The sequence below is a fragment of the Adiantum capillus-veneris genome, chromosome 10 (genome assembly GCF_014529385.1).
Source record: "Adiantum capillus-veneris isolate H3 chromosome 10, ASM1452938v2, whole genome shotgun sequence".
NCBI classification, from domain to species: domain Eukaryota; kingdom Viridiplantae; phylum Streptophyta; class Polypodiopsida; order Polypodiales; family Pteridaceae; genus Adiantum; species Adiantum capillus-veneris.
In genome coordinates this window covers 135393237-135465325 of record NC_140940.1, presented here as the reverse complement: position 1 = coordinate 135465325, position 72089 = coordinate 135393237, and the positions used below count along the sequence as shown (strand labels likewise).

At 40.8% G+C, this 72089-nt stretch overlaps 1 protein-coding gene across 1 annotated transcript; it reads left to right on the top strand.

Annotated features, from left to right (window-relative positions):
* Nucleotides 1-33671: 33671 nt before the first annotated feature.
* On the top strand, nt 33672-63960 carry LOC147449712 (ABC transporter B family member 29, chloroplastic-like). The gene is made up of 10 exons (XM_086522070.1): nt 33672-34602; nt 60636-60722; nt 60826-60933; nt 61011-61280; nt 61366-61449; nt 61678-61894; nt 61990-62075; nt 62234-62421; nt 62729-62858; nt 63667-63960. The coding sequence occupies exons 1-10, from the start codon at nt 33835-33837 to the stop codon at nt 63826-63828; spliced, it is 2100 nt and encodes a 699-aa protein (XP_086378196.1). The 5' UTR covers nt 33672-33834; the 3' UTR covers nt 63829-63960.
* The last annotated feature ends 8129 nt before the right edge of the window (nt 63961-72089 follow it).

The window sequence follows — 72089 nt, the reverse complement described above, 5'->3', positions numbered from 1 at the left end:
CCAAGCTAGGGTCCATTGAAACATGGAGAGAAGGATGCTCCACCATTTGTCCAAGATAGGCTCCATCGAAAAATGAAGAGAAGAAAGCTGCACCATGTCTCCAAGATGCTAGGCTTCATCGAAATACCTTAAACCCAGGATATTTTCGTACATGGGGGGTTTACATTCAAGGCCAATACTTGTCCAAGCTATTATCGCTAGTAGCATGAGTGGCTTTGTCTCAAGATTCACCAGTTTTCCACTATGTCATTATATTAAGAATATGTGGGTGTTAAGGTCCACCACTTGTCCAACCTATAAGTCTATATCTTAAAGGTTATTCTTTCTTACCACTTGGAGTGACCATAATAGGTTTTACATGGGGGTTTGGTTCCAAGCTCCACCACTTGTCCAAGCTAACTCTATTGAAACAGAGAGAGAAGCAAAGGTCCACCACGTCTCCATTGAAACATAGAGAGAAGGATGCTCCTTCATTTGTCAAAGATAGGCTCCATTGAAACATGACGAGAAGCAAGCTGCACCATGTCTCCAAGATGCTAGGCTCCATCGAAAAACATTAAACTCACGATATGTCATAGATGAGGGGTTTACATTCAAGGTCCAACACTTGTCCAAGCTATTATTGGTAGTAGCCTGAGTGGTTTGGTCTCAAGATTCACCACTTTTCCACTCTAGTCATTATATTAAGAATATGTGGGTGTTAAGGTCCACCACTTGTCCAACCTATAAGGCTACATCTTAACGGTTATTCTTTCTTACCACTTGGAGTGACCATGATAGGTTTTACATTGGGGTTTGGTTCCAAGGTCCACCACTTGTCCAAGCTAGGGTCCATTGAAACATGGAGAGAAGGATACTCCACCATTTGTCCAAGATAGGCTCCACTGAAACATGACGAGAAGCAAGCTGCACCATGTCTCCAAGATGCTACGCTCCATCGAAATACATTAAACCCACGATATTTCGTAGATGAGGGGTTTACATTCAAGGTCCACCACTTGTCTAAGCTATTATTTCTAGTAGCCTGAGTGGTTTGGTCTCAAGATTCACCACTTTTATTAAGAATATGTGGGTGTTAAGGTCCACCACTTGTCCAACCTATAAGGCTACATCTTAAAGGTTATTCTTCTTCCCACTTGGAGTGACCATGATAGGTTTTACATGGGGGTTTGGTTCCAAGTTCCACCACTTGTCCAAGCTAACTCTATTGAAACATAGAGAGAAACAAAGGTCCACCACTTGTCCAAGCTAGGCTCCATTGAAACATGGAGAGAACGATGCTCCACCATTTGTCGAAGCTAAGGCTATTGAAACATGGGGGGTTTACGTTCAAGTCCACCACTTGTCCAAGCTATTATCGCTAGTAGCATGAGTGGTTTTATCTCAAGATTCACCACTTTTCACTCTATGTCATTATATTAAGAATATTTGGTATTAAGGTCCACCACTTGTCCAACCTATAAGGCTATATCTTAAAGGTTATTCTTTCTCACCACTTGGAGTGACCATGATAGGTTTTACATGGGGGTTTGGTTCCAAGCCACCACTTGTCCAAGCTAACTCTATTGAATCATAGAGATCAGCAAAGGTCCACCACTTGTCCAAGCTAGGGTCCATTGAAACATGGAGAGAAGGATGCTCCACTATTTGTCCAAGATAGGCTCCATTGAAACATGAAGAGAAGCAAGCTGCACCATGTCTCCAAGATGCTAGGCTTCATCGAAATACCTAAACCACGATATTTTGTACATGGGGGGTTTACATTCAAGTACCACCACTTGTCCAAGCTATTATCGCTAGTAGCATGAGTGGTTTTGTCTCAAGATTCACCACTTTTCCACTCTATGTCATTATATTAAGAATATGTGGGTGTTAAGGTCCACCACTTGTCCAACCTATAAGTCTATATCTTAAAGGTTATTCTTCTTACCACTTGGAGTGACCATGATAGGTTTTACATGGGGATTTGGTTCCAAGGTCCACCACTTGTCCAAGCTAACTCTATTGAAACAGAGAGAGAAGCAAAGGTCCACCACTTGTCCAAGCTAGGGTCCATTGAAACATGGAGAGAAGGATGCTCCACCATTTGTCCAAGATAGGCTCCATTGAAACATGACGAGAAGCAAGCTGCACCATGTCTCCAAGATGCTAGGCTCCATCGAAAAACATTAAACCCACGATATGTCGTAGATGAGGGGTTTACATTCAAGGTCCAACACTTGTCCAAGCTATTATTGGTAGTAGCCTGAGTGGTTTGGTCTCAAGATTCACCACTTTTCCACTCTATGCCATTATATTAAGAATATCTGTGTGTTAAGGTCCACCACTTGTCCAACCTATAAGGATATATCATTAAGGTTATTCTTTCTCACCACTTGGAGTGACCATGATAGGTTTTACATGGGGGTTTGGTTCCAAGGTCCACCACTTGTCCAAGCTAACTCTATTGAAACATAGAGAGAAACAAACGTCCCACCACTTGTCCAAGCTAGGCTCCATTGAAACATGGAGAGAACGATGCTCCACCATTTGTCGAAGCTAAGTCTATTGAAACATGGGGGTTTACGTTCAAGGTCCACCAGTTGTCCAAGCTATTATCGCTAGTAGCATGAGTGGTTTTGTCTCAAGATTCACCACTTTTTCACTCTATGTCATTATATTAAGAATATTTGGGTGTTAAGGTCCACCACTTGTCCAACCTATAAGGCTATATCTTAAAGGTTATTCTTTCTCACCACTTGGAGTGACCATGATAGGTTTTACATGGGGTTTGGTTCCAAGGTCCACCACTTGAATCATAGAGAGAAGCAAAGGTCCACCACTTGTCCAAGCTAGGCTCCATTGAAACATGGAGAGAAGGATGCTCCACCATTTGTCCAAGATAGGCTCCATTGAAACATGAAGAGAAGCAAGCTGCACCATGTCTCCAAGATGCTAGGCTCCATCAAAATACCTTAAACCCACAATATTTCGTAGATGGGGGGATTACTTTCAAGGTCCACCACTTGTCCATGCTATTATCGCTAGTAGCATGGTTTGGTCTGAAGATTCACCAGTTTTCCACTCTATGTCATTGTTAAGGTCCACCACTTGTCCAACCTATAAAGCTATATCTTAAATGATATTTTTTCTCACCACTTGGAATGTGCATGATATGTTTTACATGGGGTTTTGTTCCAAGGTCCACCACTTGTCCAAGCTAGATCTATTACATATATATTATACAGACAATATTCAACTAGATTCCCTACCTATCATGTCCAGTAGCATGGATGTTGTAGCTTTAAGGTCCACCACTTGTTCAACCTATACTCTCTTATGTAAGGGAGATCTCGCTATAAATTCAAAACCTTCCCGCCTAAATTTAAAATACAAAATCTGATCGCCTAAATTTAAAATATCCCTCCCAAATTTTAAATATCCCGCCTAAATTTTAAACTATCCCGCCCAAATTTTAAAATTCAAACTTTTTTATAAAAATTTAAATTTACCACTTAAATTTAAATATCCACGCGAAATTGATTTTAAATTCAAGTTTACCACAAAAAGATATCATTATACCACCTAATTCAAATATGCAAACCTCAAATCATTATATTGTACATAAATTCAAACAAATTCAAATTAACAAGCCTAAACTGATATTAGTTTGCATAGATATGAATTTATCACACCTAAATTATGTCACCATGTTAGAGAGAGTGGTTAGAGAATTTGAACAAGGTCCACCACTTGTCCAACCTAGATACCAAGAAGGATTGAGTGTACAAGGTATTGTTTGGAGGTCCTTATAGTCCACTGGTCTCAAGGTCCACCACTTGTGGTAAGGGTCACCAAAAAGTGTATATATTCATCCAAAGAAATACACGTATTTTTGGTCTACATGTCCTAGTTTCAACCATTTATGTCCATTAGGTGTATCACTAAACAACACTACTATTTTTGAGAAACAGAAGTTACAATCATATCTACAAATGGATTAGAGGAAAATCAGCTCAGCATACATCCAGAACTCGCTACAAGAATCGACTTTAACAGATCACGCAAGTAAGTCTTCCATTCAAGTTTACTAGTATTACAATGTGTTAGTTATTTGTGATATTTATGTATGTATATATACTATGTGTGCATATCGTAATTAAGTGTAATTGTGTATCTGCATTATGTATGAGTATTACAATGAAATAACACAAATATACATACATACACATAGATAACACAGACGCACACATACATGAGCATGTATTTTCAAGAGAGAGATAGCAAGATACAGAGATAGATAGAGAGAGAGAGAGAGAGAGAGAAATACCTGTTTTCTAGAGAGAGGAGAGAGAGAAAGATAACAGATTTCACTGTGTTTATGTATGTGGAAGAGAGGAAGACGATGTATGGAATATGTGCACGTATTTTCAAGAGAGAGACAACAAGATAACAGATTTCACTGTGGTTTATGTATGTGGAAGTGAGGAAGACGATGTGTGGGAATATGTGCATGTATTTTCAAGAGAGAGACAACAAGATAACAGATTTCACTGTGGTTATGTATGTGGAAGAGAGGAAGACGATGTGTGGGAATATGTGTATGTGTGCGGGGATATTTTTAAACTACGTATCTCTGTCTTTTGACGAGAGAGTGTGTGTGCAAGAAGAGTTACAGAGAACCATCTTCTCTATATGGAGAAAGACAGAGAGTGAGAGAGAGAGAAATACCTGTTTTTTCTCTATTCGTGAGGTGTGCAATGTCTCCTGAGAAGAAGCTATGCCCGATCCTGCCCTTCTGGAAAGCGTTGCGTACGCTGCTGTTTCTTTATCTTGTGCGCGAACTTTCAATCCTGTGCGCTCACCACCTGTTGTTGTGTACGATGCCGGGCTTGCTCCTCTACGGCACGTATACTCCAACTGTGTGCGATCCGTGTGCGCTTTCTGTGTGTTTGCTGCTCGCCTGCTTTCTCTGTGTGCGTTGCTCGTGCGCTCTCTCTGTGCCTAATCTTGAAAGGGTTTATTAGAATCCACGTATGCTACAAGTCCAAGTTATACATTGACCCCGCCCGGGCCTGCCCCAAGGACCCCGCCCAACAATATCCCCAAAATCAGCCTCCCAAGCCCCTCCATCGAGAGCGCTATATTCCACATCCCCATCAAGAGCGCTACCCCCAACCTCACGTGGAAGCGCTGCCTTGTCACCCCATTGTGGCATTGCCCTAAGACCCCGCATCGGAGTGCTAAATGGAACATTCTTCATTAGTGAAATTTTGAACATAAATTATATTTAGCATATACTTAAATATAATACAAATATTAACATATTAACTATACTACTAATTTACTATAGCAGTTTAAGATTATGTCCCATACTAATTTAAAGGTGCCAAAGGTTTGGCCTTATGGTCCTAGATTTAGCCAAGTGGTCAACACATATAGGACCAAGTGCACACTGTGCCACAAAACTTGGCCACCACTTCACTTGCCAAAGTTTAGGCCACATGGTCAATCCTAAGTTTCCAATGTTCTTATTATGTCACCTTTTGCCTCATGGAAAACCTAGGCTTGTTTTCACATACTCAGGCACTTCAAGCCATAATAAATTTTCATTACTCTTCGGCAACCCTTTTGTTCAAGTCTTTGAAAAAACGTTGCTTAAGGCCACCCTAAACCATTTTCATTTAGGGGTGTCTAAAACTAGCTTTTTGGCAATTCGAGAAGAAAATGGTCAAAGTTTTATACTTATTTTTAACCACTTGACCAATTCAAATATTGGAAAGCAAGGTCTTGTAATACTTTTCTTTGGACATCACACATTAAAACTAGGTCCCTCACTTGTCCAAGCTATGCTCCAATACAATAAAGGGTTTTTGGTTTCAAGATGCACCACTTTCCCAACCTTGATTCCATTAAAGAAGCTAGCTCTACTTAGACATTTAATAGCAAGGTCCTGTAGCAATTCACATTGAACATTTTCCATGGAAGCTAGGTCCACCACTTATCTAAGCTATGCTCTAATACAGTAAGGGGGTTTTGGTTTCAAGATCCACCACTTGTCCAAACTTGATTTGGGAAGCAAGGTCCTATAATAGTTTGCTGTGGACATTCACCATTACAACTAAGTCCACGACTTCTCCAAGCTATGTTCTAATACACTAAGGAGGTTTTGGTTTGAAGGAGAACCACTTGTACGACTTTGTTTTTGAAAGTAAGGTCTTTACATAGTTCACCTTGGACCTTGGACATTGGATACTACAACTAAGCCCACCACTTGTCCAAGCTATCCTCTATATATAGCCAAAGGGTTTGGGTTTCAAGATTCACCACTTTTCCAACCTTTCTTCCATTAAAGAAAGGAGGGGCATTATAACTAGGTCCACCACTTGTCCAAGCTATGCTCTGATATAGAAAGGGGATTTTCGTTTCAAGATCCACCACGTGTTCAACCTTGCAAGACTCAAGGGATACTTGGACATTGGAAAGCATAGTCCTATAGTAGTTGATAGGTGGCAGTGGGTATTACAACTAGGTCCAACCTATGCTCTCATATAGCAAAGAGGCTTTGGTTTCAAGGTCCACCACTTGTCCAACCTTGCTTCCATTAAAGAAATGAGGGGCTACGTAAACATTGACAAGCAAGGTAGCAAGGTCCTAAGGTGTTTCACCTTGGATATTGGGCATTATAACTAGGTCCACCACTTGTCCAAGCTATGGTATGATATAGAAAGGGGATTTTCGTTTCAAGGTCCACCACGTGTTCAACCTTGAAAGACTCAAGGGATACTTGGACATTGGAAAGCATAGTCCTATAGTACTTGATAGGTGGCAGTGGGTATTACAACTAGGTCCAACCTATGCTCTCATATAGCAAAGAGGCTTTGGTTTCAAGGTCCACCACTTGTCCAACCTTGCTTCCATTAAAGAAATGAGGGGCTACGTAAACATTGGCAAGCAAGGTAGCAAGGTCCTAAGGTGTTTCACCTTGGATATTGGGCATTATAACTAGGTCCACCACTTGTCCAAGCTATGGTCTGATATAGAAAGGGGATTTTCGTTTCAAGGTCCACCACGTGTTCAACCTTGAAAGACTCAAGGGATACTTGGACATTGGAAAGCATAGTCCTATAGTACTTGATAGGTGGCAGTGGGTATTACAACTAGGTCCAACCTATGCTCTCATATAGCAAAGAGGCTTTGGTTTCAAGGTCCACCACTTGTCCAACCTTACTTCCATTAAATAAATGAGGGGCTACGTAAACATTGGCAAGCAAGGTAGCAAGGTCCTAAGGTATTTCACCTTGGATATTGGGCATTATAACTAGGTCCACCACTTGTCCAAGCTATGCTCTGATATAGAAAGGGGATTTTCGTTTCAAGGTCCACCACGTGTTCAACCTTGAAAGCCTCAAGGGATACTTGGACATTGGAAGCATAGTCCTATAGTAGTTGATAGGTGGCAGTGGGTATTACAACTAGGTCCACCACTTGTCCAACCTATGCTCTAATATAGCAAGGATGCTTTGGTTTCAAGATCCACCATAATTTCCAACCTTGCTTCCATTAATATAGCAATGAGGATTTGGTCTCAAGGTTCACCACTTGTCCAACCTATGCAAACCTTTTCCATGTTGTAGCATGATTTTTTGTTTGAAGAGTATTTTTCTATAACTATGGATTTAACAATGTAATCTTTTTCACTTACAGGATGGACTTTGAATCTGGGGAGAAAGTACATATGATACTTGACAATGAAATTGTTGGTATTGGCTGTGTGTGTAGAACAGATCCAGATTCCACTTGTGGTGGTACAAAGATAGGGCAAGGAAATGTCTCCATACTAGTGAAGGAATGCTTGAAGGATGTGGTCCTACCTTTTCCTACAATGGATACTTCATCTCTCCAAGGCTCATTATGGAGTGTTGTTCGATGGTCAAAGCTTCTTTTGCAATCTTTTGTATTAAATGGGAACTTAATTGATCCACAGGAAAGCTACAATGGTGATGAAGAACATGATCATTCTGATCCTCTAGTTACAGATGCAATACCTATGACAAGCCCAGAATTTGAAGCAATGATTCGAGAGTCTTGGAGAAATCAGAGGGTCCTTTTAAAAGATGACACAATGATGCAAACCATGAATGAAGGGACCATCTTATATGTATTTCCACATGATTATGTCAGCTTTCAGGAACTTGGTCCTGATTGTGTGGGTGTGGGTATTGAAAGAGAAAATGCAAGCATTGATGATGTGGTTGAAGTGGGTAGCATCACTTTGCTAAAGTGGCCCATCAAGCAGACAACAATGTTGAATGGGAGCCCATTACAACGATTTGTTCCTGTTGATGGCATGCATGCTACATATGAGGATGTATCCAACGATGACAATGTTGGAAAAAAACTTGATGGGAGTAATGTTGTCCAGTTGTCAAGGAAGAGACGATACACTTTCATGAACAGGACTCAAAAATCAAAAGCAGCACCCGCTTCGACTTTTTACCTTTCAAACAAATCAATTCAAAGGGTATCATGCATTGATTGTTGTGCACAAAAATGTTGCCAGTTTGCAGATCGTGATATGGTGACAAGGTTACGACAACAGTTTTGGGGAGAGTCTCAAAAATCACGCACTAATTATGTTTATGATATTCTTTCTATATATTATCAAAAAGATGAGAAGTCACGATACCAATTCAGGCTAAATGGCTCTATTGTTTGTTGTAGAGCATGGTATGAGCTACATGGAATACCAAAGACATCATTTTATCAATACAAGGAGAACTTTGAAAATGGTGTGCGCCAATATGTACATGGGAACACATGTACATTGAGAAGGGGACTTCAACATACTAGTTTAGCAAGAGCACTACTAAATGAGTTTGTGGAAAACAACTCTGAGAAGATGCCACATAGAAGTAGAACACTGCTAGATGGCTCAAGAGAGACTCAATTGGTGATTCCATCAACATACAAACAAGTGGATATTTTATGTGAAATCAACACGACACTTGACCAAATGGGCTATGAGAAGAAGCTATCCCAATCTTCTTTTGGTAGAATTTGGAACAAAGAGTACCCACATGTCACTTTAACAAAGACGAGTGAGTTCTCTAAGTGCAATATTTGTAGCTCAATCAAGGCAAGGTTAGAAGCTAAACCTTCTCTTGAAGAGAGAGCTCTTCTCTTGAGGGAGAGAGAAGTTCACATGGCACAACAAAAGAGTTGCAGAAGCCTATATTATGCATGGCGCACGTATTCAGAAACTCAACCACAAAAATATGTATGCATAATCCATGATAAGATGGATCAAAAGAAGACTGCCATTCCTAGATTACGCATTGTTCCCAAGGGTGTGGATTCAGGATATAATCTGCAGGTGGCATTGATTGGCATGATCACTCATGGACATGGAGAAGGTCATTACGGACACTTTGTCTTGAATGTTTTGTGGCCAGCTGATCCAAATCTTACAATTGGCTCAATTGCTAATTGTTTACATAACCTAGAGAGGATAGATAAGCATCCTCTTGGTGATCTAGTAACAAATAGACTTCCAAGGAGCAATATTTCACTACTACATGCTTTGAACTCAAGGGATGCTTTGGACTACCATAACTTGAGTGATGGAAAAGAGCCCATTGTGCAGTCGTCAAAAATTGCAGAAGAGGAATTGGGGTCAACATTTCGCAGATTGCCAGAGAACTTGTTGCTACAATTGGATAATTGTGCAGGGGAAAACAAAAATCGATACTTATTTGCCTATTTGTCAATGCTTGTTGCAAGGGGTGTTTTCAAAACCATCCAGCTGGGATTTTTAATGGTTGGGCATACACATGAGGACATAGACGCCATGTTTAGTAGGTTTTCAAAGAAGCTGAGAGTTACACAAACCTATACTTTGCCACATTTGATCGATACATTACGAAACAGCTCATCTTCATCTCCAGCTCCATTTTTTCTCACAAAGATCCCCGATTTCAAGCAATATTGTGATGGCTATCTTTGTGATGGACAAGACATACTTGTTGGACATTCCAAACCGCTTCAGTTCGGGTTCTTTATGCAGGATGAGACACCAATGATGCAATATAAGGCACATGTAGGTGTATCAAGATGGAGTGGAAGTATTCGCCTTTGGAAAACAGACACAGAAGGCAAGCCAATGTTACCACATGGAGATCCACCTCTAGTACAAATGGCGGAGTATGTCAAGGCCCACAAAGAAGTCATTTTGGGGCTAAAGAACTATATAAAATTTTGGAAAAATTTAGGGAATGGTTCAAGTATTCTGCGATATTATAGACCCGTGATAGATTATTGGAGTAAGGTAATTGAAGAGATTGGAAAAGCAATCATATCAGAGGGAGTCTTGTATGAAATGTTTTGGCCAAAAACTCAAGAATATTCTCACCTACAAAGCACTACAATGAATTTGCAACAAGGAGCAGAAAGATTCCTAGGCCTTGAAGAGTTGAACGATCATTTTTGTGGGCCTCAACGAGATAGGCCAAGGGAAGAGTTTGACCCTATGTCTGATGTGCACCAAGGTGACTTTCTTATGCTTGTTCCGAGTGACACAGAAATCTATCCAGTGTGGCTTGCAATGGCTTTATCTGACATTGATAATGAGCCTACATCACCAAACTACAGAAAACTCTTGATTCAATATTGGGCACCTTGCGCGAGAAAAAGTGGAATGACAGATACTCAAGCTTACAGTAATTGTTGGAAGGGTTATTGGGCTGTCAACTATAAGGACCCACAAGTGTGGGAAACTGTAGATGCAATTGTTTGGTCCTGGAGACCCAACAAAGAAGGACCATTTTCTAGAATAAAGATTCCAGAAAGGCATGCTCTAAAAGCCAAAGAAGGCCTCACTCGTGCACATCAACCACACTTGGATCAAAGTTCAGATATGGTATCAAATGTGGAGTAGAATTATGTGGAGCTTCTATTGTGACTATACTAGTCAGTTTGTAAACAAAATCTTTTTTGTATCTTCCTTTGTTTTATGTAATTTATAGTTATTATTCAAATCCATGTGTTGTACATCCTCTTGACTTTTGGTGTTTATCAACACCACAATCCTATGAGATTTTCACTTTATTTACTAACCACACACCTCAATTTTTCCCAATTTAAGTGGAAAATTCCCAAATTACATGAATTTAGTCGATTTGGAGATTCCCATAATGTGAGATTTTTACCAAAATACCTAATATAGTCTTATAATCTGGAAATGTAGAACTAAACCCATATCCTCCCCATTGACGAGAAAAAATATCCTCATAAGCATAGTAGTCTTCACCATGTTGTTGAAGTCTCCCTAATGAAGCCCATGCTTTCTCCGTTGTTGGAAATTTAGAGAATCTGGTCTTCAAAGCTTTGGAAATTTGGGTATACCCATCTTCAATCTGAGAAGACATACTCCAAAACCATTGCTCAGCATTGCCTCTAAGGCATAGCAATAGAAAATCCCCTTTTTCAATGTCATCCTTTTTATCAAGGATACGACAAACCATTCTAAAATCAGCAAGAAAATCATCAACATCTTCTTCTAGATTTCCGAAGAAGATTGGGATATCATCAAAGGTATAGCATGTCATAGTCTCTCAATGCTAGAACCACACAAAGATTAGTTCCAAACAATCATTTTCTCTCATGACATCAACTAACTACACAAAGTTTTGAAAGGTCTCATGAATTCTAGATTCTTATGTGAAAATGTTTTTTTCCTTTCTCATGTTATACTAATCCAAACCATATTCTAGATCGATTTTTGTTGCATTGAAATTAAACTCAGTCATACAAGTTTTCATGATTCATATAATCTTCTTGATTATGCTAAATTCAAGCATTCATGCAATACAACAACAATAAGCACAAAGTCAGTCCTCCATGGGGGTACCAATTTGAGGCGGTCCGGGGCGGGCAACAAGAAGAGCGGCCTCTAAACACCCTTCGAGGCTCCCGTGCTGCTCAATTGGGGCTGGGGCAAGCACAATCAGAGACAACAACAACCCGCAGCCAGAAACCAAACAAGAAAAGGGGGCACCACCTAGTTGTAGATGCGAACTAGGATGCACGTGATATATCCTTGTACTCAAACGCACAAAGAGAGGGGAATGCAAGATAGCCACACACACCAAACACAAACATTCACCACGCGAGAGAGAGGTAAAGAGCACAAATCAACTTGAGCAACTCAGTCTTAGCCTTAAAGACTAGATGCACACAAAGCTTGATGAGAAATAGAGAGACAACACAAAACTTGACCTTGTTGCCAATACACAAATTGTCTTAGGGTCACGGGAGCCCTCTCACCGAGCACCCTCTTACAATTTACCTTTTAGGCAAACAATTCAACAAGCCCTCAAACCACCAAGCATGAAATGGCACAACAAACTTCAAGGACAATATACCTTCAACCACATGATGAGCCAACTTATCAAGTCAATTTGGAGAGAAGAGTCGTAGTTGCAGCATACAATTGCACCCAAAACTATAAATCTTATTTATGGACAAGAGTAGGCTACAAGTGTGATTGCAGAGTATAGTATCACTCCACTCCTCTAGATGGCATAACTAACTTCAAGCTTTTCCATGCACCTATGTGTAGTGATGGAATAGAGCACTCACAATGCACACACTCTACACAACTAGGCTTGAAGAGTGGTGTGTTATGTGTTGAGAATGGTGTGGTGTAGTGTGATCATGTGATAATTTACAAGGGAGAGAAGGGCTCTATTTATAGGTTTTAGAAGCCCCGATTAGGATTAGGCCTAATCAAGTTTATTTGAAGGAATAAAAGATTATGCTTTTTTTTTTTTAATGAGGGTGGGTCTCTCTTGTCCTTTGAGTCACATGGATGTGGGCTCAAGGGAAGAGAATTATTGAGGATGATAGGAGAGAGGATTGAGTGAATAATTTGGGAGTGCCTACTCTAGTAGAGGGTGCATTTTACAATAAGGTTAGTGGTTAGTAGTTAGTAATTATCACTAAAAAATATTTACAAAATCATTCACCAAATGGTGAGATATATGATGAGAAAAGTTAGAGAAGGGATGAGCTTGTAAAGAGAGGTTGAAGCTTTGGAGAAGTTGACATTTACCTCTTTACAGCACCGGTAGAAGAAGCGGTCAGCATGGCGAAGTAGCGCGTGTCGATGAAGCTATGTTATCTTCAAACCTTGGAAAATTCATGATAAAGCCTTCATTTGCAGAGGTTAACCTTAGATTTTTGCTGATTTTTTGAAGTTCTTTACAAAGATGAATAGAGTATGGTAATATGGACATATATGTAGAGAGAAAGGGGGACACATAGGGTGTAGAAATGGAGGATGAAGTCTATGGAGGTGTGAGAGATGTGGCAATGGTGAAGAGGGTGAATTAGGACATGGGAGTTGCAGGTTTGGGAGTGGGAAGGAGATGGAGGAGTGTGTGTGAAAGAGAAAAATGATAAAGTGGAAGAGGGAGTGTGGCTGCATAGCATGGGCAAACTGGGGTCCACCAATAAAATCATAGCTCACAGCTCGTAGCTCAAAAAAATATGAAAAAATTTGAGGTGAAATTTCAGCTCATGAGCTACAACTTTTGTTTGTAGCACCTTTTCAAATTCGGGGAGCATGTGATCTTTAAAAATTCAGCAAAACCGACTGTTTTTTCCACTACACAAGGTCCTTGTGAGGTCCTTCTTTGGATGATTCTTTTGAATACCTCCAAGAGTGAGCTCCCCATGGTGCATGCATACATTCCACATACCCTTGACCTTATTTGGTAGGTCTATAATTGAAGATATTGTTCATGATATAAGTGAATAGTACAACTAAGAAAATCAAATATTTAGGGGTCTAAAAAAATATGTACATGTCAAATATAAATAATATAGGTGGAAAAAATATAAAGGGGTCAAAATAAATCTCTCTCATTATAAGTCTACCATAAAAAGATGAATATTTTTGGTGTTCTAATTTATGAGAGTAAAAGAGAATAGATGTAGGAAGGAAAAATCACAATAGTGAAAAAATATACACATAAATAAAACTAGTTTTTTTGGATTTTTGTTGGGATGGAGTTACACCAAAAATAAGAGAAGCTTGCATGAAATTATTTTTATATGGAATAAAGAGTATGCAAAATGGTAAGAAAAAATATGGTAATGGTGAGTCAATGTACATAGCATAAATAACACACCATAGGTAGAAATATTTAAATAAATACCAAAATAATTATGAAAAATCCTTTTATTTAGGCCCTATATACAATGAAATATTTACACACAAATTGGTCATAATATATTTTATTTTTTTGATTTTATTTATTTTTTTGGCTCAACTAGCCCAGTGACTAGCTAGCTGACCCTAACTCACACACGCCTATGTACAATGAATTGGTAGGGATAACCAAAATGTTTGAGTGATTTGATAGGGTGAGGTAGCTTACTATGGCAATTATGGAAAGCCGAAAAAACGGCTATCAATATCTAAGACGTGTCGCTCTTCCTAGATGAGAGGAGCATAAGAGTCGAATTCTATTAACTCAATCATGGTGGAGTGACGTAGAGTCCAACACTCACGCACATTGCACATAAGATGAGAGCACGTACCCTCGACAACAAAAACCCTTCCTAAAGGGGTTCTGTCTTGTAAAGCCACGACATATGATGACATATGATTTTATAGCTACACATTCTTTCTAAATAACCCCTTAAAGATCTTTCTTGCATAGCATATCGTTTTCCATGCATTTCTATGTATGCATATATATGATGTCCCATCATTGGACATATGCAGTAGACACTCTTTTTTGCTTCCACCTATGCACCTGGAGTGGACTATAGTAGGCAAACAAATATTCCATCATGCTACCCTCATATATTTGCTACCCTTTTATTTCCATGTCCCTCAACAAATAATCGCTTCAGTACTTTGTCAATATTTCCCATGCTAATAAGTACTCCAATAATGTGTGGCAAGTCAGACTTTGGTGGGCTTAATGTGTGTAGTAGGTGATGCTTGATTGATGATTATGGTGTGATTAGAGTTAGTGATTCATGGCTAATCTCTATTTGCATTGGAAGAGCATTATCTTCAATCCTCTCATTCAATACATCCAATGATGCTCGTGCGCATTGTTGGTAGATGCTTGGTGTATGAAGCGTTGATATGCTCCACTCACAATAATCTTGCAAAGAGATGGTTTGATCCTTATGAGGGAAAGTGAAGTTGTAGTGTGTGACATGATTATTAATGCTTCACAAAGATTATCGTGGCACATACCAATTTGCACTTTTAGAGGGGGTGGATATTTTTCCCAAATCGCTTGGGTCGTATATGCTCAAAAATGGGTCTTTTTGATGGCAAAAAGAGTTCATAAAGTATTAAAACTTTACCCATTTCAGATAAAATATGGCGCTTTCTTATGGCTAAATTTAAGCAATTTCACCCTCTTTAAGAAGAGATACACTAGGTGTCTCTATTTTACACTAGTGCAGTCTCGTCCTATTCCTACAATGTTTTGAGTGTGTTATGGTAACCAATTGGGGTTTTCTCTCCAACTAAGTTTGAGGGCTCTTCTCTGGAATTTCTTAAGCTTCCACAAAATTGTCTTAACAAAGTTTTGTAGAAGAAATGAAAGAGTGTGTGCACAAATGCGTGTGTGCATGGTGCACTCCAAGAGAGGGAAGAGGAGAAGAAGAGTGCATGGTTTTGTGGGTGGCGCAGACCTCAAAGATGAGGGTCCCCTTATTCATTATGTATATACATGAATAAGGAAAGGTATTGTTAGTGGGCGGCTGGACACCGGAGGTCCCAACAACCTCCCACTTAAAGGCGAATGTGCCAATAAGTGGGTCCTACTAGCTAAACTACTAGTATGTACAAGGAGGCTTGGCACTTTTACCAAACCTAAGGAGGCACACCTTGAGTGAATGGTGCAAATGAAAAAATTAAAACAATGAAAAATTGTATTTCCCTAACTCAAATTGATTCAAAAACAAATCCATGAGGACCTTATGGTAAGAGTCATAAGTAACATAAAAATCAAAATGAGTGGAAATGTATATTATTTATTAGAATTCTTTAAAGACTCTCTCAAGATCTTCTAAGCAATCTTTGTTATTTTTTGAGCTAGATCTAAAAAGAATGAATCGTTAAAGATTTCACTTTTTGCATGGTCCCATTCTTTGGATCATAATCTATCTTGCAAAATAATCTATACATCATTAAATATTTGGTTTTAAAAATTATGGCTTCTTTAAATAGTGATTCTAACAAATAAAAATAAATAATAATTACATAGAGACCCAAAAAATTATCAAAAAATCAAGTTAAATTGATTATCAAGTGAATAATTGATGTGCAAAAGGGAAAATTAAGAAAAGAAGACCATATAAAGATATAGGGTTTTGTTCATGAAGGTCACAGTGTTGTGACAGCGCGTGTCAGGCTAAAGCAGAGTAGTCCTTGCACACTAGAATTTCCATGTTGGAAAATCAAAGATTGGAACTTTCCACAGTGTTTAACATTGTGCTTTATGTGGCCAACAAATCTTGCCTCTTCAAAGTACGTGCAAGCAAATCAAATATACATAGTAGCGTTTTAAAAAAAAATGTTTTTTGGTAGTTTTGCTAGGAAAAATTGTTGAAAATGGGTACACCTAATTATGTATGCACTCCATCTTTGTCTGTGTCTTTAGGGAGTAGACCCGCTCTACCTCTATTTGCATAGACTCTAAAAACACCTATTGTGTCTCACTAAAGCACTACCGCTCTACCTCTATCTCTACAGAGTCTATTGGCATATTCTACATAGCTAAATGCTCTGCCTTGTGAGCATGGTGGAGCTCACCCATGAAGGAGACACTTCTTGTCTCTTGCTCAACGCATGCCAACAATAAAACTAAGACTATGTCATCTTGTACCTCAGACACATGCATAGGATATACCAAGCCACTCTAGGCTCCCCTGGTAATCACTAAGGATCTGCAATGCATCTAGAAAGATTGCTCTCTAAGCAGTGTCTGACACCCACAATCTGCCAACCATCTCATCAAGATAAAACTTTGTCTCAGTTGAGGAACATACTCGAAACATAGCACACATGTCGTAGCATATAGGATGCTCCATTGGGCAATGATAAGAAAATATCTCCTACACTTGCAATGTCAGACGCCAAAGCATTGGCCAAGTGTAAACAACCAAAGCTCCCACTAGAGAAAGTGTTGAATCACTCACAATATGGCGTGATGTTAAAAACCTCATCCTCATCTAGAAACCAACGGGGAGAAGTGTCACCTCTTGAAGACATGTAAGGTGGAGGAACACTAAAAGGAAACATAACATCATTGTCAATAGCATATGAAGCCACCACTCTAGCATGTGTCAAAAACTCATCTACATCACTCATACATCTCTATTGTTGCCTCATATGTCTGAAACAATGGTGCCTAATGTGACCTGTGTGACCACAATTCCAACAACACCTATATCAAAAACTGCGAGACCACCATCTCTCACGAGTCATCACTATTGACTCTGAACTTTCACACATATCTATTATATGGATGGCAAGAAATCTTGGGAGAAATTGGCAAAGTCTCCCCCATAAATTGAGCAAAGAAGTCAAGCAAAATCTCAACCATAAACCATTCAAAACTGGCAACAACAAAGTCTCTCACGAGTCATCACTATTGACTCTGAACTTTCACACATATCTATTATATGGATGGCAAGAAATCTTGGGAGAAATTGGCAAAGTCTCCCCCATAAATTGAGCAAATAAGTCAAGCAAAATCTCAACCATAAACCATTCAAAACTGGCAACAACAAAGTGGGAGATCACTCGACCACTATACAATCATGAAAACCATGATCAATCGCATCAAATGCTTACGTATACATAAAACAACTCTACAATGTGCTATCTAAGGCATATAATCTTGGACAAACATATCAACCGAGCATAAAGTGCATAATTATATACGCAAGTAGTGAGAAACACGCTCAAAACACATCCAATAAGAAAACTACTTGCAAAGATCTACCAACGGTCCAAAAACCTCTAGAACCCGTGACTGTCGGTAATCTATAGCCACACAAGTATATGCAATTGACAAAACGTGTCAAAGTGGGAGTCTGACTTGACCACTAAACCATCAAAGAGTAAAAAAATTAGGTACTCTCAAAGCATGGCAAGAATCTGGGAAAAATTTGGCAGAGTTTCCCCTGAAAACTGAGTAAAAGGTTTAAAAAATATCACCAAAACCTCATAAAGCACGAACAAACATTCAGTGTCTCGATAAAGAAATCCACATGTGGTATACATGACTTCAAAATCATGGCAAAACAACTTGCTCCTGAACGAGCGGCTCTATGGACAACTGCACCTGTCCAAAAAACCTTGTAAACCTGTGAATCTACTACTTGTGAGTTGTACCTAGCTCACGTTGTATCGGCATATGCATTTATACATACCATAACCGCACAAAACACTCTCTAAAATGACCTAGACAATTATACATGAGCACTACTTATGCCGCATAGTCTGCACTGGAAGTTGGCATGCAACCTGTGAGAAAACCGCCTGGAGACTGACACATTACCTCATCAGTTGTCAAACTCATCGACACAAAGTACAACCAACCGCCTATGGTTGTAAATCCCATCCAAGAGACAAGCTCGCTCGTGAAAAATTTACTCCAAAATGATTCCTGAAGCCGCTATGCATCGATGTGTGTGGCCGCAGGGGAAAATTGAGAATCGTCGAAGCTGAAATGACAAGGAGACATTACGGACCCGAGCCCCTCCGGACGTGGGCTAGAGGAGAGTCGATGACGCTCTCACTCAATCTGTCTCTTAGTAAGTCAAAATTGGGAAGCCAAGGGAAAATTGTAAAAGCAAATCTGCTCCATATGAGGGCGTGTGAGGGTAGTCAATGGCAAGGCTACATCGAAGGATAGCCAAATTTCTCTCTCTTGCTATTGTTATGTCGAAGCCAAGGAAATTCTCAATGTTGCCTTCTCCCATCAAACGGGAGCGGAAATGTCGTGGCCACCAATGGTAAAAAATGATGCCAAGCCGCTAATGCCGAGCCAAGAAGAACACTAGAAAATGCGATAGTCAAGGCCGTTTGCACACCAGAGGAGAGTCGATGTGCTCTCTCTCCCACCCTGACTCTATGTCGAAGCCATCAAAGGGGGTGTCAGGCCGATGTCGAGGGATGCCCGGGCTTACTCGCTCGTGAGCTAGCTACTTGCGTGAGCCGTTTCTCATAGTCGATTTGTTGAGCCGATGACAAGCTGCAAATCTCCTTCTCAATACTCTATGCAAGTGTGTTTATGTGTGTGTGGGAGCACAATCTTGGAGAAGGAAAAATAATTTGCTCCTCTCAAATATGGTTATGTGTGTGTGTGTGTGTGTGTGTGTGGATCACACACACATCCTCACCAACGGCTTTGCTGCTCTGCTTTTCTCTCTCCCTCCTTCCTTGCTTTAATCCCACTCACTGCAGCTCGTGAGCTCCTCCTGAGCCAATTTGTGTGTGTATGTTTGTGTGTGCACGCGTGCGCATGCACCACACCACACAAATAATAAAAAAACTTATGCTGCTCAACTTCTTATTGTAGTGCTCGTTTTTGCACTCAACCAATGCTTGGCTTGCTTTGCTCGTTATTGTGTCCTTTTTTGCAGTGTTTAACATTGCTCTTTCACTCCCCAAGCTTAGCTCTACTTTTTGCAACATCCAATATTCCCCAACACTCAAATGCTTTAACATCAATTTAGTGTTGCAATTGAGTGTGCCAGCCTTTGATTACACACATGTCCTGATTCAGCTCTGCAATTTTTGTACCCGGTTGTTTGCCTTGTAAGATGCCCAATCTTGCTCAATTTTCTTTGCTTGATTTTGATGCTATGCTTTGTGAGCTCCCAAGGTCTGCTGCCCGATGTTGATTGCAATGTGTGTGTGTGTATGTGTGTGTGTGTGTGTGTGTGTGTGTGTGTGTGTGCGCGCGCGCGAGCGCACGCACGCACGTGTGTGTGTGTGCCCCGTGTGTGCACGCGTGCATGTGCGTGTGCGTGTGTGCACAAACACACACAACCACCTTGCTTGCTCTATTAAATGCACATTGCTTCAGTTTATGAGATCAAATAGCCCAATCGCAATTCAATTTCTTGTTGTGCTTCCTTTTCGTTTTGCCAAATAAGGCTTTTTGGAGGCTTTTCAATTTGCAACTCATTTGCTTGCTCAATTTGGCAAGGCTTCCAATGCTCATATTCAAGCTCTCCAAAATGGATGCCCACTTCTCACTACATAGTCCCCTTATGTAGAACCATTGTGTGGGTATGCAAAACCTCCTCCATTGTAGATCGATTCTTTGCAGTTACTGAATTATCTGCAGTTTTCAAAGCTTAGCTTGATTTTCTTTGCTAACAGTCAATTCTCTGCATGTTTCCAAGCTCTTGCAACCTTAGCCATCGTAGGGAAGGCTGCACATGCCAAGAGCTCTGAGATCTAACGGGAATCTCCTTCCGATGCCATCAATCCTTGCCGAATTTGAGTTGAACCGCTTTCAATCCAATGCCGCCAAGCACCGAGCTCCGTCGCTTCGGCAGCTAGTCGAGAATCCATCGCACGTGCATCGATCACTGTATAGTCTCTGATACCACTTGAAAGAGTGCATGCACAAATGGATGTGTGTGTGGAGTGGTTCAAGAGAGGGAACATGAGAAGAGTGCATCGATGTGTGGGTGGAGCATATCTCAAGTGATGAGGAGCCCCGTATTCATTATATATATACATGAATAAGGAAAGGTATGGTTAATGGGAGGCTTGACATCGAAGGTCCGACCAATGGCAAAGGCATAGTGCAAAGGCACCAACAAGAAAGATAGGGTTTTCTACATTGCAAACTAGTGTTGTATCTACCCAATCGATGTTAAGGCTACATGTAATTATGAAATACATAGGAGTTTTGAGTTTTTTTGGCCTTGTGTATGACTGGAGATTTAATGTCTCAATGAAAGATTGTTGTTCTTTGTTTTTATTTAATGAATAAGTAGTGTTTGTTCATCTAGCTGCTAAGCCTCACCATAGCAATCGTAGCAAAGCGAGAACCACACTCTCATATGTCAATCCGTGGGATGTAGTTGACTCAAACTAGTGCATGGAGGCTACAAGAGGGTACTATCCTCTCAAAAAACCTTCGTCTACCTTGCCAATACAAAGTGAAAATCTCAAGTGCGTGTCAAACACCAAAAGCTAGTCTACTTTATCACATGCATTGTGATAATTTGGGGTAGCTAGAGGACTCTGAATGCACTCAAACTTACTACACAAATAGACTATGCCATATTATATGTCCCTAAGACGTCAAATCTCTCACTTTGGGAAAATTGCACCTAATAGCAATAGCCTATTTTTAGCAAGTTGGTTCTCTGATGCCTAATAGCAATAGCCTATTTTTAGCAGGTTGTTTTGGATGCCATAAGAAATTGATAGCTTCTCTTAAGGATTCTTCATCCCATGACTAAGCTTAGAAACTTATTTGAAAATGTATTTCGTGCAATATGAATAGAGATAACTCGTAAATAGGCACACTTAAAACCATAGAGTTATCACAAAAGACTTGCATTAAAAAAAAAAAGCTTTCACCTGTGAACCCGTAGCAAGACTTAGAATAGAAATGTCACACCGTATAAGAAGGAACATATGAGAAAGATAAGAAAGAGACAAAACTATGTAGACTAAACAATTATGTGCTCACTTTCATTATCCAAAAACTTAGCTCTCTTGTTACAAGAGTGGCTTTTATACCTTAGCCAAAGTTTTGAAGGTTTCTAACTCAAACTTTGGGTAAATAGGCTAATAATTGCCTCCCATCAAAATGTAACTACAAGTTGGAAACTCTTAGCTCCATTTACTATTTCACACATCCAAATGAATGGCTTTTGTACAAAAGTATTGGACTTGACAAGATTTTTATTCAATAAATGAAGCATATTACAAGGGGTTTGGTTAAAGTGATAGAAAATGATGTTCTGATTAGCTAAGAAACTAATATTCCCCCCTCCTTGCCTATGTCATCCATAACATAGCTACTTTTGGCTATGTGCGGGTGGTTACCACAACAACATCCCTATTAGTGGCCAATGTGACCTAAGTGGAGTAAAACAAAACTATGTACAATTTTGAGGCATGACATTGGCTTCATCCCACATCCATTAGCTATATGCAATGTGCAAGTTGTTACGTAGTTAAGTTCTTCATAAGAACACCCTAGGGTTGTCATCTATATGGACCTTGACAAGTTCGATCTATGAAGTGATAACTCACCTCTATTTTATTTTATTTTTGTATTTTAAAAAAACACACAATCATTTACCAAGGCAATGGCACTCCAACTATCACACTACAACATTGAAATCTATTGACCCTTGTCTAGATCTCTTGCTAAGTGTGCCAACCATAATGCTTCCTTGCTGGCCGCTGACACTGCAACATAGCCTCTATAGTGGAAGAGGATGTATAATTTTGAAGACATGATCTCCAAGAAATAGACCCTCTAGCAAATATGAAAATATGGCCAAATGTTGACTTCCAATTGTCTACATTCTCTTCTTAATTTGCATCTATTTTATTATAAATTAAGAAGTATTAAGCTATTCTATATCATAAGCTTAACTTCATTCTGTGCATTCAAAATGTTGGAATATTAATTCTTTGTTAAAAAATAGTAATTGTATAATTACCAAATTATATTAGAGCTAAAATTACTTAGTTTTAGCTCAAATTAAAAAAATATATACTAAGTTAACTTAAACATTTATGAGATAATATTTCAAATCAAAATTATTTTTATAATTTTTATGCTTAACCAAGCTAAAATAATTTGATTTGAATCTTAAATTAAATTAGAAAATAGACGAATAAACTTAAAATCTTATGAAATACTTTGAAAAGTTTTTCCACACTATTAGAAAATTGTGGTAATTAGAATAAAAGGTAAACCTAATGACTTTTACTAAAAATAAATCACCACCTATATAGTGCAAGGACACTCTAAAGAGCTAAAAGAGAAGAAACTCTAAAGGAAAAATAAGCAAAAGAAAAACACAATTGAATGAATGCGCACTCTACCGTCTCTTCTTTATATGGACACAAAAAGTCTTTTGACTTTCCACTTGCATGGTCTTTTCATTTCCTAAACTCGCCCTTCACTTATGCACTTAAGATGTTTTGAAAGATTTTTTATTTTTTCAAGATTGGGGAGACCTAATCGTGGTAATTATACTTATATTTTTTTATAATTAATCTTGCTAAAATAGTTTGATTTTAGCCTTATATTGAAGAGAAAATATACTAAATTAACTTAAAACCTTATGATATAATTTTCAAATCTGCCACACACTATTAGCAAGTTGTCATAGTTATATCGAAAATATAGTTATAATTTTGATAGTTATAAGCAAAAATTACATGCTATTGATCTTAAATTCAAAGAAATAAATACCAAAATAGCTTCAAAATTTTTGAGATAATTTTAAGAATTCAAAAATACTGTTAGAAAGCTTAGATAAAATATCCTAAATATACTCTTAGTTTAATTAATTATTAGGGCCAAAATTCCCTAATTTGGATAGTAAATCAAAAGAAAAGAACCAAAATCACTTAAAATTTTTTGAAGTAATTTTTCAAGTTAAAATACACTATCATACTCATAGTTTCAATTTAATATTTATTAAAACAATTTATTTATTTTTGATAGTTAATCAAAGGGGAAATCAAAGGAAAAAAATTATATAATACGGTAAAAACTATGCAATAAATGTCATAGCTACAATAAAGTATCAGGAAGAACCCTACCTAATGGTTAAGTATCCTTTTAGAAAAGGATAGTAGATATATGGCTTCAAAAAGGACACGTTTGAGCTACTAGAGGGTGGAGGAGGTCGCTCCACAAGGAGCCGAGGCCACACATGATCACGAGGGCTGGTCCGAGTAGCTTTTCTATCGATGAGAGCATTTGTCTCTAGATCCATAATAACCTCCAACTCTAGATCAGTCTTAGGTGGGTCTTTAGAGTATGAATGTCGCATTTAGTGTAAATTGTGTAAAGTTATAACATTGCATTTGCTATATAATAGATAAATACCTTACAAATTATAAAATTGAGTGAAAAATATAAGGTTAACTTCCCAAATACATCGTGCACTTAATTGATCGTACAAGAAAGAAATGCTTTGGACAGTTTGAATGAGCCAAGAAGGAATTGTGTGATCATCCTCAAGACAACTTTGTCTCAAAACCACCTCTGATTTTTTGATAAATTTTTCTCTTTAGGTGGAGTGATATTGGATATGTGGCCACTATTAAGTTGGCCACACCCATAAACGACACATTTCTCCTCCGTTCATGTTTATGTTTGTATTTTATCCTAGGGGAGCCATCCCCTTGTATTAGTAACTTGTTAAGATGTATGGGCACCTAAACTTTTTAGGTGATGTTTTCTTCCACCCCACTTTTGAATAAGGAATTTATGCCGTTTTTCACCCCAGTATAGGTGAACTTGAGACAAGTTAATTATTGGTCATGATTTATTTTATTGATAGTACCTTGTCTTAAGTAGGATGTCTATTTGATTAAAAAATGTTTGCAATACTTGTCAGGCCTACGGCAAGATTGGGCAAGCCAAGGGAGAGAACACACATGTAGTACAAGGGGCCTATATTTAGCACAACAAGGCCTATATATGGCATGGTTGGGTGGAGAAGAGCATGTGTCCATTCCCCATCTCTTACAATGGTATCAAAGCAGTTCCGATCCTTGGTGAGAGGGGAAGTTCGTGGCCTTGCATGATGCGATGTATCCTCTCTCTCTCTCTCTCTCTCTCTCTCTCTCTCTCTCTCTCTCTCTCTCTCTCTCTCTCTCTCTCTCTCTCTCTCTCTCTCTCTCTCTCTCTCTCTCTCTCTCTCTCTCTCTTGTTATCAAGTTATCAATCTGCTGTGTCGAGCTTGAAGATCCGTGAGAAATAGCCCCTATATGGAGAAGGAAGCCATGGTGAGCATCATGGTTTGTAGTGGGAATGGAGCCGAACAAAAGCGCCACAGCAAGGGGAAGATTTTTCATTTCTTCACTACACCACACCACACCACACCGAGGCTTGTATGAGGTGCAGGGAGCTCTTCTCTCTCTCTTTGTGCTGCAGGTCCACTACAAGAAAAATATTGGCAACAATTTGGGCTTTCTTGAGACGGGAAGTAAGTATCACATTAGAGTTTTAAATTCTACATTTGATTAAATTTTCTAGGTTGAACGGGCATGAATGTAACAACATCAGTAGTACCCAAAGTTGGGCTATAAAGTCTGAATTGTGTCATGCAAATGCAAGGATGACTGGCCAGGTTTTAGAATCTCAGGTGCCAAAGGTCTTCCTCCAAAGTGGTCAAGAATAATTGGCAATAGTTGGTAGGTCATCCAATTGCAATAAGGCAAGGTAAGTCGGGCAAGGCAAAGCTCTGTCTACCATGCCTTTGCTTGGTGAGGGAACCAAAGATTCTCGGCATGGCCGACTATTTGTTACAATTCAAGAAGCCGATAGGAGTCTCTCTTTCTTCCTTTCAAAGTTTTGGGTTTGAATATTTGTTAGGGCATGGCTCCTAGGCAAAGCTTTTTTGTGCTTGAGTTGATTAATTGTCATGATACAAATTTCGATGCTAAGGGCAGAGCAAGTTGGTAAGCAAGTTCAATTTGCAATTTACAATTTTGAACCTATTGAATCTTGGAGCTTTTTTCTACAAGCTACCGTGGCAAAAGCAAAAGTTGTTTTGGTCAAGAACAGTTTTGCAGACAGAAGAAATTTGATAGCTAAGTTTCTTGAGCTATCTCCTTTCAACATTTGGCACTCTATGGTCCTTTTATGATTCTCAACATGACATACAATTGACAAGATCAATTATTTATAAATAGTCCACAAGGTCAATTTTCTTTTGCCATAATATTTGTATATCGGAACGAGCACCCATTGGCTATGAGCACAAAGGCTCAATCGTGTTTTATCTTTTTGGTGCATTTATGTGAAGCAAGGATTCAATTTTAGGCATATTACATTAAGGCTTCCAACGTTTAGAATATGCTATTGACATACAAACTTAGGGGGGACTTTGCAACGTGTCTGAATGGTATGTACAATAGCTCTCCACCTATTAGGATGCATGGCTATGAGCCATATTCAAGCACAAATAACAAAAGAAAACTACAATTCACCCCAAGTGAGTATTGAATTTTGAATTACAGGACAACTGGCCATAGAGGGGTGACAAGGTTAGACAATTCAAGTTCTTCTTATTTTTCCATGTTTTAACCTTTAATTTGAATAAGATTTCCTAGTGTGCAAAGCAAAGTGCTTTGAAAGATTTAACAAGAAGCAAGGCTTCTAACCCATGCCAAGGACTTCCCATTGACATTGGATCAAGGGAATTGGCACACAAGTCTAGGGCATAGTGAATATAAGCTCACATTTTACGTTTGACAATGTTGAATTGTGATGTATCCATGCAAGTATAGAGTGTTCACAACACTTATGATATCCGCTCAAACAGTTGAGGCCGTCATTGTAGCCAAGGGCTTATAACTTTATTTTTTCTGAATTGCTTGCATGTCACGATAGTAAGGTGGAATTAATTCCACCACATCATTGTTTATGATTTTGCTATAACACCAAGTTATTTGTCAAGGACATGAGGTAAGAGCCTATGTGTTTTCAATTATTTTTATTGATGTTTTTCTCATGCTCTTCTCATGTTGCTACTGTTGGAGGGGTTATCCATAGCGGTAACCTTTCACTCAATAATAATTGAGGCCGGTGTATTCGCTTGTGTAATACATATGACTGTAATGGTGCACATTTTATATCATTAGTTATATGCAAAAGGTGCATGCACTATAGATATTGTTTTCCATATGTAGAAAGCATGCATGGCCTTACTATCAAGTAATTAATTCATGTGCTAAATATCTTAGAGAGTCTCAAGGTAGGTAATTTTTGTTTAACCAACCAAATAATATTTAGTATGACCCTTCTTATGTGTCTTTCTCTTCTTTTTATGGAAGATATGATTGTTTCAAGATTCATTTGTGAATAAGATTCCAACTTGAAATATCTCATGTTTAATTTAATCCTTTTGTGAATGAGATTCCAACTTGAGAGGATTTCTTGCTTAGTTTATAGCATTGATCTTGTTGTGAATAAGATTCCAACTTGAGAGGATTTATTGCTTAGTTTATAGCACTGATCATTGTGTCTATAGGCATGGTATTTTCAAGGGTATGACCTAGCTAATGAAAAATCACTCCATAAGGTTTGATGGTCATTGATCGCTCTGTTCACATTTGTATTTTTGGGAAAAAAGGTTCTCAATATGCCAAGGGGTAGTAGATAAGTTCAACTTATCAAGTTTCTTACAATCACTATTGGACACAGTAGATTGTTGATGGTCATTGATTGGCCTCTTCATAGTTGTACTTTCAAGGAAGGAAGTTCTCAATTTGTCAAGGGGTAGTAGATAGGCTCAACTTACCAAGTTTCTTACAATCATTATTGGTCACAATAAACTCGTAGTTTAAGCAGTTTCTTTGTAGAATCTAACCAAGGGGTTTGGATTGCCAAGGCAATACCCACGGTCATCAATTAATTAATGGTTTATTTTCACTGAAGTGTTTGATAGTTTAAAGAAATATCGGACCTTTTGCAACTGCAACTTTGGTAATGCACCTTTTAGGTTTGAAACGTACCCTTGACCTTTGGGTAAGTGTAGTATATTTTCCCCAACCTAGTAATCATATGATTGGGTTTAGGTTCGTTTCTATATACTCTTTGATTGAGTTTTCTAGGTGGTATGTATTACTAAAATTTCATACATTTTCTCTTGAAACACATGACAAGGTCATGTAAGAGCAAAGAATTTTGGGAAAGTAGTGTACCAGGTACATTTCTACACCCTAAAATTATAGACCTACTTTAATGGAAATCGATAATTATCTATTTTTTGCAGTTGATAGGTGGCAAAAGCATAAGGAATTAATGGACTATGCCAAAGGATATTACATTTTATTATTCAAGTGCTCTTTATGAGCTAGGATCATTATTATGTTTGGTTGAGCAATCTATATATATATTGAGCATTCAAGAAATCTATAAATAAATATGTGCAACAGGAAAATTCTCACTCTTGAACGGGGGGAGATATGTCTCTATTATTCTTCTCTCCTCTCCTCTCTTCCCTCTCATTGTGTCAGTGTAGCACCTTGCTCTAGAGGTGCATCTTCACATATTTTCCTACTCTCTCTCTCTCTCTCTCTCTCTCTCTCTCTCTCTCTCTCTCTCTCTCTACCTCACTTTGTTCATGTATAGCTTTGATTATGTACTGTGGGATTTTCCAAGTGCAATTTGTTGATTTGTTCATTTTAGCATGTAAATTTGAGAATTTTGCAAGCACACCCTCCTTTTTGGCTATTGCAGTGGTATCAGAGCAATGGCTATTCCTTGTCAATTGCAAATCAAGAATATGATACAAGCTAAGTGATTTTTCTTTCTTTATTCATGTTCGCAAACACTTTTGATTGATTAAACTTATACCAGTAGACCGTAGACGATCATTAGTCATTAATTACATGAAATAACAAAAGTTTCCTTTGATTAATTAAAGTTCGTTTCTTCTCTTTATGTGTAGGCATCATTGTAATTACATTGACAAAAATGAATGTACTATATTAATATTTATTTCAAGATTGTAAATGAAGTATAGACTAAATTATTTGGGAAAATACAAGAAGAGGATATATATAAACATGAATAAATTTTTTGTAATAAAGAGAATGGTCTGGAGTCAGTGTTTGAAGAAGAATACGTAGAGGGAGAGTTATTTGGCAAGAGAGATTCTTAAAAAGAGATAGGGATGAGTGGAAGATGATTTAACGAAGCCTTATGAACAATCTCAAAGGTTCGTGGAAACCTCCAAGTTTGAAGTAGAAGATGAAGAAGATGTAGAGATATTTTTGCCGTAGGACAATCCCAAGAGACCTTTCAACAAGCCTCAAACTTTAGACCACTTACTCAAGAAGGAATTGAGATAATCAAGATGCCATACTTAGAAGCTTCACCGTTGTACAACTAACCACTTTCAATTGGTGGTAAAACACCCCACTCTACATACTTAAGCCAATTTTTTTCAAGCAACACGAGTAGAGCAGGAGGACTGCACTATGCGCTGCCATTCAATATACTCAACAATGTTCGAACTGCTGTTGTCACTGCATGATCAACTACCCTCCTACGATAACGACACCCTTCGACACTTCATTCTATGTGTTAGGGGGTTGGAGACTATAGGAACACCACCATGCAAGTCCATTAGGTTGCGTGTAAATATGGCCAACCTACTCTCTCTCTCTCTCTCCTCACTCTCTCTCTCTCTTTTGGATGGCCATGCATCAAATAAACATCAGCTCTTTCAACCCCTCTCTTCCTGTTGTCCATTTATCTATCTCTCTACAGTAGCCGCTCTCTCTCTCTCTCTCCCTTTGATCGACCATCTCTCTCTCACCAACCTATAGCCACCTGCTTCTCTCTCTCACAACCCTCATGCAACCGCCCAAACCTCAATATCTCTCCCTCTACAGTACGCGAACAATTTGTCATCTTTCTTGTTTCTTTTTCTCTAGGCTATCTCTCACTCTAACTCCTTGGTTCTCATTGGCCGCCAATCATCTTCAAATCCACGATTGTCACCACTTGCCAACAAACATAGTGGGAACCATTTGTTGGTCTACTGTCTCATATCTCCCACATTGACATACTCCACACGCTCCCAGCCTTTGCCAATTGGCCAAGAAGGTCGACCATTTTGATAGATATGTATAAATATATATATATTCTCTCCCTTTGTCTCTCTCTCTCTCTCTCTCTCTCTCTCTCTCTCTCTCTCTCTCAAACATAGTTTTCCCTCTTGACAATGAAGGCTGTGTTTGGCAGGGACATGGAGGATGGTACAACGAGTGCAACAGCCATGGACATGGATGGGACAACGACCCTAATGATATTTTTTGCGGGCAACACTCACCCCTTCTGGACGCCGATTTCTTCGATGCATTTGACGATGACTTCGATGACTCCAACATGTTTAAGGTCTCTCTTCCATTACAAAACCCTTTCTAGAAGATGTGTATGAATAATTTTGTAGTCATTTATGCAACGATCTCGTAGCTAACAAGAGCCAAGTGATGTGTCAAGTGTGCCCTCTCTCTCAGTAGATGGCTTGTAGTTTATTCTTATTGTAAGAAAATGAAAGTCATTTAATCATTGGTGGCTTCTTCCTTTCACTAAGTGGTTTTTGAGTTTTAGATTGATCAATTGAGGCGCCTTGATTGGAGAGTTATTCTTTTTTGTGGGCAAATTCAGGCACTGACAAATTGATATCAATATATCGAGTTTTGTTGTTCTCTCTCTCTCTCTCTCTCTCTCTCTCTCTCGCTTGGGTGATTGACTCATAATCATTGTATCTCTTAACCCCATAGCCAACACTAAACTTCATAGCTAGCAATGGCCGATGCAGGTCCCCAGTGAATCTCAAACTATTAAGGATGACTACACTTCTCTACGAGCTTGACCATCAAACATTGTCAGAGTAACCGTTAAATTACCTTCTTCACTTTGTACAATTAGCATATGTAGTCGATGATGATGATGCTTAGCTAGACTTGGATTTGAAAACTTTGGCCAAGTTCCATCCTCTTTCGGGATCTTCAGATCACATTTGCTTAAAGCATTGAGAAGAGTATAGTGGCCAAGGGCCCTCCCATTTGGATACATGCATCTAACACTCCAATCTAGCAAACACGAGCATTTTTATACTAACAAGACCCAATGATGTAGCTGCATTATCAATATTCTATCTTTGAATTCATCTCATGCCTAACAAGGTGAGAATCTTCCAAGGGCCTGCCTCAAGGGCCTGCTACTAACGAGGTGGAAAGTACACTCAAGGAAATTACTATAACAATATCCATTGCTCATCCCATTCTGTCGGGGTCTTCAAGTATGTACATAGTAATCCATGTCTTCAAGTTTAGGTAAGACTCTAAAATCCTACTTTAAGGGTCACATACAAGGTTTAGGGTTTTATGATGATTGTGAATATTTGTAAATTGTATGTTTTTACTTCAGCTAGAAACCTAGGAGCACTCACATTTTTTTAACAATCACATGAAATTTTTAAAGCCCTCACAAGACTTTACAATTTTATAATGCATTAGATCATTTGGAAAGTCTCTGAACTATAAAACAGTAGAATTTCATAATAATGTATGTCCAAGAGTACTCCTTTGAAGACAATTACTAGGAGGAAACAAGGAAGATATATTAAACATACTTGATAGCTAGCACTATACAATAACGAAGCTTGCAAAGAGATGGTTTGGTCCTTATATTGTCAAGAATGTGCATGGAAATGTAACTTACACTTTGGGTGAGTTGGATGGGATACAAATGGAGATCCCCATTGCAAGAAAAAGAATAAAGTTGTTTAAAAGAAGAGATGATGATGATCCATTTGAGACGCTAACAAGTAAAGGGGATGGATCTAACTATCTTCAAAGTGAAGATGTAGTGTCTGACATTGAGTAAGAATGGTTCACAAAGATTATGTTGGCACATACCGATTTAGGACGTGCTGGCTTGGCGGGGTGGACGTCATGTTCTGGCATGCACATAATGTGAAATGAGAATTTTATCTCACTTTTTATGTGTTTTGATATATGAGAGTAAGTGCTACAATGTACATAGTGGGATACATGTAAAGTGACAGATGCGGCAATTGTTGTCATAACATGAAATGAAAAATTTTCCTCACTTTTTATGTGTTTTGATATATGGGAGTAAGTGCTACAATTTACATGATGTGATATGTGTGAAAGTGGTGGATGCGGCAATTACTGTCATGTACATATCTTACGGGGGGTCATAGCCTTGGACATGTCACCATTGGGTGTTTTCTCACTTTAAACCATGCTTATTTTGATTTAGAATGTGAATACATCGTGTATCATGGTGGCACACTCGTCTTGCCTAGAAAGCTCGATGTGGACAATCATTGTCCAAAAATAGCAGCTATCATGCATGGTCATCAAAGATGTGTCCATAGATCGTGACAAGTGGAAAATGATGTTTAACATGAAAATTAAGCTCAAGGAAAATTTTCGCAAAATTTAAGGATTTTTCTCAGCTTTGTTGGGATTTTCATGCTCAACATGGGTCCCTTTTTTTGATGGAAAAATGGCCATTATTAAAATATAATCTCGTGATATAAAGCAAGGGGGATGCTTGCTTTGAACACTTTTACCCTCTTTTAGAGAAGGGATACATAGGGTTAGGGTTTCTTTATGGTGCACTATTGTAGTCCAACCCTTCAATGGTGCACTATTACGCACCATTGAAGGGTTTCTTTATGGTGCACTATTGTAGTCCAACCCTTCAATGGCTGAACAGAAGGTGCTCTTCTTTGTTTTTATCTCTTGAATTAGTGGTGCTTGTTTATTGATTAAGCAACGAGCTCTCACAGTCCAAAGGCCCGACGCCTTGCCGACTTTACTGAAAGCAACATGCTCCTATTTGCACACATACATGCGACGAGCTGGTAAGTACAGTTGTACCCTTGCATGGATAGTCACAAATCAAGCGAATTTTTTGGCCTGTGGAAGGCCATAGGGCTCATTGTGCAAGGTTGTTGCAACACTAAGGCCGTTGGATTCTTTGGTTGGATGAGCGCCACATGGCAAGGGTCTTTGTAAAATAACTTTGTTGTCCCTTTTGTTTCCTTATGTCACCTTCTTTGAGAGACAAGTGTCCCTAAGGGATTCAAAAGTCTTGTGAATAGAAAGCTTAAACTTTAGAATAGAAAGCTTTCTCCAAGGGAGCATTTACTTTGTCTGCATGCTTGAAAACGACTTTAGAGATCAAACATTAAACAAAATATTCATAGGAGTTTGATCTTATGATGCAGTCTTCGAGAAAGTCTCTTTGTCTAAGCGACAAGTTTCCTCCTTATACAAATACAAAATGGAAATACTAGTAGAAATTTTCAAATTTGTAAAATATTCGAACTAGTTTCTAGTATATTTTATCAGGTTTTTATCCTTTGCAACCGGCTAATCTTGATTTTCAATCGACTTAAGTCTAAGCTTAGACACACCTTTCTCAAACACAGAGGTATTGATAAACGATTCTCTCATTTAAGGATTAAAAAAAAAATCACTTTACTAAATTGTTTAATTATTTTCTATGCTTATTTAAAAGCATTAAAATATTCTTTTGTTTTGATTTTTAATGTGTCTTTTTATTTTATTTCCTTTTTGTTTTATTTTGTTTCAAAATACTGATATGCAATGTGCACCATTTACCTATTATTAGGGCCCCTTAATAATATATAAGCCATTTGCGAGTAGCGGGTACCGACTAGAAGAAAATAAAAAATGATTTGATTGAAACTTACTTTAAATGTTATTTAAATTTTATAATATTAAATACATCTTTTTATTTCACTTGTATGTGAACAATACAATTTTATATTAAAACAATACAACTCCAACATTGATTAAGACCTACTTTCGATAATCTTTCCTCCCCCTTACCTTCAACAGGCCATCGTGAGTCCTCACTTTGTTTGGGGTGTTTGGCACCTTCTCCCACCATCCTTGAGCTCCGTGCCTCTTATAGGCCATCGTTAAAATCCCGTTGAAAATTTTCAGTCCATAAGACACTTGTTGGTGGCTTTGTCATTTGCTATGGAACACACTGATGATCTGCGATGCTCCGGTTTCCTTCTCCAGCAGCTCAACTTCCCCTCTGCAGCCAGAAAAGTAGATTCGTTTTCTTCTGTAAGTATGAGGGCTTTCGCAATTCTTTTTCCAGCTTCCAGTCGTGGCAAAGCAGAGACGCTCGAAGTCTTGACGCAAGGACGCCAAGGCATCTAGGAGATGAGAGACATCTTGGGCACGAGAGGTTTTTATTGCAGCTCGGATGCGGAAGCTCACCGTCGCAAGTTGAGCGCAGAAAGACGGTCTTTGCTAACATCTCATGCTCCGTTGCAGCGGCACCATATTTCTTCCAAGAAGAGGCATCATGGCTTGCACAACTGAAAAAGTGCCACGTGAACGTTCCATTGAGCCAGACTTTACCCCTCATAATGCCTTTCCTTGCAGCTCAATGGCCTCTCATCTGCAAGGCGTGGACTTGTACCCTGGTGTCGGTCCTTGCCCTTTTCTTCTTCATACCTCTTACAGGCCAGATTTCGAGCATCTTGGGTAAAGGTGACCTCCAGTGCCTCGGTCAAAAGTGTGTATTTGCAACATTTCTTCTCGCCCTGCGATCTGGAACAAAGTTTCTACAGCAGTCTTTGTTGTGGGAAGTAGCCCTTAGAGTGACTTACAACATTCGCTGCCATGTGTTCGAACGTGTTGTCCAAAATGATGCAGCTTACTTTGAGGGTAGAGGTGCTGCTGCTTCTGGTGACATTGCTTACCGGATTACTGCTGAGGCTCAAGAGACCGGTGACTCTGTTTACTCTCTTCTTGAGGTAAGGTTTTATGCTCCCTTCTAACCCATTTTTTTGTTGCCTTGCCTGTTTTTGAATTGTAGGTTGGTGCTGTTTTTGTTCTTATTGCTCTCAAATATTTCATTTTTCACCTGCCATTTATCTAGTTTATCGAGTTTTGGAGCTGTTGGGATGTTATGTAGTGTTGGTTTAAGTTTCAGGAATGCCTAGATGGTATGGCTTCTATGTTCATTTTTGGATCATATTGCATCTAAGCTTTTTAATCATAAAAGACATAGGTACAGATTTTAAGTGTCTATCTATCATTGGGGCCTTTATGGACTCTAGCTCTTCATTTTGATAGTTTTACCAAGTTGAGATGGCCACTCTCCTTACATGATCTAAAAGAGGAACTTGTCTTTTTCCCCATTGCTTAAGGGGTTTGCGCATTATATGTGGCATGTTCATGGGTTTCATGCTGTAGGAGCTCAGGTCCTTGTGGATTGCTTATGCATTGGGATTTGTAGAGGTGTATTTGGCATTATGCTCCTCCCTTGTGGTTTATACTTCATTCATCATAGAGGCCACCTTGATGTTCACATAGCCCTCACTTTGTTATCCTGCTTTTGTACTTTAGGGTTAGGGTTTTTTGCATCGAGGTCATAGAGGCAACTGATTATTGCATTCATTTTGGCTAGTCACACTCTCTAGAATCCTCCACTCTGCGCACATATTCTCTCTAGAATCTGCTGATTTTCTCTCTCTAAATCTGAATTTTTGATTCTCTCTAGAACCTGGGATATTCTCTCTCTAGAACTGGACATAATTTCTACGCTCTAGAAACAAAGTTTCTCTCTCTGAAATTGATTTTCTTATGTTTTTCTTAAACTTAAAAAGCTCGCGCCCCTGTCAATTTGCGACTTCTCTGTGTGCAAGTGGAGGGGGTGCTTTTATAGCCAGAGAGGGCCAGCCGGGATAGAGCTCCTCAGCCAAAATCTGGGCACACAAATTCCTGGCCTCTCTCTCGTACAAGGAGTCGGAGGGCTGAAATCCGAGAGTTGGTGCTCAAGCAATCACACGCATCAATTTGCGACTTCTCTGTCTGCAAGTGAAGGGAAAGGGGGTGCTTTTATAGCCAGAGAGGGCCAGCCACGGGCCGTCCTCAGCCAAAAGCTGGGCACCCAATTTCCTGGCCTCTCTCTCTTGTTTTTAACAGAAATGCCAGAACAAAAAGCACCAGAACCTGGTTTCTATGAAGTGCAAGCTTTCTAAGTTAAGAAAAGCATAACCATCAGCATTCTGCTCCCCAATGCCGTACTAGCTTGCTGATTGGAAAAACCAGCCATATTAAAATTGCCCTGTGGCACCCTTAACTGGCCTCGAGTACTCTGAAACCCTGATTGTAAGCCGATATTACCGTACATGGGGTTTAGCATTATGCCTTGCATACCCCCAAACCATGTTTTTGACATATAATGTTGATTTTCAGGCGCATAACCAGCCATGCTTTGGAACATAGATCCACCTGCAAAATACTCGGGATGTACCTGATGCATGGCCTGGAAGGTAGTTCCTATCAATTTAGACCAATATTTGGACGCTCAAAGGTGGCTCGCTGAATTGATATAGAGAATTGGCCTCCTAGCCACCTGTCCATGGATGGAAAAGGTTTGCCTTGGAGCCTCAAGTGACTTCGCAACATGAGAATGATCCTATCTTGTTGGGTCACATTTGTGACCTTCCCTTGAGCCTCAACGGGCTCTACTGGGGGAGAATGTTGCCTTGTCTGCTGTGACATTGGTGGAGCTTGCAGAAACTCCATAAACCTTGGATTCTGCACCAACCAGGGAAACATATTCACAACATCTACCAATTGTGTCCTGAACACATCCTCATCTAGTTGCCCAATCATTATCCTTGAGCCTGTGGTGCATTCAAACCGGTCTGTAGCCTCACTAAAGGGCGGTAAACTTTAGCTTGCACCCGAACTATAGTTGTTTAACTTTACATGTACTTCGGGACACAAAGCAACGTCACGAATCAACCTATAATTGGAATTCACCACTTCAAAAGAGTCTACGACTTGGTAGCTAGAGTGCTTTTGAGACAGTGACACCCTGTTGGCCCCAAAGGTTGGCGCCCCTTTTGGTATCTCTTTAACTTGGAGAAAAACCTGTAATCTTTTGCGAGCTGTCCCACTTAAATTGAACTGAAATTTCCCTACTCTAGCCCCAATTTCGGTAGCATAACGACATCAGAAGGCTTCACAGACAAAATCCCCGTGTAAAATTTGACTTTCCACGCGCATTAGAGAACTTTTATAAACTTGGCGAGAAAACATAGCACGGTGAGTTTTCTGATTTTAGCCTCTAAAATGTACCAGAACATCTGTTTGACAGTCTCTCCTAGCTTCCCCGAAGCTCGTGGAACTTCTAGGCATCAGAAAGGGTCAAAACTTCTAAACGTGCAAAAAGTTATAGCGAGATGTGATTCTCTGTTTTGAGCTTCGTTTTGCGTGCCGAATGCACTTGTAGGTAGCCCTTGAGTTCTGCACCTATAGGACTACTTGCCCTTTGATTTAGACGAGCCCGAGAAATCTCTCTAAATCAACATGTACCTGCTTTGGATTAGCTATTAGCTAATCTGGGACCTGTGCAAGAGGCTTTTGCCTTGGCAATTGCGCATAGATGTCCCGACAACTGTACATACAGATGAAAAGCCCTTGAGCTGGGCATTATGATTTTGTATTCAAAAGGGTAGAGAGATGCATGAGAGCAGACAGAGAAGAAGGCAAACTCTCCATTAAAGCTGTGATTACCTGCACCTACTCACACACACACACACACTGTGTTCACTTAATGTCCAAAACGGAGCTTGCTTGCTAAATTTGTCGATGACAGTCCAAATGCCATCATGCCCACTCTGTGTCTTCGGGAGCTCAAAAATGAAATCCATAGCAATACTTTCCCAGGGGTAGGTCGGAATGGGTAAAGGCTGTAACAAACCTTGTGCCTTATGCCTGTCAAGCTTGACCTTTTGGCATACCAAACAACTGCGTACAAAATTGTCCACATCTATCTTGAGTCTCGGCCAAAAGAAGTAACGCTCTACACTTTTCAAGGTGGTGTCAATGCCGCGGTGACCCGTAAAAGGTGGACAATGGCACTCTGTCAAAGTCTTTCCCTCAACGGCTGTGTAACGCACAACATTGTTTTCTTCATCAAGTAGCCATCCCGTATGGAATAACCCGCTACTAGCTCCCGATTCTGTATTCGAGTGAATACATCCGAAAAATCCGGATTTGTGGCGTATTGATCAACCACGTCCTCGAAGCTTCTATGATAAATCACGGAAATAGCCAAGACTAACGGCTTCCGAGACAAAGCATCTGACACCAAGTTCTTCTGTCCCTGAATCTGGAAGTGAAACTGTGACAAGATGTTAGCCCACCGCATCAGCTTTTCTGAAAGCTGCTTCTGTGACAAGAAGTAGCGTAAACTCTGATGATCAGTGAAGACCAAAAAATCGGCTCCGAGTAAGTAATGTCGCCACTGAGTAAGAGAATGGATCATTGCCAAAAGCTCTTTCTCATAAATCTGTGCTGTCAATTTTGGTGTTGAAAATAATCGGCTTTCATAGGCAATCACATGGCCTTCTTGCATTAAGACCGCTCCGAGACTACGGCCACAAGCATCACAATATATTGCAAATGACTTTTGCAAATCTGACAAAGTCGATATTGGTCGAGTAGTCAATTTCTCTTTCAGTGTCTGAAAGGCAGTCACCTCTATGGGTCCCCACGAGAAAGGGACTGCTTTCTGTGTCAGAATGTGCAAAGGGGAAGCTACCTCTGCAAACTTTCGAATGAATCGCCGGTAGTAAGAACACAAGCCCAAGAAGCTTCTAACTTCATGAACATTCTTCAAATAGGGCCAATCACGTATAATCTCAATCTTGGCCGGGTGCATATGTATTCTTGCTGTGCTGAGACGATGTGTCCCAAAAAGTGTTATCTCCGGCAAGAAAAATTTACTCTTTTTGGCATTGATAACTAACTTGTGATCTCGCAATGCCTGAAAGACCTGTAGCAGATGGTGTCTATGTTCTGCTTCATCCTTGGAGAAGACTATATGTCACGTGACACATCCAACCCTATGTGTTCGTGGACAAGCTACATCATGATCATGGTTCAGTCAGTCCAGTCAGTCTAGATTAGAAGTGATCTTTCACTTTTGTGAGTCTATTCGTAGACCGTGCATGTCCAGACATTTAGTGTAGATACATATCCTCTGGTTGCACACAGCATGATCATAAGCGTTCCCATCAGAATCCTTCAGCGGAATTTTCCAGCGCATTTAGCCTATTTTCCCTATTTTTGATATTTTTCACTTATTATTTTTAAGTGATGTTTGTTGGAAAGTAGGTAGGGCAAATTGAGTAAGTTTGTATATAAGCAAACCTAGACTAGCACTAATTGGCAGAAGAGGCAGCAGGAGCACCATTGCTCAACAATCAACTTCTCAGCAAGACCCTTGGTGGCATTTTCTCCTCCAAGCAAAGAAACCCTAGCCTAGCGTTTTCATCAGCCCTTGGCGTTTTTCATGAAGGCACCACCGCTTGAAGACATCAGCACATAGCGTTTTTCATCAAGCTTCGTCGCAAGATCACCCACAGCCCTAGCGTTTTCTTGAATCGCCATCCATTGGCATAGCGTTTTCAGCAGACGAAGACCATCGGTTTTCAGCCTGCAAGAACCTGCCCACATCAGCGTTTTGGTGCCAGATAATCTCAGCCATCAGCGTTTTTGGAACAGCAACAAAACAGCCGCAGAATTCAGCCAATAGCGTTTTTGGCCAGCAGTTAGAAAGCTTCAGATTTCAGCCATAGCGTCGGTTTCACCATCCCCGTCGTCGTCATCGACCTAGCCTAGACTTGCATCAGTCTCATGCATACCATTTGTACCAGATTGTGCAATCATAAGTAGACCACTCTCGCCGACGAGAGTGGGGCCTTCGGAGGAGAGTTTTACAACGTCTCTGGTGTCGTATCTCTCTTCTCTCTATTTCTCAGTCTCATACATGTGCACGCATAGTGTCCATTCACTTTGTTTGTGATCATTGCACTCTCTCATTAAAACGGAAGGCTCTCCCTTCCATAAGAACGAAAAGGAACCTTGAGCACAGTTCAGAGCACTCATCTTGAGCAAAGTTCAAACATTCATTCCGTTGCACCTAACGTTGGTATGAGAGCTTTGGCAGTGTTCTGTATCACTCAAGGAAAGAACCACAAGAATCACAAGAATTTTTTTGCTTGTTGCGGTGGCACGAACCCAAGTTCGTTTGGGCGTGTCGATTCCTAATCATGTTTTTGAAGAGTGACAGGAATCCAATGAAAGAAGGGCTTGTCCAGCCTCCCCTTGTGCCTCTTTTCACTCACCGTGCACTTAGCGGCTGGCCATTCGACGTGAGGTGGGAAAAAGAAACCTTGGTGTGAGCGCAAGGCCGCCAAGGGGTGCGCCCGCGGGAAAGAGCAGAACTCGGGTAAAGAGAAGATCCTTCTCTAACACAGATTGCAAGCGAAAGAAGAACCTCAAGAACCCCAAGAACCCCAAGAACCTCAAGAATCCCAAGAACCCCAAGAACCAAGACTTCCAAGAACCCAAGTTCCTTGTGAACTTAAGAACCCAAGACCACAAGAACCCACGACTTTAGAATGGTCATCACTCGAAGCGGAATAGATACTTCGCTTGGAGGTGATGAGCATGAGAGAGGCGAAGAAGAATTTTCCCCACCAGGAGGTTTTTCCGACCCTCCCCCTTTCCCATCTACGACAAGGATTGCACTAACTCCTATGGAGGCTTTGGACCAGATGTTTATGGAAAGGAAGTTAGAACGCGAAGCAAGAACAACAGAAAGAATGGAAGCCATAAAGCGCGAGTCCCAAAAAAGACGAGCAGAAATGGCTCGCGAGCGCAAAGAAAGTCGGTTAGCCTTTGAGCGTGAGCAAGTGCGCTTGGCGGCCGAACAGAGAAACCGATACATGCAAGAGTATGAAGAACAGAGTGCTCGATACATGAAAGAGATGTTGCGACTCTTTTCTCAAGTGCAGGCATAGATGCAAGAGATTCGGGAAAAGGAGACTCTCTCAGTCTCTTCTTCTCCAAATCATGACACACAGGATTTGCATGATGATAAGCATGACGATTTGAATGATAATGATGAGCATGATGATTTGGATGACATTGACAAGCATGATGATTTGCATGATCAAGATGTGATTTCTCACAAGCATGACGATTTGCATGAAGATGATGTGATTGTTCACAAGGATGATGAGTTAGTTGATGCTTTTTCTAGCGAAGCTAACCTCGTTGTAGATTCGATCAATCACATAGAACCGATCTTGGCTGTCGAGTCGAGGTCCAAAGAACCCCCACAGGACGATTCGATCACTCAGGAAGAAGCGATCTTGGCTCTCGAGCCTCGGTTCAAAGAACCCTCACAGAACGAATTTTCAACCATGGAGATTCTTGAAGACGAAAGAAGCATGACTCTAGACGAAGTTGAAGCATCGAAGGAGCCGCAGAAGACTTTGTGTCGCTTTCGGCGTGGCCCAAAGAAGCAAGCTTTGCAGACCTATATGAAGTTCAAGTATCGCACGACCCACACATCAGAGTGGGCCGGCGAAGAGTCCCTTCCAGGATTCCGGATGCTATTGGCGATCTCCCTCGACGCCATACAGTTCGGTACCAGTACCTCACTTTGAAAAGGAGGGGATGTCACGTGACACATCCAACCCTATGTGTCCGTGGACAAGCTACAGCATGATCAGGGTTCAGTCAAGTCCAGTCAGTCTAGATTAGAAGTGATCTGGCACTTTTGTGAGTCTATTTGTAGACCGTGCATGTCCAGACACTTAGTGTAGATGCATATCCTCTGGTTGCACACAACATGATCATAAGCGTTCCCATGAGAATCTATCAGAATCCTTCAGGGGAATTTTCCAGTGCATTTAGCCTATTTTCCCTATTTTTGACATTTTTTACTTATTATTTTTAAGTGACTTTTGTTGGAAAGTAGGTAAGGCAAATTGAGTAAGTTTGTATATAAGCAAACCTAGACTAGCACTAATTGGCAGAAGAGGTAGCAGGAGCACCATTGCTCAACAGACAACTTTTTAGCAAGACCCTTGGTGGCGTTCTCTCCTCCAAGCAAAGAAACCCTAGCCTAGCGTTTTCATCAGCCCTTGGCATTTTTCATCAAGGCACCACCGCTTGAAGACATCAGCAAATAGCGTTTTTCATCAAGCTTCGTCGCAAGATGACCCACAGCCCTAGCGTTTTCCTGAATCCCCAAATCGCCATCCATTGGCATAGCGTTTTCAGCAGACGAAGACCATCAGTTTTCAGCCCTAAGACCATCAGTTTTCAGCCGTAAAGACCAGCAGATTTCAGCCCGCAAGAACCTGCCCACATCAGCGTTTTGGTGCCAGATAATCTCAGCCATCAGGCGTTTTTGGAACAGCAACAAAACAGCCGCAGAATTCAGCTAGTAGCGTTTTTGGCCAGCAGTTAGAAAGCTTCAGATTTCTGCCATAGCGTCGGTCTCGCCATCCCCGTCCCCGTCGTCGTCATCGACTTAGCCTAGACTTGCATCAGTCTCATGCATACCATTTGTACCAGATTGTGCAATCATAAGTAGATCACTCTCGTCGACGAGAGTGGGGCGTTCGGAGGAGGGTTTTACAACGTATCTCTCTTCTCTCTATCTCTCAATCTCATACATGTGCATGCACAGTGTCCATTCACTTTGTTTGTGATCATTGCACTCTCTCATTAAAACGGAAGACTCTCCCTTCCATAAGAACGAAAAGGAACCTTGAGCACAGTTCGGAGCACTCATCTTGAGCAAAGTTCAAACATTCATTCCGTTGCACCTAACGTTGGTATGAGAGCTTTGGCAGTGTTCTGTATCACTCAAGGAAAGAACCACAAGAATCACAAGAATTTTTTTGCTTGTTGCGGTCGCACGAACCCAAGTTCGTTTGGACGTGTCGATTCCTAATCATGTTTTTGAAGAGTGACAGGAATCCCAGGAAAGAAGGGCTTGTCCAACCTCCCCTTGTGCCTCTTTTCACTCATTGGGAGCTCACCGTGCACTTAGCGGCTGGCCATTCGACGTGAGGTGGGAAAAAGCAAGCTTGGTGTGAGCGCAAGGCCGCCAAGTGGTGCGCCCGCAGGAAAGAGCAGAACTCGGGTAAAGAGAAGATCCTTCTCTAACACAGATTGCAAGCGAAAGAAGAACCTCAAGACCCGCAAGAACCGCAAGAACCTCAAGACCCTCAAGAACCCCAAGAACCCCAAGAACCAAGACTTCCAAGAACCCAAGTTCCTTGTGAACTTAAGAACCCAAGACTTTAGAATGGTCATCACTCGAAGCGGAATAGATACTTCGCTTGGAGGTGATGAGCATGAGAGAGGCGAAGAAGAATTTTCCCCACCAGGAGGTTTTTCCGATCCTCCCCCTTTCCCATCTACGACAAGGATTGCACTAACTCCTATGGAGGCTTTGGACCAGATGTTTATGGAAAGGAAGTTAGAACGCGAAGCAAGAACAACAGAAAGAATGGAAGCCATAAAGCGCGAGTCCCAAGAAAGACGAGTAGAAATGGCTTGCGAGCGCGAAGAAAGTCGGGTAGCCTTTGAGCGTGAGCGTGAGCAAGCGCGCTTGGTGGCCGAACAGAGAAACCGATACATGCAAGAGTATGAAGAACAGAGTGCTCGATACATGAAAGAGATGTTGCGACTCTTTTCTCAAGTGCAAGCATAGATGCAAGAGATTCGGGAAAAGGAGACTCTCTCAGTCTCTTCTTCTCCAAATCATGACACACAGGATTTGCATGATGATAAGCATGACGATTTGAATGATAATGATGAGCATGATGATTTGGATGACATTGACAAGCATGATGATTTGCATGATCAAGATGTGATTTCTCACAAGCATGACGATTTGCATGAAGATGATGTGATTGTTCACAAGGATGATGAGTTAGTTGATGCTTTTTCTAGCGAAGCTAACCTCGTTGTAGATTCGATCAATCACATAGAACCGATCTTGGCTGTCGAGTCGAGGTCCAAAGAACCCCCACAGGACGATTCGATCACTCAGGAAGAAGCGATCTTGGCTCTCGAGCCTCGGTTCAAAGAACCCTCACAGAACGAATTTTCAACCATAGAGATTCTTGAAGACGAAAGAAGCATGACTCTAGACGAAGTTGAAGCATCGAAGGAGCCGCAGAAGACTTTGTGTCGCTTTCGGCGTGGCCCAAAGAAGCAAGCTTTGCAGACCTATATGAAGTTCAAGTATCGCACGACCCACACATCAGAGTGGGCCGGCGAAGAGTCCCTTCCAGGATTCCGGATGCTATTGGCGATCTCCCTCGACGCCATACAGTTCGGTACCAGTACCTCACTTTGAAAAGGAGGGGATGTCACGGGACACATCCAACCCTATGTGTCCGTGGACAAGCTACAGCATGATCAGGGTTCAGTCAAGTCCAGTCAGTCTAGATTAGAAGTGATTTGGCACTTTTGTGAGTCTATTTGTAGACCGTGCATGTCCAAACACTTAGTGTAGATGCATATCCTCTGGTTGCACACAACATGATCATAAGCGTTCCCATGAGAATCTATCAGAATCCTTCAGGGGAATTTTCCAGTGCATTTAGCCTATTTTCCCTATTTTTGACATTTTTTACTTATTATTTTTAAGTGACTTTTGTTGGAAAGTAGGTAAGGCAAATTGAGTAAGTTTGTATATAAGCAAACCTAGACTAGCACTAATTGGCAGAAGAGGTAGCAGGAGCACCATTGCTCAACAAACAACTTTTTAGCAAGACCCTTGGTGGCGTTCTCTCCTCCAAGCAAAGAAACCCTAGCCTAGCGTTTTCATCAGCCCTTGGCATTTTTCATCAAGGCACCACCGCTTGAAGACATCAGCAAATAGCGTTTTTCATCAAGCTTCGTCGCAAGATGACCCACAGCCCTAGCGTTTTCCTGAATCCCCAAATTGCCATCCATTGGCATAGCGTTTTCAGCAGACGAAGACCATCAGTTTTCAGCCCTAAGACCATCAGTGTTCAGCCGTAAAGACCAGCAGATTTCAGCCTGCAAGAACCTGCCCACATCAGCGTTTTGGTGTCAGATAATCTCAGCCATCAGCGTTTTTGGAATAGCAGCAAAACAGTCGCAGAATTCAGCCAGTAGCGTTTTTGTACAGCAGTTAGAAAGCTTCAGATTTCAGCCATAGCGTCGGTCTCGCCATCCCCGTCGTCGTCATCGACCTAGCCTAGACTTGCATCAGTCTCATGCATACCATTTGTACCAGATTGTGCAATCATAAGTAGACCACTCTCGCCGACGAGAGTGGGGCCTTCCGAGGAGGGTTTTACAACGTCTGTGGTGTCGTATCTCTCTTCTCTCTCTATCTCTCAGTCTCATACACGTGCACACACAGTGTCCATTCACTTTGTTTGTGATCATTGCACTCTCTCATTAAGAACGGAAGGCTCTCCCCGCCATAAGAATGAAAAGGAACCTTGAGTACAGTTTGGAGCACTCATCTTGAGCAAAGTTCAATCATTCATTCCGCTGCACCTAACACTATAATGTCATTAAAGAAAGTGCCGACAAATGATCTATACTCTCTGAAAATCCTATCCATCATTTGGTTGAAAGTCGTGGGAGCATTGGTAAGGCCAAAAGGCATCACCAAAAATTCATACAAACCGAAGCTCGTTCGAAAAGCTGTCTTGTAGACATCTTCGGGCGCGATTCGGATCTGATGATAGCCGCTTTTCAAATTAATCCTGCTGAAACAAGAGGATCCCTGAAGTTGGTCAAGAATATCATCGATCCTTGGATCGAAAATCTGTTCTTGATGGTGATTTTATTGAGAGCTCTGTAATCAATGTACATTCCAAGATCCGTCTTTCTGTAAAACCAACAACACTGGAGAGCAAAAGGGTGAAGTACTCGGCTGGATAAGACCCTTTTCCAGAAGGTCTTTCACTTGATTCATAATCTCCTCATTCTGGGCTCGGCTAACACGGTAAGGTGGCCGGTTTGGTGGTTTGCTTGCAGGTATCAGATCAATGGTATGATCCTCAGGTTGAGATGGGGGCAACTCAGAGAAGCAATCGGCATGAGTTTGGAGAAAATCCTGGCGTTCTTTATCAAGTTAAGACATGTTTGTTCAATGTTCATCATTTAACTCTTTCAAGTAGATCGAGTAAACAAAGAGATTGGATTTCATTGACTTGGAAATGGCCGAAGCTGATACAATAGGGACGGACTCGCCCTTTAGTTTTACATCAAGTACAATTTTTCGGCCCTTTTCATTCTTCAATGTTACTTTCTTTGCTCGATAATCGACCACGGTGTTGTTCTTATGGTACCAAGGGACTCCTAGGAGGACGTCACAATCTTCCAAGGGTATTATGTAAAAGTCCTCGTGCCCCAAATACCCTTGACAATGCAACCGAAGTTTGCTAATGACAAGTGTAATGGCTATGTCCCGTCCGGGTGCCGCTAGAAGTGCCTCTGTTGGTGGTCCCATCCTATCGGGTGTAATCTCGAGCCGCGCCGCCAATTCGTGTGAAATGAAGTTGGCCTTGGCTCCTCCATCGAAGAAAATCAGGGCTTCTTGATCTTTCACTTTGCCCCAAGCTCAGCAAAGTTCTTTACTTTCATCAATTACGCTTGGGTTAGTACCCATGCAATTTGGTACTAGTCCTGCTTTCATCTTGGCTTTTCTGCCACGTTCCTCTGCTGCTCTTGAACTCTCTGGCCTGTCTTCACTTTGTTCTTACTGTGCCTCTTTGGGGCTTTTTGTGGAGATGTGTCCATGTTCCCCGCAACCAAAACACTTCCCTTCTTTGATGTTATTGGCCCTCTCTCGAAGAGTGAGCCGGGGTCGTGCATCCTTATCTTTCTTTTCTTGGGAACTCTCTCTCTTTCTACTTTCATTGCTAGAGGTCTGTTGGGTTCTCTGAGTCAAGATCTCATTAATGGGGTAATTCAAATTTCCTGAATGTATTGCGAAACCCCGTTTCGCATGACCCATCAATTCTTGAATAGAATTTGACTTTTGTTCTAGGCAGTAGTCTCGGATCTCTCTAGGGAGTCGGCATCAAAACCGCTCAATCTGTTCCTTAAAAGAGACCTTCTTAAATGAAGAGGTTGGTAGAAAAGAGTTCCAAAATCTCTCGCAATAAGCGTTTAAAGAATCTCCCTTGGTCATCCGAAGATGATTCCAAGCCAAGAAGAAATAAAGAGCCTTTTGAATTTCGACCACTTGACTGGAGCTTCCTTCCTCAAAAGAAGAGTGGACCACCTTGTTCGAGCATTTCCTTTGAGGAAAGATGTAGCCCTCCTAATCTTGGAGTGCTCTGAGTAGTGCCCTCTAGAGAAGGCTAGTTGAATGAAGGCCAAAGCCCTTGGAGCATCTCGGAACCGAGAAAAGGATTCAAATTTAATCGACTGTCCACCTTCTTTGCATTCTTTTACTTTCTTGCTTTTATCTTCGAGGAAGTCATATTGGTTGGCTCTGTAAAAATGCTTCTTCTTTTGCATAAAAGATATGGTCATCGGAGTCCGAACTGTCAGAGATGACTCCTTTATAGAACTGTCAGAAATTGGGCGAGATCTGTATTTCTTTGCCTTTTTCTTACCCTTTCTGAAGCTTTGCTTTTTGCTTCGGGTTTTGCCTTTTTTGTCCTCCTCGCTCTAGTGTGAAGAGCTAGAAGAATTGGAAGAAGAAGAAGAAGAAGAAGAAGAAGAACTGGGTAGTCCTTCAAATCGTACAGGCTAAAAGCACACTTTGGTGATACAAAAAGGATAGTCCGTGACAGCACCTTTGACAAATCTCTGAGTTACAATTTCTACAAGTCACATGCAAAACTACCTATCATAATATATATGGGTGGATAGATCTTCAAATGTCACGTGCACATCTAACCCTATGTGTACGTGGATAAGCTACTTCATGACTAGGGTTCAGTTTAGTTCAGTCAGCCTAGCTTAGGAAGTGTTCTGGCACTTTTGTGAGTCTGTTCGCAGACCGTGCATGTTCAGGCACTTAGAGTAGATGTTGCTAAATTGGCTTTATCGGACATAAAAATAATTCTAAATGAATTATTGGATTTATAATTGAGAGGGTTTTCTCGCTTGGAACACCAGGAAAAATAATTCTAAATGAATTATTGGAATTTTAAGTGAGAGGGTTTTTCTTATCGGAGACATCTGAGTACAAAGTATCCCTAGTGCGTCATTCAAAGTAATGACAGGAGCACTGTGAAAGGGAATATCTGTAAGGCCACCAGGAACGGGTACTTTTGATGCGTCACAACGGATGGGTGATAGGGAGCATCAGTAAGAAGTATCCGACCTCCGGGAACGGACATCTCTGATGAGTCATAGGACGGGTGACATAGAGCATCGTGAAGGGGATTGTACCGTAAGTTCGGTAGGAAAGGACTAGGTGATGGGTATTCCTGATGCGTCACAAGGTGGGTGACGGGTGCATCAGAAAGGGGATATCCATAGTCGAGAGGAAATTCCGAACTGTGTTGGAATTGTGCACAAGGAAAAGCAAGCACTTGAATGAAGATGGGTTCAGAGGAAACTTTGAGGAAAAACAGATGCTTTCTGAGAAAGCGGGATTGCTTTTCGGAAAAGTAGATGCTTTCCCGCGAGGAAGTCTATGTCTTGCATTGCAATTGTGCATGTGCTTGCATCCAGGGACGCCTGGGAAGTGTTGTGAAAGCATTGTTTTTAACTTATAAGGTTTTGTTGAGTTTTTGGGTAGGTTCAGACTATTTTTAAAATACGCCGGCCGCCATCTGATAAATAAGGCAACAGATCAGCCAGCGTTTAATCTTTCTCTTTTTCTGGCAGAACAGTGGGGGGGGGGGGGGAACGGCCGCGATCTCTACGCGAGCAGCTATCTTTGCCATGGCCAAGGAGCTATAAAGGCATCACACGCCCTCTCCTAGAGGGAAGACCAATCTTTGCAAGGAGGAGATGCTGCTGCAGATTTCAGCCGTAAAGAAGACGTTGCCGGTGATGCCCATGACTGCCCCAAGTATACCAGGTGTTGCCAAGACCTAGTGCGCGAGTTCCCTCGCGAAGAAGTGCCTATGGAGTGTGTTTCTATCACGACAAGCTGCTGTTTTTCTCTGTTTTCAGCCCATAAACGTCGTAGACGGGGTTGATTTACGAGAAGGAACCCGGGAACACACCTCTTTTGTGTGTAGGATGGGAAGAGAGGATTTTCTATGCAGAGATCTCTTCTGGGGAATTCCTTTCCGAGAACCGAGTTGCGTTTCGAGCGTCGAGACTTTGAAGGTAACGATTTTCATGTTATGATCTCCAAGTATTTGATTGCAGGTGTACTTCCTCTTCGTGAGGGAGTAGGAGCAGAGGAAGGCATGAGCAGAGGAAGGAGAAAAGCGCTCCGAGGAACTAGAGACAGATGAGCCCAAGGGTTTCGTACCCGAGTTTGGGAAGTAGGTCCACGGATCGGAGAGAGGTAGTCTCTCAAGTTGTGATCCGGAAGTTGGGATTCCCAAGTAAGGACTTCGTGTCCGGGAAAGCAGAGTTGTTCTGCGGGAAGAGGACTTTGGAAATAGAGTTGGAAAAGAGAGTTGCAGGGATGTCATGCCCTGAGTCTGGAGGTGAGATCCAGAGGCGAGAACCTTGGTTCTCAAGGATTTGGAATAAGGAACGGAAGTTCCTTGGAATAGGGTTTTGCCGTAGGAATCGGAAGCCGAGGCTTCCGGGAACCATCAAGAATGAACGTGGTAATACGTTCGGTTCATGTGCTTGTATAGACTTCTCCTCAGTAATAAAGATACTATTACGGGGGGGAAGGAGGACCAGCCCATCTTCTGGTCCCCAGTACTGTGTCGATCTTCTCACTCTCTATCTCTCTCCCTTAATCTATTTCTCTCTACATACTCTGGCTTCAGTATTAAGTGATAAATTCTATTTATCCAAATGTATTTTATATTGTTATGCGCTCCCGTTTGTGACAGTGGTATCAGAGCATGGTCTCCTCTCTTTCTCTGTAAAGGAGGACGACTCTGGGAAGATACGAGAAGAAGCCATGACAAGCCAAGAGAGAAGTAAGCAAGTGGAAACCTGAGTCCTGTAGGAAAAGCTCGCAGAGCTGGGAAAATTTTTCTCTCTGCAAGAAGTCGACACAAGACTCGGGATTCTTTGAGAAGGCGACAAGAGCATGATGCTCAAGAACCTAGAGAATCCAAGGAGCAGAATGCTCAAGATCCTTCAGAATCCAAAAGATATCCATGAACATCAATCTAGAACCATAGCCAAGAAATCCCGTCATTTCGGGAAGGATATGAAGGTCTCTAGACCTAGGAACACTCCAGTCAAGTTTGATACTTTTGACGGAAGGGAAGATGTCCCGAAAGCTACCGCTTTCATTCGATAGTATGAAGTTGCCTTTGCAAACGGCAATTTCTGAGAAGCGTCGAAGGTGAGGCATGTGACGAAACACCTCAAGGGGATTGCAAGTACTTGGTGGTATACCAAAGCTCTGCAAGGAACTTACAACAAGACTTGGATTCAATTCAAGGCTGAATTTTCGGACAAATTTTTTTCCTCTACGCTTTGAGGAAGGCATTCAAGAAGATTGGGATTGGTTTGCGCAATAGGAACACGAGCGAGTCTAAGCAAGTAGTGGTTCACTCTTGCCAAGGTAGCTCCACTCTTGACCCTCTCTGAGGAAAGAAAGATGAAGAAATTCAACAAAGGACTTTTGGCCAAATTTTGTAGACGCATTTGCAAAATACTTTGCTCAAATGGTGGAGTCAGCAATAAAAGCTGAAAGTGTACACCTTAGTGTACATAGAATCTAATCCCCGCAGTGGGACGAGAACCATTCAACACAGAAACAACGAATTTTTTTATTTCTCCTTGCAGTGGGATGAGAACCATTCAACACAGAAACAACGAATTTTTGTTTTACTTCAGTTTCTTTACTCATTCTTTTGGGAGAGAACTGAACGATGGATAAAGGTTGAATATGTTTGACCTGGTCAAAAGAACGCCAAGATTTTTCTCCACACTCATGCCGATTGCTTTTTAGAGGGCCTGAAGATCAGACCATTGACCTGATACCTGGAAGCACGTCACCGAACCGGCCACCTTACCATGTGAGCCGAGTACAGATGAAAAGATTATGAACCAAGTGAAAGACCTCTTGGAAAAGGGTCTTGTCCAGCCTAGTACTTCACCGTATTGCTCTCCACTGTTGTTGGATTTGAAGAAAGACGGATCTTGGAGAATGTGCATCGATTATAGAGCTCTCAACAAAATCACCATCAAGAACAGATTTCCGATTCCTAGGATCGATGATATACTCGATTACAGGGATCCTCGTGCTTTAGCATGATTGATCTGAAGAGTGGATATCATTAGATCCAAATCGCGACGGGAGACATCTACAAGACAGCCTTTCGGACTACTTTTTGGATTATTTGAGTTTTTGGTGATGCCTTTTGGCTTAATTAACGCTCCTGCGACATTTAACTGGATGATGGACGGGATTTTTCGAGAGTACAGGCTATTTGTTGGCACTTTCTTTGATGATGTCATTGTTGTCTCCAAGAATGAGGCAGAACACAGAGATCATCTGCTTCAGAGATACACTTTTTGGGACACTTTGTCTCAGCAGCAGGAGTGCAAATGGATTCGGCCAAGATAGAGACTATACGTGATTGGCCCGATTTGAAGAATGTCCATGAAGTTGGAAGCTTCTTGGGACTGTGTTCGTACTACAGGCGGTTCATACGAAAGTTTGCAGAGGTTGCTTCCCCTTTGCATATCTTGATGTAGAAAGGAGTCCCTTTCTCGTGGGGATCCACAGAGGTGACTGCCTTTCAGACATTGAACAAGAAATTGACTACAGGACCAAATTTGACTTTGGCGGACTTGCAGAAGTCATTTGAAGTATATTGTGATGCTTGTGGTCGTAGTCTGGGTGCGGTCTTGATGCAAGAAGGCCATGTCATTGCTTACGAGAGCCGATTGTTCTCTAGGCCGGAGATGACAGCACAGATTTATGAGAAAGAGCTTTTGGCGGTTATCCATGCTCTTACTCAGTGGCGGCATTACCTACTCGGAGCGGATTTTACTGTCTTTACAGACCATCAAAGTTTGTGCTACTTCTTGTCACAAAAGCAGCTTTTGGAAAAACAGATGCGGTGGGCGAACATCTTGTTAGAGTTTGACTTCCAGATTGTCCATGTGCAGGGACAGAAGAATGTGGTGACAGATGCTTTGTCTTGGAAGCCGTTGGTCGACTAGTATGCCACAGATAGAGATTTTGTAGATATGTTCACACGGATACGGGATGGGGAGACAGTAGCAGGATACTCCATTCGGGAAGGCTACTTGATGAGAAAAACCATGTTAGGGAAAAGGTTATGATTGAATGCCACTGTCCACCTTTTACGGGTCACCGCGGCATTGCTACCACCATGAAGGGGGTAGAAAGATACTTCTTTTGGCCCAGACTCAAAAAGGATGTGGAAGAGTTTGTGCGCAGTTGCTTAGTATGCCAGAAGGTCAAGTTTGACAGGCATAAAGCACAGGGATTGTTACAGCCTTTACCATACCCACCCGCCCTTGGGAAAGTATTGCAATGGATTTCATTTTTGATCTCCCAAGAACACAGAATGATCACGACGATTTCCGATTACATGGCACGTCTGAGATGATGGTCTCCGACAGAGACCCCAGATTTATGAGTTTGTTTTGGAAGGCAATTTGGGAGAACATTGGCACGCGGTTGCAGTTCTCGTCATCGTTCCACTTGCAGACTGACGGGCAATCTGAGATTGCCAATTCAGTGGTTTTAGATTTATTGAAGTCTTGTATCTCGGATCAGAAGACTCAATGGGAAAAGAACTCACCTTTGGTGGAATTTGCCTACAATAACAAGATACACTCTTTGACGGGAAAGACGCCATTTGAGATTGTTGAAAGTGCTACGAAGGTTCCATCCTTCCTGAGCACGAAAGATTAGATATTTGAAGCGGATGAATATTCGCGAGATTTGGATACGGCTTTTGCCAAGGTTCGCGAGACTTTGCAGAAGTCTCAAGAACGGCAGAAAAAGGCAGCGGATCGCCATCGTCGCGACTTGAAATTGAAGGAGGATGATTGGGTGCTCTTATGTTTTGAGAAGGCACGCCTAAGAAAGAAAAACGGAAAGGAGAGGCTTTTTCCAAAGCTTAGTATGTGATAGTACGGACCTTTCCAGATTACTGAAAAGATAAATGATGTCTCCTTCCGATTGAAACTGCCAGATACTTGGAGGATTCACAATGCATTCCATGTGGGTCTCTTGAAACCTTTTAAGGGTGATGTGCCTGATGATGGGGAGCCTGATGAGCAACCCGAAGTGGAAGAAAACGAGGAAACCCTTGTTCCTGAACAGATTTTGGCACATAGGGATACGAAGAAAGGTAAAGTCCAAAGGCGGTTCTTGGTTAAGTTCAAGAACTTTCCTGCATTTGATGCGAAGTAGATGGAGGAGGAGGACCTAGCAGATACTCCTCGGATTGTGAAACTTTACCTCGATGCTTTTGGTTTAGCTTAGTCTATTCCAAACGGAACCGAGAATTCAGCTTGGTCGAAGATCTGGTGCAGTGGGCACTGGGTTGCACAAGAGGGGAGTCACTCCACTCCTTTGTCAACAGATGCCTTGATTTTGATACTAAAGTCATTGATGTCTCTTTGAGCTTCAGGATACTGAGAGCTGACAATATTCTGCTGGATGACTTTATTCTTGATAATGATACTAATTTGTTCCTGACTTCTTTTGAGTGCAGGAACTGATAGACGAAACGACTGCAACATTTTGGTCTGATTGATCTCGAATAGACATGGTTGCAATAGGGGTTAGTCAATCGGACATCGATGAGGTCCCGATTGGACCTAGATGTGATTACTAGCTACATTGCCGATAAATAATGGTCTAAGATCCGAATGAATGTTGAATGTCATGTGATGTCCTGTGATGTGACTTGTCGATTTGGTACATGTGCTAGATGTGTGTCCCTAGTACGTAGGTACTAACAATCAGTGTCTGCTAAGACGGTTTATGACTTTTGTCGGTTTTGCAGGCGTAATCGCGGTCGATTACAATGCTTTCAAGAGGGGGGTATGTCACAAAGTGATGACGTGGCTACCGACAGCAGAAACCCTAATTTCCGGAGATTGTGGACGTGGACTTTTTTTTTTTTGTATGGTTTTTTTGAGCGACGCAAATCTCGGCTTTTGGCTATGCTTGGAAGATAGAGAGAGAGAAAGGCATAATTGCTTTTTGTTGCTCTCATTGAGAGAGAGAGAGAGAATCTGCTTTTGCTTTCAAGCTTTTGGGGCTCTGCTTTTGGGCATCCCTTGTAATCTTTATATACATGATTTAGGGCTCACTCTGCAGAGCATATGGACGCAGAGTCTGAGAGTGAAACCCTAACCGCTCTTTGTACTTTGACATTGATTTAATACATGAAGAAATACCGAAAGGGGCGCCAGTCTTTGGGGCCAATATCTCTAGGCACGGAACTCCGCCGGGCCAGTGCAAATCTATTGTGATTTGTGAATTGTTTTGAAGTGGTTATTTGGTGCTGTCGCGATTGATTCTTGACTTGGAGTGTCCAAGTCTGTTACTGATAGTTCCCCTGAAAATCGGAAGAGTTCTCACGCGAGAAAACTCTCCGTTTTCGCATTCCTTCGCGATGGAACTATGCGTACTTGAAGGGGATTAGCAATTATCTAATCCGGTTCCTGTGCAGAAGGCTCTTGCCTTTGCCAACGTGCATAAAACCCCCAGAATTGTACACGGTCATCTAAGAAGCCCAACTAGTGGCCAATTACCAAATGTGCAAAGGGGAGAGAGAGATGCGCAAGAGCAAATCGTCGTGCTACATAGAGCAAGGGAGAAGGCAAGCTTTCCATTAAAGTTGTGAGCACTTGCGCCCACTACTCACACACACACACTGTAGTACACACTGTGTGTGCAAAAATCAGCCCTCTCTCTCTCTCTCTCTCTCTCTCTCTCTCTCTCTCTCTCTCTCTCTGGCGTCCCTCCAGCTGAGGTGCAGGTTGCTCTACAATTGCCAAGTGTTCAGTTTGCCTCGTTTGAGTTGATTCTCTAGTACCCACCAACTTATAAGTGTCGCGAGGGGCCTAAATGACTTTGAACTGAGCCTAGACACCCTTTTACTGCTCGGATTCCAATCTCGATTGGCCCGACCAACTTGTGGTGACTTGCCCTTCCCAATCGTGGGTGAAACTCTCAGCCGTCGGTCATTTCACACTAGCCATACAATGTCGGGCCATTTGCAACTTCAAAAAGAGGGTCCCAAAAATTAAACAAAAATCATCGGAAAGAAACCAACAACTCAAGTTAGCAATTGCCACGTCCTCATGACATACCGCCCTCTTAAAATCGCAAACGTCCTCGATTGTAAGCTATATATACATGCCCTATATGATTTAGTGTGGTAAGCACCCTTTTATCATCGCATGTATTCGAAAGAAGACTGTAAAAACATGTGTACAAATGACTTCATGAGACCTTCATACTTTTGTCAAACAATGTTCACTGCTATTGCACTGAATCCATGAGTACATTTGATGTGCTAGTTCTATCATTATCGCTCCTTTACAGACGTTGGGTTGGGGCATACGTAGGCTGTAACCCAAAAGCCTCAACATAAAGCTACAATACAGTTGGTGACTCTGATAGTTCATGCTCTTCCATTCACTTTGCATCCATAGGTGGATAGTTCTTGAACTTCACCAAATAGTATCTTGCAACCTGTCTCTTAGCTTTTACCTGTGCAAGAGGCTCTTCCCTCTGCAAACGAGCATAATTCCAGAACACTGTAGCGTACTACCACGACCAAGTAAGCTCAAACTTCAAGATGATTTACCAATGCGTCAAAGAATCCAAGCAATCGCCTCAGAGATTCAGCGAGTAGCGTGCCACCTAATCTACTACCGTGAGACCTCTCCCTATCTCATACTGGTTCATACTTGCAAACCTTGAAAACGCAGCAAAAAATCAGCCATAATTTGACCACTTTTTGGCATAGCGAACGCTGAAAAGGTTATGTAGGAACACGCAGAATTTCTTGTCTGTCCTTTGAAGAGGAGCCGTCTTCCCTGGTGTCATCCGTCGTGTTAGCCATAGTGTAATTCCAAGTTCCTAAGCTTTGTATCTTTGCTCAGAAACCAACCGAGGCTCACTTCTTGAGGAAAAAGTGATTCTTTCCCGGCGATGGAACCATGAAACCAGCCCGTTGGGTGGTAGACTTTGGCTTTCCCTCGAAACTTTACTTTAGACTTTAGGACACAAAGGAACTTCATGAATAAGCGTGTGATTGGAATTCAACACTTCAAGACAAACCACGGCCTGGCAGCTAAAGCGCTACCGAGCAGACAACGACACCTGTTGGCCCCTAAGACTGGCGGCCCTTTCGGAATTTTTGTATTCTTAATATACTTGAGAAAAACCTGTAAACCTCTACAAGCTGTCCCACTTTTATCGGGCTGAAATTCTTCTACTCTAACCCGATTTCGGCAGTATAACCACGGTAGAAGTCTCCACGGACAAAATTTCAAGTAAACATTGACTTTCCACGCACTTTAGAGCACTTTGCAAAACCCGGCGAGAAATTACAGCTCACTGAATTCTCTGTTTTGCGCTCCAATCCACGTGCCGATCACTTTTGTGGATAGACCTCGAGCTCTCGCACCTGTAGGGTCACTTGCCCCTTGAATTAGATGAGATTCCTCTCCGGAAATCTCTCTAAATTGTCCTGTACAAGCACCCAATGCTTTCGTGAGGCTCCCCTGACAAATAAACGATCCAAACGCTTCCACCTATAACCCTCACCAAGCTTTCCAAACCTATCCATGGCTGTAATTGCAGGTTTTTGACTCAATTTCGTCAGCATAACGGCACAAAAACTCCTGTAGGTCAAAAGTACACGTAAAGAACACTTTCCCTTGCGGTATGGAAGCTTTCCAGTGAGCTGCAAGTCAATTTCAGCATGCTGTAAGTTTTTGTTTTGCCATAGTTTGGTGCCTACTGCCCTGTACACGCATCCCAAGGCCTTTTCGAGGCTCCCCTGGCGATTCCCTGCAGTTTAGGTGCAAAACCCTAAACCTGCAGAAAAACACAGCAGGCTGTAATTCTCTGTTTTGAACCGTTTCGAGCAGAGCGAGCATGGCTACGCGTGTCTCGGTGGTCCCGCACACAATGGGATAATTCCCTTGAAAATCGGACGAGTTTTCACACGAGAAAACTCTCCATTTTCGCATTCCTTAGCGATGGAACTGTGCGTACTTGAAGGGGATTAGCAATTAGCTAATCCGGTTCTTGTACAGAAGGCTCTTGCCTTTGCAAATGCGCATTAAACCCCCCCCCCCCCCCAGAACTGTACATGGTCATCTGAGAAGCCCAACTAGTGGGGCATTACCATATGTGCGAAGGGGGGAGAGAGATGCGTGAGAGAAAATCGTCGCGCTACATAGAGCAAGGGAGAAGGCAAGCTTTCGATTGAAGCTGTGAGCACTTGTATCCACTACTCAGTGCTCACACACACTGTAGCACACATTGTTTGTACAAAAATCAGCCCTCTCTCTCTCTCTTGGGCGCCCCCTCCAGTTGAGGTGTCGTGCAGGTTCCTCTACAACTGCCAAGTGTCGAGTTTGCCTCTTCTGAGTTAATTCCCTAGTACCCACCAACTTATAAGTGTCGCCAGGGGTCTAAATGACTTTGAACTGAGCCTAGACACCCTTTTACTTCTCGGATTCCAGTCTTGATTGACCCGACCAACTCGTGGTGACCTGCCCTTCCCGATTGCGGGTGAAACTCTGGGCCGCTGGTTGTTCCACAACGACCATACAATGTCCGTCCATTTGCAACTTCAAAAAGAGGGTCCCAAAAATTAAACAAAAATCATCGGAAAGAAACCAACAACTCAAGTTAGCAATTGCCATGTCCTCGTGACAACGACACCACTTGCCAACTGAAAAGAACAGACTGGAAGAGACTTTTAGCACTTCAAAATAACTGAACTGAGAGAGAGAGAGAGAGAGAGAGAGAGAGAGAGAGAGAGAGAGAGAGAGAGAGAGAGAGAGAGAGAGAGAGAGACACTGAGTGGCGGAGTTCCACTGCTAGATGGCACTGGCCTCAAACCGTGGCATCCCTTTCGATATTCTTTATATTGCTTTAACAAGGTACAGTGCTAGTGGCTCTTCTGTGCACCTACTGTGGGTAGAATGCTAGAGAGAGACCCTTGATTACATATTTAAAGGCCCTTGGTCCAAAATCAAAAGCATCTCACTTGAAAAGCATTAAAGTTAAAGCTTCTGGCCCAAAAGCTAGCGCCCAGGTGGGCTGTCCGTACTTGCTACCACGTTGCCAACTCTTGCAATTTGCAGGGACTTTAGATTAGTTGCATGCCCTTTGATTGCATAAGAGCACTACCGACGTCTGCTAGGTCTAGGCACTAGGGAGTGTTCCCATTTAAGACTTTAGCTCTAGAATGGTCTGGGTAGGTTATTGCATATAAAGCACGTCTTCTTGATGATAAGTCAACATTATCAATAAGTGACATTTATGAGCCACGGCATGGGGCATCATCTGCCACTTCTTCTGCTTGACCCAGCATTCCCAGCCTATGAAGAGTCACAACTTGCATCATTCAGAACCTAGTACCTGATGGGCAGCCAGTACCTCAGCAGGACCTCCACGATCTGCACGTTTCTACCTTGTGAGCATCCCTAGATTTTTTCGTCAAGCATCATTAGAGTTTTCAGCCACAACCTCTCAGCACTCCCAGCGTTAGTAATCCTAGCCATCAGTAGCAAATCCTCACCAGGGTTTTGCATTAGATCCAGCCTCAGCCTTGAGACCAGCCAGTGTGTTCTGATTTCAGTCCATCATCATCCTCATCAGCACCCTCGACATCGGCATTAACAGATTAGCCCATTACCTCATCGCAATTGCCAATCCAAGCCAGAAGCACTAGTGTTTTCTATTTTCAGCCCTTAGCCTCTCGATCCAAGCATTCATAGAAAGATCCCATCAGCATCTCAGTATCTAGATTCATCGTATCACCATTTGTGCAATCAAAAGCAAATACCTCTCTAGCAATTCAGAAGGGGGCCCTTGGAGGGGGGGTTTGGGACCCCATTTGGTGTTAGTCTTCTCTCTCTCTCTATCCCTCACAGTAACATTCTCTCTTCTTTGGATTCTATTGCACATCTCTCTCATTAAAGTAGAAGGAACCTTGTGTACTTATTGAGCACTCATCTTGAGCCATTCTTATCAATCACTTCCACTTAACACAATCGAATTTTCGAGGCCAAAATTCTTTTCGAAGGGAAAGGAATGTGATATATCCTATAGTTCGGGCATATGTGAACACAAAGGCGAGCTAGGGGTCATGGCTAGGAGCCTATGGCTTACTAACATGGAACTCTCTTTTGAGAAGTCAATTATTAAAGTAGCCAAGTGTATTATGACAAAAGGAATTTCCCATGCTGGTCGTTGACAATGCAGGATGCGATGGAACAGGGATGAAGTGGAGCTCGAAGGGAAGGGGTGGGGGGGAGTTTCAAGCTCTGTCAGGCAGCGTTCACGTTTCTCTGGTGTTCATGTCTCACAAGTACTCCTCAGATACTAGAGATTAATCTTAAGGCTTTTGGTTTAGCTCCATTTATTCCAAAAGTGCATGTCAAATGAGCGGGTTGAATTTGTTGCAGATTGTCCTGAAGGGAATAGAGTCAACCAATCTTTCTCTGAGATTTTGGGGGTACTGACAAGTTGACAGTACTTTGTTGAGTGACTTTATGACACACATATAAAAAGTTGATTTTATTTTGTGGGATTATGGTTAGAAATTCCTTAATAACTCAATAATTTATGTTTACTTTCTCTTCTGGTTTGAGTATGTGTGAAAGATGAAATGGCTGCAGCAATTTCTCGATGATGTGAATCTGGAGTGATGAGATTTAGTGCATCAAGACATCGTTAGAGATCAACACGGTCCGGATGTGATAGCTAAATAAGTCATAAGAATCATGGTTCATGTCTAAGAGCTCAACTGGGATAGTGATGTGAATGTGCTTAGTGACTTGTCTTTTTTCTGGTTCATTGTTTGAGTAGTCAAATGCATATATACATAAGAGTTAGTGTTTACCGAGCTATTTTATTGTTCACTATTTGTTTTGCAGAGGCATAATCAAGGGCGATTACTCCTCCTTTGGGGGGGGCGTCCCGGAGGGGGGGGGTACGTCACTATGGTGTGTGTGTGTGATGGAGAGGTGTTAGAATTCAGATTCCTATCGGGTAGTGGCTCTAGTATCTCCGAGGAGCAGATTAGGGAGTGAGGCTGTTTTGTGACTGTGCCGGCCGTATTTGAGGTTAGACGTACCTTTTCTTTGCAAGGTTTCCCGGGGTAAATGTGTGTTGCAGGTCACTTTCAGTGAGTTTACAGATATATTAGCATTTATTGGGCATTTTCAGGATCATGGGGTTTTCTGACTGGGTAGGACACTTTTCTAGTTTCCCTATATATGCGGTCCCCCCCTTGTACTTTATGGTATGTTGTCATCAGTGAGTAGAGCTTCCAGAGTTTTGGGCACACTCTCTAGCGTTTTTCTCTTGAGTGTTTCTATGTGTGGCTCTTTCACTCTCTCAAGTGTTTCTACGTGTGTCTCTCTCTCTCTCTCTCTCTCTCTCTCTCTCTCTCTCTCTCTCTCTCTCTCTCTCTCTCTCGGGATAGTTTCCTACGATGTTAAAACTCTCTTCTTCTTCTTCTTCTTCTTCTCTCTCTCTTATGTGGGTGCACCGGCTGGCTATCCATAAAAGATGGTGCAAGAGTTTTGTCATAGTATTGTGTCCTACCTCTTGGCACTGCCACTTGCTAAATTTAATACACAGTTTTAATTTTTTGCCATGCAGACCCTGATACCAAGTATGTTGCAGCTTGTGGCAATGAGTATTCGCATGGTGTTATTGAGCCCACTCCTTTCTGTTGTCACTGTACTGGTCGGTTTCATTCTTTGGCACTGTTGAGAATGGCTATGTTTGTTTCCTTCCAGCCTAAAATTTTCTAGCATGCCCCTTTTGTTTTTTTTTGGTGCCTTTGCAGGTTATCCCGTGTATGTCTGTTGTTGTGGCGGTCCTTGGTGAGAGGCTGAGGACGATTTCAAGAGAAGGGCAAAATAGCATTGCGGGCTTGTCATCTTATTTGAACGAGGTCAGGGGGTTCTCAAAATCTTGAAGAAGTGTGATTTGTTGGATTTTCTGGCTGCTGTAATATTGTGAAATTTGCAGATTCTCCCTGCAATGTCCATAGTAAAGGCTTATGTGGGAGAGGAATTCGAGCAGTGGCGTTTTCAAAGGCTAGCTTTGATAGATACTGAGGCAAGGATAAAGAAGAAGAAAATGAAAGCTTTCATACCAGAGGCAATCACAGCAGTCTATGCGTCAACGGCTATCTTATTATTTGCTGCTGCAACTTGGGCCGTGTCTCATGGGTCTTTCAATGCAGCTAACATGATCTCTTTCACAACATCCCTGCTTCTTCTTGTTGATCCTATCCAGGTCAGCGGCAACCATTCTTTTTTGAAGGGGCTATTTATAAAGAGCAAGTATGGTAATAGAATGCTTGTGATGGGCTCTTGTACAGGCTGTGGGCAAATCATACAATGAGCTGAAACAGGGGGAGCCAGCTGTTGAAAGGCTTTTTGAGATAACATCTTCGACTGGAAAAGTAAAAGCACATTTTTTATTTCATCACTCTTATGGTAACAAGCTGTATATAAAGTTTGACTAAACCTCGGTTTTTTTGTGACAGGTAAGCCTAAGACAAAAGAACTGTTTGGTTTCATAGCATGTCATGGTGATTTTGTTGTTGTGGAGTCAGATCTTGTTGTATCAACCTGCCGCTCAGTAGTTTTGTAAATGCTAATATCTTGTTTGGTGTGCGCATGTGTGTCAGGTTGTTGAACAAAGCGATGCCTTGGTCCTGAGTGAAGTAAATGGTGATGTGACGATTAGTGCGGTCACATTTCGGTATAATGATAAAGTACCAAATGTACTGGCAAATTTGTCACTTCATGTCCAAGCTGGTGAAATGGTCGCACTAGTGGGCCCATCGGGAGGGGGAAAGACAACAGTTGCAAAACTTCTACTTCGTCTCTACGACCCTGTTGAAGGTTAGATTGCAATTGCTGGGTTGTAGAATTGTTACTTGGAAGATTTTACACAACTTGCAATGTTCACATCAGGTCTTGTAGCAACTGTATTGCAGGATGCATATTAATAGATGGGCACGATATAAAGAACATGAGTTTGAGAGCATTACGAACGCACGTGACAATTGTACCTCAAGAAATTGTTAGTACCCTTTTCTCTCTAATTTAACATGAGCTCTAATGTGCTGGGAGGTTTAATTTTGAATTGTTTTGTGCTAATTTTGTGAATCCTCGCCTTTTACGCAGTGCATTGTGGTTGAGCTAAGTTTTAAAGGAAGCCTAACTTCTTATTGTCACTAGGGGCTTTTCTCCGGGACAGTGGCGGAAAACATAGCTTATGGAGAATTGTCTGGTGTCCATGATATGGAGAGGATACAAGAGGCAGCGACACTGGCAAATGCACACAGTTTTATCAGTAAACTTGTAAATGGATATGACACAAAGCTAAGTGATCGTGCCTCATGCTTGAGTGGTGGACAGCGGCAAAGGTCGGCATTAAGTTGCAGTCTTGTTTCATCTTTTTCCAACCAATTATGCTCAACTTAGGAAGCTATAATATATATACTGATTGGACTATGAAAGATGCGATGTAAGTAAGGGCTTGACTGTGAATAAATTGGGCCGATTGATTGCTTAGTGGGAGACCTTGAGATTGGTGCAATCTTTATTGTTCAAACTAGGTTTTGATAACGTGAGTACTCGTGGAATTTAGCTTACAAATATTCCTTGTATCAGGGGTTACGACTTTACGACCTTTAAAAATCTTCTCTCACTCTCTCTCTCTTCGCTCCTCAGGCTGGCTATTGCAAGGGCTTTCTACAGGCAACCATCAATATTGATTCTCGATGAGGCCACATCTGCTCTGGACAACATATCTGAAAAGCTTGTAAGGGATGCATTGGATCGGTGCATGGTGGGCCGAACAGTAAGTAAATCTTACCTTCTGCAACTTGTAGGCTACTTGATATTAGGAGTTTTGTAGAGTTGGAGCTTGCAATCCCCCCCTGCCCCCAACAGAAACGCTTCAGCATTAGCATTCTGTCCTCCTTTGGAAAATTGATCTTCTTCTCCTTGACATTTCGGAATAGCATGCCAGGATCAGTGTGAGAGATTAGGAACTACCTAGCTTATTTGATGTGAAGAAGTCCGGTGACGGCTCTACCTTGGGCTCCTTAGAGATTTGGTCTTTAGTTTCATTGATGTTATTTTTTGTAAGTTTGAACCTTACATCTTTTTTACATTTAGATGTCCTGGCGCTATGAAACTAAATTTATGTATGCGGAGGTCATCCATTGTCTATTCTCCTTTTCATAAGGCAGCATCATGTACTCTGTTTTTGGTACCTCTAATTTATTCCTAAGATTTGGAAAGTTGTTTTGGTTTTATTGCACAGCTGTGATTCCTTACTTTTCGAAAACAGAGTTTCTTTCAAGCGCCTTGCATTGCATTCTTCTCTTGCAAGAGTTTTGCGATGTTTTCTTATAATTATACATATTTCACCCAGGTATGAAGGTGCATAGTGGTTAATGTTTTTGTTATAAATACACCCCTATGTATACGTTTCTTGCCTTCTGCACTGATATGCATTTGTATGTATTCAAGCGGTCAGTGTGTTAAATTTTTTCTTTAAAATATACATGTTTCACCCAAGTATGAAGGTGCATATGGTTTTCTTGACTTTTGCACTGATATTCATTTTTGTGATTAAAGTGGGGAATGTGTAAATTTTGTAGGTTATTGTGATAGCCCATCGCCTTGAGACCGTGCAAAAAGCGGACAGAATATATTTTCTAGATGAGGGAAGGGTGTTAGAGGAGGGGACACACTCATCTCTTCTTGCTCAGGGAGGCCGCTATGCCGCACTGTTTGCAAAAAAGGAATATGTTGTAAGATAGAGCTCCATGGGAGCACATTTTTTTTTTTGTACATATCAAGCAGTGTACTCAAAGTATCCACAGAAGACTTCTAATGGGCAAAGTTGGTTATTTATTTCAACTCTGGCTTTCTAATCACCAGGGTTCACGGTATTATTGTTCTATTGTTTTAAGTGGTACTTGATTAGTGTAGTAAGATCTGTGGATAGCCCGTCTTTAGATAGTCTGTTAAATTGAAGAAGTGAAATGAGATGACCATACAAGGAAAGTAGGGGATATTTCATGAAGGAGAAAAGTGAAGTGTGCACTCACCTCACTTTTCTATTGTTGGTTGGATTAGTAGTCCTGCATGTTCTTTGGATTTGGATTTGCAGACCTCTGGTGTATTTTTTGTGAAAATGTATGTATTAGTTCAACTGCTCTATGGGCACAAAACTATGGCGCTACACAGCTTGGCGCTTACAGGATATTCATCAACCACGTGATATTTTGATGATTCAATTTCCAAGAGAAGGTGTTATATTGCATGGAATATCTCAGTTATTGTCATGCTTCATGCTTTCAAGAAATACATTCTCCATTACACGATATCTCTTTCCTAATGTCATAAAAAAGAAATAAATTCATTGCCTAAGAAACTTCAAAGAGAACAAGACGCCAAAGGACATGTGTCAATTCACACAATGCGAACTAGACCATCTCTTTATATGAGTCTCTTGACTATTCAATGTCATGAGGCTTCTCATTTTCTAAACTCACTCTTCACTTCTGCACTCGAGATTTTTATTTTTTCAAGATTGAGGAGACCTAATCTCTTTTTATCAAAATACGAAAATAAACCGAGTTCTATCACAATGGCCCACACCATCAAATGATGGCGAAGTTAGTGACACTTATGACAAAAAAGAAAGAAAAAAGGTTTGGCATCTAGGTAGATTGATGTGCAGACTACAGGAGATGGGAGTGCCCCCATTGTGTTGATTTGGGGGTTCATGGCCTTGTATAACTCAATGGTGGGACATGTACGCAGTTCGAGGGGATATCTGATTTAGTTCACTCCTATTAAGAGTGAAACAAGGTTGTCCATTGTCTTCTCTCTTTGGTATGTAAATAAATGAGGTTTTTGATCACAGAGAGAGAGAGGGTGACAAAGGTGCCTAGCTGATAGGGACATGGACTCCATTGTTGTTATATGTTGATGATAATGTTGATCTTTGACTCATCGAAGGGTATGCAGTAACATGCTTTACTAAGGCCTTGTCTAGGCCTTATAGATTTTCATTTATCCCTCCCCTTAAAATGGATGACGAGTTTTCTTAGTGAGGCCCATATCCTAGCAAACCTGCATTAATTCTTTGGCACCAAAGTGTAGTTTCTTGCCATATGGATGTAGGTGAGAATTCTATAAAGGTATATTCTTTGGAGAGAGAGAGAGAGAGAGAGAGAGAGAGAGAGAGAGAGAGAGAGCATCTTATATGCTAATGTCACTATTAATAGAAAAGACGAGGATTCAATGAACCCCTAACTTTATGTATGTTTTCTTTTTTTTAAACGGTGGAACATTCTTGGTGCCAACTTGCATTATCCAACATTTACCTCTTTCTACTCATCTGACTACCCACAAGTGGTCTTTGTCATAAAAAAACATCCCAAACACTTTTATCATACACAATGAGTGGAGGCAATACATATTTGAGAAGAAATAAAAAACTTTATTCTAAAAGAAATTAAATAACTCATGTTAGGTGAGAGATAATGATCATAAGATTTTAGCTTCTTAGCTATTCAATATCACCTTAAATCATCTTTGGTTGACTCTTTTTTAAGGAAACTTAAAACTTTAGCATATACACTTTGTGAAATTTCAAGAGTACGATGCAATGCCTTTATTAAGCCCTTGTTTGAAAAGAAGCCATTAAACTCTATTGTGCAAGAAAAAGTACTATGTTCTACATTTAAAAAAAAACATTTTCATGCTTTTTCAATTGCTTAAAATAACCTAACAACATTTTCCATCGCTTGTCTAAAAGCCACACAACCTCATCAATTTAGGTAAAAAAAATAGTAAATGATTGTCATTAGCTAGTACATAGTGAGTGCCTAAAAAGTGACATTAACCTCACCACCCCTTCATCTATTGTTGAAAACTTGTATTAAAAAGTTTGGGAATGAGCAAGAAAGATAGTTATACCTATATTGTACACGCATTATTCTTTTTTCACTTTTTATTTATAATGCTATTTTATTGTGCTAGTAGAAAAAGATTATCTATTGCACATATTAAATGGAAATGTATAGTGTGTCATCATCTATAAGAGTGGGACCATGGTGATAGGTGCGGATAGGGTGTGTAGAATATACCACGACTGGCATGATGTATGAGTGGAGTCCACATAAGATATAAGGAGTGGCATGATGTACGAGTGGAGTCCACAGAAGATGTGTGTAGGCCAGCACACCTGACACAGGCACACTTGGCCAAGTGTGGCTGGTCGAGACTATATTAAGGGGACTACTATGGTTTGATAGTGAGCTTATGCTAGTGCTCCTATGTCAGAGGGATGTTCAAGGAGGCTTTTACCTAAAATTGGCACATGCATGCCTCATTCAAAATATGACTTTTAGAAAATCAATGCACAGACATAGGGCTTTTTCAAGGAGTTAGACAATTGTAGGTAGTGCAACTATGTGTATAACATGGTTTAGTGTTGCATAGGATGTCTACATAGTATCTTTATGGAATTAGCATTATATTTATACATTGAAAATTGAACATCAACATGACACATCTATTATGAAAAATGGTGTTAAATTTCTTTGAAGGTGACTATATCTCTAGGATGTCTACATGGTATCTTTATGGCATTAGCTTTATATATTTATATGAAGTTCTTTGAAGGTGACTATATCTCTAGGATGTCTACATGGTATCTTAATGGCATTAGCTTTATAGTTTTATATTGAAACATTGAACATTAACATGACACATCTATTTAGAAAAATGGTGTTAAAGTTCCTTTGAAGGTGACTATATATCTTGACAAGTAACTCTGAACAATATGTTTGAATGTGATAAGTTTTTGTGCATATAATTTAAGAGATTTAAAATTAGAAGGAAAATACGTGAATTCAAAATATGATTTTTAGAAAATCAATCCACACACATTGGGCTTTTTCAACGAGTTAGACAACTGTAGGTAGTGGACTGCTGTGAATAACATGGTTTAGCGTTGCATCAAATGTCTACATAGTATCTTTATGGCATCAACTTTATATTTTTATATTGAAACATTGAACATTAACATGACACATCTATTATAAAAAATGGTGTTAAATTTGTTTGAAGGTGACTCTATATCTAGGATGTCTACATAGTATCTTTATGGCATCAAACTTTATATTTTTATATTGAAACATTGAATAGTAACATGATACATCTATTAAGAAAAGTGGTGTTAAATTTCCTTTGAAGGTGACTATATATCTTGACAAGTAGCTCTAGACAATATATTTGAATGTAAGTAAGTTTTTTTGCATAAAATTAAGAGATTTGAAATTAGAAGGAAAATACGTGAATTAGTCGTAACAGTTCTTTATCTTCATCCAAACCTCCATGTATATGTGTTTGCTTTGCTAATTAGTCTATAAAAGAGGTTGAATTTGGTATTAAGATGATATTGTGGCTCCGTCATTTTGATTTCAATTACATCCTTTTTCGATCATTCATAGGCTTAGTGTTGTTTTTCAACCCTCTTCATTGAGGCTACCTTGAGGTGATTGGTTGCAGCTTGCAACTCTTCCATCCCTCCCCTTCCTCACCTTTTCCAATCCTCCTCTACGTAGCCACACTCCTTGAGAATTTCTTAAATCACATAATCACTTTGGACTTTGCCTTCCAAAGATGTTTGCATGCTTCCTTGGAGTAGTTATCAATAAAATTTGAGAGGCACAATGGATCCTGAAAGATTAAATACATTGAACCAAAAACATCACTATTGACAAGTTCCTTTGGATCTAGCATGCACAAAACCATTCTTACAAAACTTAGTACGCTTCATTTATCCTAAAATAGAGCCTTCATGTACATGTTTTAAGGGTGACTTGAGAGAAAGAAACAAAGTGACCATATCTGATTTTTGCAAACATAGCAAAGAAGCCAAATTTAGATGATCAAAACATGCAATGCCAAAGTTTTGCATCTAAAATAGCCTTCAGATAAGAAGCTTCTCATAACAAATCTTACACACATTTCTTGTAAGCATTGAGCTTATACAATTGACCATGAAAAATGCAAGATATCTAAATTGTATCACCAAAATAGAGATCATGCATAGTACATTTGCTAGCCACAAATTTGGCCACAAGACCAAGTTTCGCAAGTGCATTTGTTATTTTTTTCCTTAATCACAAGTATATATAAAGCATCAGCTTGTGTGAAATGGGGTCACATGTAGTAATAAATATAACCTACCAACTCCCTTAACTTGATAGGAAGCATTGTTGTGACACTATTCCTTTGACAATCTCAAGAGATGAACCACACTAGTTTTCTTCTTTTTGGTGGCCATAAATGCCTATATCATTAGTAAGCTACTTAGTCGTATTCTTTTTTGGACTAGGGATCTTATAGAAATACATTGAAAAGACTATCACACTTCATAGTATTGGATTTATTCTTTGTCACAAGTCGCCAAGTACACTCCATTACATGTAAACATACTATTTTTGATCGGATGCAAAAGTACGATACAAATTTTTCAAGACATGAATGATTGTTTGTTTTTCAAGAATAACCTCACCATCACTATTCCCCTTGAGGACAGTCTCAAGAGGTGAACCACACTAGTAGTCTTCTTTTTGGTGGCCATAAATGCCTATTTCATCAGTAAGCTACTTAGCCGTATTCTTTTTTAGACTAGGACTCTTATACAAATACACTAAAAAAACCATCACTGTTCATAGTATTAGGTTTATTCTTTGTCACAACTCTCCAAGCACACTCAATTACATGTAAAAATACGATTTCTGACCATACAAAAAAAAGTAATACAAATTTTTCAAGACATAAGTGATTGTCTGTTTCAAGAATAATCTCACCAACACTAGATAAATGTGCCAAAAATACATCCATATCATCCTCGTTGTACATAATCTATAATAATAACTCCTTATGTAAAGAAATTTTTGCCCTCATTATCTATTAGATGAGAGAACTAGTCTATGTTATTACTACTTTGGCATTTTTGTTGACAAAATGTGTGAGTAATATAATGTCTAACAGCAAGCAGAATCAACACATGAACATGTACATCTTTAGCATGCCAACATGCCTACATAGTAGTGGTCGAAACGACTCTATCAAACAATAGAAATGCTAGTTGTTGCACCATCATCCAGAAGGCTTATATCCACAAAACGTGGTCGTACTTAATAACCTTTCACCAGGCTCCAAATTGTTGAAAGTATGCTTGCTAGGAAACACACACATCTTGGAGAAGATGAAGAAGCTCAAGGCACACAACAAAGAGTAGTGTTGCTTAGTGCACAATGGGAACCCTAGAATGATGGGCGTATATACAATGCATGGGAGAAAAAACCTCCTAGGGAGGGAAAAAAATGCCTTGACAATCCTAAGTGTGCTCACACACATCACTACCATATATGTATGGTAACAAATCCCCCCTCAGAGTGATGCGGTGAATGAGAGCTAGCACATAAAGTATAGGGAAGTGCCAAGCTGATCTCTCCTACTGAGAGTCTCTCTCCGACATAGTGGTAATGCACCTTTCTGTGCTTTGTGTGAGCATGAAAAATTGGGCTCCTCGCAACTACCAATGCGCTCTGATTGTTAGTGTAGATGATGTTGGCAATGTCCTGTCCAACACCCACATTAGCCATAAGGAGTCTGAGCCATACACACTCAACCGTAGCTGTGAAGACTACCCTACACTCAGTCTCACAACTGGAAGTGGCCACAATAGGTTGCTTCTTGCTGAACCACGATATGCATGAAATGCCGAGCATGAAATAAAAACCACTCATGGAAAATTGTGTGTCATAACAATTAGCCCAATTTGAGTCCAAAAAGCCATGTAAATATGGCTGCAATGATCCCACCTTGTGATAAAACAAGCCAAGATGTAAAGTGCCACTCAAGTAGCAAAATATCCTTGGGCCAAAGCATGTATTGGTGGCACCAAAAAGAGGTGTCTTAGACAGCTCTTTGGTAGCACTTTATAAAATAAACTAAGCATGTTGTATATCAATGGATATAATTTTTCATGTAGAATCTAAAATTACAAATTTCGACAAGTTTTGATTTTTCTTGGCAAAAAATTTACGGCTCCTCACTTCTTTAAAGTATACCACCAAAAAATGCAGAAAGTGGTACCACCAATACATGCTTTAGCCCCCTCTTGACAGCGTGCCAATTCTTAAGACCGTGGGCTATGCATAAATCTGCTAACATGTGAGACTACAAACTGAATATCTGGCCTTGCATTGCATACATAAATAAGGCATCCTACAACACTTTGATAAAGAGTGAAGTCAACAGGATCACGAGCACCATGAAGACTCAATTTCAAACCTGTTTCCATGGGAGTAGCAATAGATTTGTAGTCCTCAAGTCCAAACTTACATAGCAATGTCTCTATGTAGCTTGTTTGTCACAAGGAAATACCACCATCACACTGCTTAAATTGCATGCCCAAGTAATGATGCAACAACCCCAAGTCTTTCATCTTGAAAGTAGCATTCAAATCAGCCTTAAATCTAGCAATATGTGTCTCATTTGGTTGAGTGATCAACAAATCATCAAGATAAAGAACGACGGTGAGAAATGCATCACCCTCATGTTTTACATACAAAGTGCTTTTTGTTGCACTATTCCAAAAGCCTCATTTAACCAAATGAGTGTCAACTTTCTCATACCAAGCACAAGGAGACTGCTTCAACCCATACAAAGCTTTCTTACATTTTTACACTTTATCTTCTTGTCCTTTTATGAAAAAATTGCACGGCTACGTTACATACACTTCCTCAAACATATCAATAACCCATACAAAGCTTTCTTACATTTTTACACTTTATCTTCTTGTCCTTTTATGAAAAAATTGCACGGCTGCGTTACATACACTTCCTCAAACATACCATTCAAGAAAGCAATAACAATGTCTGATTGATGTACATCTCATCCAAAATGAGCTGCCAGAGGACATAGAAAACGCACAGTAGTCATAAGACAAGTGGGAGCAAAAGTCTAGACCTTCATCATCTATGACTTTTTGTTGTGCATAACATTTTGCAACAAGTCGAGATTTATAGCGATCAATTTCACCATCCGGATTACATTTCAACTTGTAAACCCACTTTGTACCAAGGCATTTTTGCCAGGAGGCGAATCACATAAAGCCCATGTGTCATTTTCTATAAGTGCATCATATATTGATTGCATGGTAGCTATCCAATTTTCTCAATTGTGTGCTTCATCAAAAGATAGAGGTTCCTATGCATCACATAAGGTAGAAACAACCAAAGCATAACAATCAGATATATGGCAAGAACCTAAACAAGTACGACTAGACAAAGGTGCATCCAATTCATTATCATGAAAAGTATGCACCAACCATTTTGGCATACCTCTAGCCTTATCATTCTCAATCCTTTCCACATCAAGTACATCATGTACATCTGCACCAGAGATAGCCTGATCCGTAGCATTTTTTGAAACCCATATAGGCTATACACTCTGGGGGTTCACCGTCCAATAGCCCCTATACAACATGCATTTGTAGGGCATTAAAAAATCCCCTCTTTTAACATGTATAAATGAATAAAATGACCCCTTATCTTTTTTTCCAAAATTGAATATAAAAACCCCTTATTTTTATGTATCTCTGTTAAATTGCCTAAAATTTTTGCATTTTAAAACCCCTCCTTTCGAACTCACGTTATACATTAACATGATTACATAGTGCACCCCTTGAGGCTATACATTTGACTCATTGGAATTTACATTAGAGTCTCCACCACTGGAAAGAGGCAACAAACTGTCATAAATGTCCTGTGAGCTTACATTACTATGTCTAGTACATGACTGCAAGGGTTGAATAGACTCTTTCACAAACACAACATCTCATGAAACCCAGATATGTCTTGTTTGCGGATAGTAAAACATGTATCCTTTGCTTTCAGTACTGTAACGAACAAAACTGCATTTAACAACCTTATCATCCAATTTTTGTGTGTTGCATTTGTGGCACCAAAGCATAAGCTAAACA

Excerpts from the sequence above, each read along its gene's own strand:
- LOC147449712 (XM_086522070.1), top strand. The coding sequence starts at position 33,835 with ATGCTCCGGTTTCCTTCTCCAGCAGCTCAACTTCCCCTCTGCAGCCAG. Across the intron at positions 34,603-60,635 it reads CTGTTTACTCTCTTCTTGAG|ACCCTGATACCAAGTATGTT; the intron begins GTAAGGTTTTAT and ends TTTGCCATGCAG. Across the intron at positions 60,723-60,825 it reads TTTCTGTTGTCACTGTACTG|GTTATCCCGTGTATGTCTGT; the intron begins GTCGGTTTCATT and ends GTGCCTTTGCAG.